This window comes from Rattus norvegicus, chromosome 1, assembly GCF_036323735.1.
Source record: "Rattus norvegicus strain BN/NHsdMcwi chromosome 1, GRCr8, whole genome shotgun sequence".
Classification (NCBI taxonomy): Eukaryota; Metazoa; Chordata; class Mammalia; order Rodentia; family Muridae; genus Rattus; species Rattus norvegicus.
Window position 1 is genome coordinate 215,592,594 of NC_086019.1, and position 70,949 is coordinate 215,663,542.

Sequence of the window (70,949 nt, forward strand, 5' to 3'; positions counted from 1 at the left end):
ATTGTGTAAATTTGGTTTCGTTATGGAATATCTTCATTTCTCCATCTATGTTAATTGAGAATTTTGCTGGATACAATAACCTGGGATGGCCTTTGTGTTTTCTTAGTGTCTTTATGACATCTGTCCAGGATCTTCTGGCTTTCATAGTCTCTGGTGAGAAGTCTGGTGTGATTCTGAATAGGTCTGCCTTTATATGTTACTTGACCTTTTTCTCTTACCGCTTTTAATATTCTTTCTTTGTGTTGTGCATTTGGTGTTTCATCTATTATCGGGAGGAGTTTCTTTTCTGGTCCTATCTATTTGGAGTACTGTAGGCTTCTTATATGTTTATGAGTATCTCTTTCTTTAGGTTAGGCACGTTTTCTTCTATGATTTTGTTGAAGATATTTACTGGTCCTTTGAACTGGGAGTCTTTACTCTCTTCTATACCTATTATCCTTAGGTTTGATCTTCTCATTGAGTCCTGTATTTCCTGTATGTTTTGGGCCAGTAGCTTTTTCAGTTTTACATTATCTTTGTCAGTTGTGTCGATGATTTCTATGGAATCTTCTGTTCCTGAGATTCTCTCTTCTATCTCTTGCATTCTGTTGGTGAAGCTTGTATCTACATACAGCTCCTTGTCTCTTCTTTTGGTTTTCTATGTTCAGGGTTGTCTCCCTGTGTCCTTTCTTTATTGCTTCTATTTCCATTTTTAATTCCTTCACCTGTTTGATTGTGTTTTCCTGGAATTCTTTCGGGGATTTTTGTGATTCCTCTCTATAGGCTTCTACTTGTTTATTTATGTTTTCCTGCATTTCTCTAAGGGAGTTCTTTATGTCTTTCTTGAAGTCCTCCATCATCATGATCAAATGCGATTTTAAATCTAGACCTTGGTTTTCTAGTGTGTTTGGGTATTCAGTGTTTGCTTTGGTGGGAGAATTGAGCTCCGATGATGCCATATAATCTTGTTTTCTGTTGCTTGGGTTCCTGCGATTGCCTCTAGCCATCAGGTTGTCTCTGGTATTACCTTGTTCTGCTATTTCTTTTTCTTTTTCCTTTTTTTTTATTAACTTGAGTATTTCTTATATACATTTCGAGTGTTATTCCTTTTCCCGGTTTCCGGGCAAACATCCCCCTCCCCCTTCCCCTTCCTTATGGGTGTTCCCCTCCCAACCCTCCCCCCATTGCTGCCCTCCCCCCAACAGTCTAGTTCACTGGGGGTTCAGTCTTAGCAGGACCCAGGGCTTCCCCTTCCACTGGTGCTCTTACTAGGATATTCATTGCTACCTATGAGGTCAGAGTCCAGGGTCAGTCCATGTATAGTCTTTAGGTAGTGGCTAGTCCCTGGAAGCTCTGGTTGCTTGGCATTGTTGTACATATGGGGTCTCGAGCCCCTTCAAGCTCTTCCAGTTCTTTCTCTGATTCCTTCAATGGGGGACCTATTCTCAGTTCAGTGGTTTGCTGCTGGCATTCGCCTCTGTATTTGCTGTATTCTGGCTGTGTCTCTCAGGAGCAGTTTACATACGACTCCTGTCAGTCTGCACTTCTTTGCTTCATCCATCTTGTCTAATTGGATGGCTGTATATGTATGGGCCACATGTGGGGAAGGCTCTGAATGGGTGTTCTTAAGTCTCTGTTTTAATCTTTGCCTCTCTCTTCCCTGCCAAGGGTATTCTTGTTCCCCTTTTAAAGAAGGAGTGAAGCATTCACATTTTGATCATCCGTCTTGAGTTTCATTTGTTCTAGGCATCTAGGGTAATTCAAGCATTTGGGCTAATAGCCACTTATCAATGAGTGCATACCATGTATGTCTTTCTGTGATTGGGTTAGCTCACTCAGGATGATATTTTCCAGTTCCAACCATTTGCCTACGAATTTCATAAACTCGTTGTTTTTGATAGCTGAGTAATATTCTATTGTGTAGATGTACCACATTTTCTGTATCCATTCCTCTGTTGAAGGGCATCTGGGTTCTTTCCAGTTTCTGGCTATTATAAATAAGGCTGCGATGAACATAGTGGAGCACGTGTCTTTTTTATATGTTGGGGCATCTTTTGGGTACATGCCCAAGAGTGGTATAGATGGATCCTCAGGCAGTTCAATGTCCAATTTTCTGAGGAACCTCCAGACTGATTTCCAGAATGGTTGTACCAGTCTGCAATTCCACCAACAATGGAGGAGTGTTCCTCTTTCTCCACATCCTCACCAGCATCTGCTGTCACCTGAGTTTTTTTTTTTTTTTTAACTTGAGTATTTCTTATATACATTTCGAGTGTTATTCCCTTTCCCAGTTTCCGGGCAAACATCCCCTCCTCCCCTTCCTTATGGGTGTTCCCCTCCCAACCCTCCCCCCATTGCCGCCCTCCCCCCAACAGTCTAGTTCACTGGGGGTTCAGTCTTAGCAGGACCCAGGGCTTCCCCTTCCACTGGTGCTCTTACTAGGATATTCACTGCTACCTATGAGGTCAGAGTCCAGGGTCAGTCCAGTGGCTTAGTCCCTGGAAGCTCTGGTTGCTTGGCATTGTTGTACATATGGGGTCTCGAGCCCCTTCAAGCTCTTCCAGTTCTTTCTCTGATTCCTTCAACGGGGGTCCTATTCTCAGTTCAGTGGTTTGCTGCTGACATTCGCCTCTGTATTTGCTGTATTCTGGCTGTGTCTCTCAGGAGCGGTCTACATCCGGCTCCTGTCAGTCTGCACTTCTTTGCTTCATCCATCTTGTCTAATTGGGTGGCTGTATATGTATGGGCCACATGTGGGGAAGGCTCTGAATGGGTGTTCCTTCAGTCTCTGTTTTAATCTTTGCCTCTCCTTTCCCTGCCAAGGGTATTCTTTTTCCTCATTTAAAGAAGGAGCGAAGCATTCACATTTTGATCATCCGTCTTGAGTTTCTTTTGTTCTAGGGATGTAGGGTAATTCAAGCATTTGGGCTAATAGCCACTTATCAGTGAGTGCATACCATGTATGTCTTTCTGTGATTGGGTTAGCTCACTCAGGATGATATTTTCCAGTTCCAACCATTTGCCTACGAATTTCATAAACTCGTTGTTTTTGATAGCTGAGTAATATTCCATTGTGTAGATGTACCACATTTTCTGTATCCATTCCTCTGTTGAAGGGCATCTGGGTTCTTTCCAGCTTCTGGCTATTATAAATAAGGCTGCGATGAACATAGTGGAGCACGTGTCTCTTTTATATGTTGAGGCATCTTTTGGGTATATGCCCAAGAGAGGTATAGCTGGATCCTCAGGCAGTTCAATGTCCAATTTTCTGAGGAACCTCCAGACTGATTTCCAGAATGGTTTTACCAGTCTGCAATCCCACCAACAATGGAGGAGTGTTCCTCTTTCTCCACATCCTCGCCAGCATCTGCTGTCACCTGAGTTTTTGATCTTAGCCATTCTCACTGGTGTGAGGTGAAATCTCAGGGTTGTTTTGATTTGCATTTCCCTTATGACTAAAGATGTTGAACATTTCTTTAGGTGTTTCTCAGCCATTCGGCATTCCTCAGCTGTGAATTCTTTGTTTAGCTCTGAACCCCATTTTTTAATAGGGTTATTTGTCTCCCTGCGGTCTAACTTCTTCAGTTCTTTGTATATTTTGGATATAAGGCTTCTATCTGTTGTAGGATTGGTAAAGATCTTTTCCCAATCTGTTGGTTGCTGTTTTGTCCTAACCACAGTGTCCTTTGCCTTACAGAAGCTTTGCAGTTATATGAGATCCCATTTGTCGATTCTTGATCTTAGAGCGTAAGCCATTAGTGTTTTGTTCAGGAAATTTTTTCCAGTGCCCATGTGTTCCAGATGCTTCCCTAGTTTTTCTTCTATTAGTTTGAGTGTGTCTGGTTTGATGTGGAGGTCCTTGATCCACTTGGACTTAAGCTTTGTACAGGGTGATAAGCATGGATCGATCTGCATTCTTCTACATGTTGACCTCCAGTTGAACCAGCACCATTTGCTGAAAATGCTATCTTTTTTCCATTGGATGGTTTTGGCTCCTTTGTCAAAAATCAAGTGACCATAGGTGTGTGGGTTCATTTCTGGGTCTTCAATTCTGTTCCATTGGTCTATCTGTCTGTCTCTGTACCAATACCATGCAGTTTTTATCACTATTGCTCTGTAATACTGCTTGAGTTCAGGGATAGTGATTCCCCCTGAAGTCCTTTTATTGTTGAGGATAGTTTTGGCTATCCTGGGTTTTTTGTTATTCCAGATGAATTTGCAAATTGTTTTGTCTAACTCTTTCAAGAATTGGATTGGTATTTTGATGGGGATTGCATTGAATCTGTAGATCACTTTTGGTAAAATGGCCATTTTTACTATATCAATCCTGCCAATCCATGAGCATGGGAGATCTTTCCATCTTCTGAGGTCTTCTTCAATTTCTTTCTTCAGTGTCTTGAAGTTCTTATTGTACAGATCTTTTACTTGCTTGGTTAACATCACACCGAGGTACTTTATATTATTTGGGTCTATTATGAAGGGTGTCGTTTCCCTAATTTCTTTCTCGGCTTGTTTCTCTTTTGTGTAGAGGAAGGCTACTGATTTATTTGAGTTAATTTTATACCCAGCCACTTTGCTGAAGTTGTGTATCAGCTTTAGTAGTTCTCTGGTGGAACTTTTGGGATCACTTAAATATACTATCATATCATCTGCAAATAGTGATATTTTGACTTCTTCTTTTCCGATCTGTATCTCCTTGACCTCCTTTTGTTGTCTGATTGCTCTGGCTAGAACTTCAAGAACTATATTGAATAAGTAGGGAGAGAGTGGGCAGCCTTGTCTAGTCCCTGATTTTAGTGGAATTGCTTCAAGCTTCTCTCCATTTAGTTTAATGTTAGCAACTGGTTTGCTGTATATGGCTTTTACTATGTTTAGGTATGGGCCTTGAATTCCTATTCTTTCCAGGACTTTTATCATGAAGGGGTGTTGAATTTTGTCAAATGCTTTCTCAGCATCTAATGAAATGATCATGTGGTTTTGTTCTTTCAGTTTGTTTATATAATGGATCACGTTGATGGTTTTCCGAATATTAAACCATCCCTGCATGCCTGGGATGAAGCCTACTTGATCATGGTGGATGATTGTTTTGATGTGCTCTTGGATTCGGTTTGCCAGAATTTTATTGAGTATTTTGCATCGATATTCATAAGGGAAATTGGTCTGAAGTTCTCTTACTTTGTTGGGTCTTTGTGTGGTTTAGGTATAAGAGTAATTGTGGCTTCGTAGAAGGAATTCGGTAGTGCTCCATTTGTTTCAATTTTGTGGAATAGTTTGGATAATATTGGTGTGAGGTCTTCTATGAAGGTTTGATAGAATTCTGCACTAAACCAGTCTGGACCTGGGCTCTTTTTGGTTGGGAGACCTTTAATGACTGCTTCTATTTCCTTAGGAGTTATGGGGTTGTTTAACTGGTTTATCTGTTCCTGATTTAACTTCGGTACCTGGTATCTGTCTAGGAAATTGTCCATTTCCTGTAGATTTCAAGTTTTGTTGAATATAGGTTTTTTTAGTAAGATCTGATGATTTTTTGAATTTCCTCTGAATCTGTAGTTATCTCTCCCTTTTCATTTCTGATTTTGTTAATTTGGACACACTCTCTGTGTCCTCTCGTTAGTCTGGCTAAGGGTTTATCTATCTTGTTGATTTTCTCAAAGAACCAACTTTTGGTTCTGTTGCTTCTTTCTATGGTCCTTTTTGTTTCTACTTGGTTGATTTCAGCTCTGAGTTTGATTATTTCCTGCCTTATACTCTCCTGGGTGTATTTGCTTCTTTTTGCTCTAGAGCTTTTAGGTGTGCTGTCAAGCTGCTGACATATGCTCTTTCCTGTTTCTTTCTGCAGGCACTCAGCGCTATGAGTTTTCCTCTTAGTACAGCTTTCATTGTGTCCCATAAGTTTGGGTATGTTGTACCTTCATTTTCATTAAATTCTAAAAAGTTTTTAATTTCTTTCTTTATTTCTTCCTTGACCAGGTTATCATTGAGTAGAGCATTGTTCAATTTCCACGTATATGTGGGCATTCTTCCCTTATTGTTATTGAAGACCAGTTTTAGGCCGTGGTGGTCTGATAGCATGCATGGGATTATTTCTATGTTCCTGTACCTGTTGAGGCCCGTTTTTTGACCAATTATATGGTCAATTTTGGAGAAAGTACCATGAGGAGCTGAGAAGAAGGTATATCCTTTTGCTTTAGGATAGAATGTTCTATAAATATCCGTTAAGTCCATTTGGCTCATGACTTCTGTTAGTCTGTCTACGTCTCTGTTTAATTTCTGTTTCCATGATCTGTCCATTGATGAGAGTGGGGTGTTGAAATCTCCCACTATTATTGTTTGAGGTGCAATGTGTGTTTTGAGCTTTAGTAAGGTTTCTTTTACGTATGTAGGTGCCCTTTTATTTGGGGCATAGATATTTAGGATTGAGAGTTCATCTTGGTGGATTTTTCCTTTGATGAATATGAAGTGTCCTTCCTTATCATTTTTGATGACTTTTAGTTGAAAATTGATTTTATTTGATATTAGAATGGCTACTCCAGCTTGCTTCTTCTGACCATTTGCTTGGAAAGTTGTTTTCCAGCCTTTCACTCTGAGGTAGTGTCTGTCTTTGTCTCTGAGGTGTGTTTCCTGTAGGCAGCAGAATGCAGGGTCCTCATTGCATATCCAGTTTGTTAATCTATGTCTTTTTATTGGGGAGTTGAGGCCATTGATGTTGAGAGATATTAAGGAATAGTGAGTATTGCTTCCTGTTATATTCATATTTGGATGTGAGGTTATGTTTGTGTGCTTTCATTCTCTTTGTTTTGTTGCCAAGACGATTAGTTTCTTGCTTCTTCTAGGGTATAGCTTGCCTCCTTATGTTGGGCTTTACCATTTATTATCCTTTGTAGTGCTGGATTTGTAGAAAGATACTGTGTAAATTTGTTTTTGTCATGGAATATCTTGGTTTCTCCATCTATGTTAATTGAGAGTTTTGCAGGATACAGTAACCTGGGCTGGCACTTGTGTTCTCTTAGGGTCTGTATGACATCAGTCCAGGATCTTCTGGCCTTCATAGTTTCTGGCGAGAAGTCTGGTGTGATTCTGATAGGTCTGCCTTTATATGTTACTTGACCTTTTTCCCTTACTGCTTTTCATATTCTTTCTTTATTTTGTGCATTTGGTGTTTTGACAATTATGTGATGGGAGGTGTTTCTTTTCTGGTCCAATCTATTTGGAGTTCTGTAGGCTTCTTGTATGTCTATGGGTATCCCTCTTTTTAGGTTAGGGAAGTTTTCTTCTATGATTTTGTTGAAGATATTTACTGGTCCTTTGAGCTGGGAGTCTTCACTCTCTTCTATACCTATTATCCTTAGGTTTGATCTTCTCATTGAGTCCTGGATTTCCTGTATGTTTTGGACCAGTAGCTTTTTCCGCTTTACATTATCTTTGACAGTTGAGGCAATGACTTCTATGGAATCTTCTGCTCCTGAGATTCTCTCTTCCATCTCTTGTATTCTGTTGGTGAAGCTCGTATCTACAGCTCCTTGTCTCTTCTTTTGGTTTTCTATATCCAGGGTTGTTTCCATGTGTTCTTTCTTGATTGCTTCTATTTCCATTTTTAATTCCTTCAACTGTTTGATTGTGTTTTCCTGGAATTCTTTCAGGGATTTTTGTGACTCCTCTCTATGGGCTTCTACTTGTTTATTTATGATTTCCTGGAATTCTTTCAGGGATTTTTGTGACTCCTCTCTATGGGCTTCTACTTGTTCTCTAAGGGAGTTCTTCACGTCTTTCTTGAAGTCCTCCAGCATCATGATCAAATATGATTTTGAAACTAGATCTTGCTTTTCTGGTGTGTTTGGATATTCCATGTTTGTTTTGGTGGGAGAATTGGGCTCCGATGATGCCATGTAGTCTTGGCTTCTTTTGCTTGGGTTCCTGTGCTTGCCTCTCGCCATCAGATTATCTCTAGTGTTACTTTGTTCTGCTATTTCTGACAGTGGCTAGACTGTCCTATAAGCCTGTGTGTCAGGAGTGCTGTAGACCTGTTTTCCTCTCTTTCAGTCAGTTATGGGGACAGAGTGTTCTGCTTTCGGGCGTGTAGTTTTTCCTCTCTACAGGTCTTCAGCTGTTCCTGTGGGCCTGTTTCTTGAGTTCACCAGGCAGGTCACTTGCAGCAGAAAAGTTGGTCTTACCTTTGGTCCTGAGGCTCAAGTTCGCTCGTGGGGTGCTGCCCTCGGGCTCTCTGTGGCGGCAGCAACCAGGAAGATCTGTGCCGCCCTTTCCGGGAGCTTCAGTGCATCAGGGTTCCAGATGGCCTTTGGTGTTTTCCTCTGGCATCCGAGATGTATGTGCAGAGAGCAGTCTCTTCTGGTTTCCCAGGCTTGTCTGCCTCTCTGAAGGTTTAGCTCTCCCTCCCACAGGATTTGGGTGCAGAGAACTGTTTATCCGGTCTGTTTCCTTCAGGTTCCGTCGGTGTCTCAGGCAGGGGTCCTGCCGCTCCTGGGCCCTCCCCCAAGGGAGCCCAGAGGCCTTATACAGTTTCCTCTTGGGCCAGGGATGTGGGCAGGGGTGGGCAGTGTTGGTGGTCTCTTCTGCTCTGCAGCCTCAGGAGTGTCCACCTGACCAGGCGGTTGGGTCTCTCTCTCACGGGGTTTGGGAGCAGAGAGCTGCTGCAGGCCGGGATCCGCGGGTGTGGGACTCCCGTTAAACACAGGACGTGCCTGGTCCTAGAGGAATTCTGCCTCCGTGTATCCCGAGCTCACCAGGCAGCTTTCTTGCAGCAGAAAAGTTGGTCTTACCCGTGGTCCCGAGGCTCAAGTTCGCTCGTGGGGTGCTGCCCACGGCTCTCTGCAGCGGCAGCAACCAGGAAGATATGCGCCGCCCCTTCCGGGAGCTTCAGTGCACCAGGGTTCCAGATGGCCTTTGGTATTTTCCTCTGGCATCCGAGATGTATGTGCAGAGAGCAGTCTCTTCTGGTTTCCCAGGCTTGTCTGCCTCTCTGAAGGTTTAGCTCTGTCACCTGAGTTTTTGATCTTAGCCATTCTCACTGGTGTGAGGTGAAATCTCAGGGTTGTTTTGATTTGCATTTCCCTTATGACTAAAGATGTTGAACATTTCTTTAGGTATTTCTCAGCCATTCGGCATTCCTCAGCTGTGAATTGTTTGTTTAGCTCTGAACCCCATTTTTTAATAGGGTTATTTGTCTCCCTGCGGTCTAACTTCTTCAGTTCTTTGTATATTTTGGATATAAGGCTTCTATCTGTTGTAGGATTGGTAAAGATCTTTTCCCAATCTGTTGGTTGCTGTTTTGTCCTAACCACAGTGTCCTTTGCCTTACAGAAGCTTTGCAGTTATATGAGATCCCATTTGTCGATTCTTGATCTTAGAGCGTAAGCCATTAGTGTTTTGTTCAGGAAATTTTTTCCAGTGCCCATGTGTTCCAGATGCTTCCCTAGTTTTTCTTCTATTAGTTTGAGTGTGTCTGGTTTGATGTGGAGGTCCTTGATCCACTTGGACTTAAGCTTTGTACAGGGTGATAAGCATGGATCGATCTGCATTCTTCTACATGTTGACCTCCAGTTGAACCAGCACCATTTGCTGAAAATGCTATCTTTTTTCCATTGGATGGTTTTGGCTCCTTTGTCAAAAATCAAGTGACCATAGGTGTGTGGGTTCATTTCTGGGTCTTCAATTCTGTTCCATTGGTCTATCTGTCTGTCTCTGTACCAATACCATGCAGTTTTTATCACTATTGCTCTGTAATACTGCTTGAGTTCAGGGATAGTGATTCCCCCTGAAGTCCTTTTATTGTTGAGGATAGTTTTGGCTATCCTGGGTTTTTTGTTATTCCAGATGAATTTGCAAATTGTTTTGTCTAACTCTTTCAAGAATTGGATTGGTATTTTGATGGGGATTGCATTGAATCTGTAGATCACTTTTGGTAAAATGGCCATTTTTACTATATCAATCCTGCCAATCCATGAGCATGGGAGATCTTTCCATCTTCTGAGGTCTTCTTCAATTTCTTTCTTCAGTGTCTTGAAGTTCTTATTGTACAGATCTTTTACTTGCTTGGTTAACATCACACCGAGGTACTTTATATTATTTGGGTCTATTATGAAGGGTGTCGTTTCCCTAATTTCTTTCTCGGCTTGTTTCTCTTTTGTGTAGAGGAAGGCTACTGATTTATTTGAGTTAATTTTATACCCAGCCACTTTGCTGAAGTTGTGTATCAGCTTTAGTAGTTCTCTGGTGGAACTTTTGGGATCACTTAAATATACTATCATATCATCTGCAAATAGTGATATTTTGACTTCTTCTTTTCCGATCTGTATCTCCTTGACCTCCTTTTGTTGTCTGATTGCTCTGGCTAGAACTTCAAGAACTATATTGAATAAGTAGGGAGAGAGTGGGCAGCCTTGTCTAGTCCCTGATTTTAGTGGAATTGCTTCAAGCTTCTCTCCATTTAGTTTAATGTTAGCAACTGGTTTGCTGTATATGGCTTTTACTATGTTTAGGTATGGGCCTTGAATTCCTATTCTTTCCAGGACTTTTATCATGAAGGGGTGTTGAATTTTGTCAAATGCTTTCTCAGCATCTAATGAAATGATCATGTGGTTTTGTTCTTTCAGTTTGTTTATATAATGGATCACGTTGATGGTTTTCCGAATATTAAACCATCCCTGCATGCCTGGGATGAAGCCTACTTGATCATGGTGGATGATTGTTTTGATGTGCTCTTGGATTCGGTTTGCCAGAATTTTATTGAGTATTTTGCATCGATATTCATAAGGGAAATTGGTCTGAAGTTCTCTTACTTTGTTGGGTCTTTGTGTGGTTTAGGTATAAGAGTAATTGTGGCTTCGTAGAAGGAATTCGGTAGTGCTCCATTTGTTTCAATTTTGTGGAATAGTTTGGATAATATTGGTGTGAGGTCTTCTATGAAGGTTTGATAGAATTCTGCACTAAACCAGTCTGGACCTGGGCTCTTTTTGGTTGGGAGACCTTTAATGACTGCTTCTATTTCCTTAGGAGTTATGGGGTTGTTTAACTGGTTTATCTGTTCCTGATTTAACTTCGGTACCTGGTATCTGTCTAGGAAATTGTCCATTTCCTGTAGATTTCAAGTTTTGTTGAATATAGGTTTTTTTAGTAAGATCTGATGATTTTTTGAATTTCCTCTGAATCTGTAGTTATCTCTCCCTTTTCATTTCTGATTTTGTTAATTTGGACACACTCTCTGTGTCCTCTCGTTAGTCTGGCTAAGGGTTTATCTATCTTGTTGATTTTCTCAAAGAACCAACTTTTGGTTCTGTTGCTTCTTTCTATGGTCCTTTTTGTTTCTACTTGGTTGATTTCAGCTCTGAGTTTGATTATTTCCTGCCTTATACTCTCCTGGGTGTATTTGCTTCTTTTTGCTCTAGAGCTTTTAGGTGTGCTGTCAAGCTGCTGACATATGCTCTTTCCTGTTTCTTTCTGCAGGCACTCAGCGCTATGAGTTTTCCTCTTAGTACAGCTTTCATTGTGTCCCATAAGTTTGGGTATGTTGTACCTTCATTTTCATTAAATTCTAAAAAGTTTTTAATTTCTTTCTTTATTTCTTCCTTGACCAGGTTATCATTGAGTAGAGCATTGTTCAATTTCCACGTATATGTGGGCATTCTTCCCTTATTGTTATTGAAGACCAGTTTTAGGCCGTGGTGGTCTGATAGCATGCATGGGATTATTTCTATGTTCCTGTACCTGTTGAGGCCCGTTTTTTGACCAATTATATGGTCAATTTTGGAGAAAGTACCATGAGGAGCTGAGAAGAAGGTATATCCTTTTGCTTTAGGATAGAATGTTCTATAAATATCCGTTAAGTCCATTTGGCTCATGACTTCTGTTAGTCTGTCTACGTCTCTGTTTAATTTCTGTTTCCATGATCTGTCCATTGATGAGAGTGGGGTGTTGAAATCTCCCACTATTATTGTTTGAGGTGCAATGTGTGTTTTGAGCTTTAGTAAGGTTTCTTTTACGTATGTAGGTGCCCTTTTATTTGGGGCATAGATATTTAGGATTGAGAGTTCATCTTGGTGGATTTTTCCTTTGATGAATATGAAGTGTCCTTCCTTATCGTTTTTGATGACTTTTAGTTGAAAATTGATTTTATTTGATATTAGAATGGCTACTCCAGCTTGCTTCTTCTGACCATTTGCTTGGAAAGTTGTTTTCCAGCCTTTCACTCTGAGGTAGTGTCTGTCTTTGTCTCTGAGGTGTGTTTCCTGTAGGCAGCAGAATGCAGGGTCCTCATTGCATATCCAGTTTGTTAATCTATGTCTTTTTATTGGGGAGTTGAGGCCATTGATGTTGAGAGATATTAAGGAATAGTGAGTATTGCTTCCTGTTATATTCATATTTGGATGTGAGGTTATGTTTGTGTGCTTTCATTCTCTTTGTTTTGTTGCCAAGACGATTAGTTTCTTGCTTCTTCTAGGGTATAGCTTGCCTCCTTATGTTGGGCTTTACCATTTATTATCCTTTGTAGTGCTGGATTTGTAGAAAGATACTGTGTAAATTTGTTTTTGTCATGGAATATCTTGGTTTCTCCATCTATGTTAATTGAGAGTTTTGCAGGATACAGTAACCTGGGCTGGCACTTGTGTTCTCTTAGGGTCTGTATGACATCAGTCCAGGATCTTCTGGCCTTCATAGTTTCTGGCGAGAAGTCTGGTGTGATTCTGATAGGTCTGCCTTTATATGTTACTTGACCTTTTTCCCTTACTGCTTTTCATATTCTTTCTTTATTTTGTGCATTTGGTGTTTTGACAATTATGTGATGGGAGGTGTTTCTTTTCTGGTCCAATCTATTTGGAGTTCTGTAGGCTTCTTGTATGTCTATGGGTATCCCTCTTTTTAGGTTAGGGAAGTTTTCTTCTATGATTTTGTTGAAGATATTTACTGGTCCTTTGAGCTGGGAGTCTTCACTCTCTTCTATACCTATTATCCTTAGGTTTGATCTTCTCATTGAGTCCTGGATTTCCTGTATGTTTTGGACCAGTAGCTTTTTCCGCTTTACATTATCTTTGACAGTTGAGGCAATGACTTCTATGGAATCTTCTGCTCCTGAGATTCTCTCTTCCATCTCTTGTATTCTGTTGGTGAAGCTCGTATCTACAGCTCCTTGTCTCTTCTTTTGGTTTTCTATATCCAGGGTTGTTTCCATGTGTTCTTTCTTGATTGCTTCTATTTCCATTTTTAATTCCTTCAACTGTTTGATTGTGTTTTCCTGGAATTCTTTCAGGGATTTTTGTGACTCCTCTCTATGGGCTTCTACTTGTTTATTTATGATTTCCTGGAATTCTTTCAGGGATTTTTGTGACTCCTCTCTATGGGCTTCTACTTGTTCTCTAAGGGAGTTCTTCACGTCTTTCTTGAAGTCCTCCAGCATCATGATCAAATATGATTTTGAAACTAGATCTTGCTTTTCTGGTGTGTTTGGATATTCCATGTTTGTTTTGGTGGGAGAATTGGGCTCCGATGATGCCATGTAGTCTTGGCTTCTTTTGCTTGGGTTCCTGTGCTTGCCTCTCGCCATCAGATTATCTCTAGTGTTACTTTGTTCTGCTATTTCTGACAGTGGCTAGACTGTCCTATAAGCCTGTGTGTCAGGAGTGCTGTAGACCTGTTTTCCTCTCTTTCAGTCAGTTATGGGGACAGAGTGTTCTGCTTTCGGGCGTGTAGTTTTTCCTCTCTACAGGTCTTCAGCTGTTCCTGTGGGCCTGTTTCTTGAGTTCACCAGGCAGGTCACTTGCAGCAGAAAAGTTGGTCTTACCTTTGGTCCTGAGGCTCAAGTTCGCTCGTGGGGTGCTGCCCTCGGGCTCTCTGTGGCGGCAGCAACCAGGAAGATCTGTGCCGCCCTTTCCGGGAGCTTCAGTGCATCAGGGTTCCAGATGGCCTTTGGTGTTTTCCTCTGGCATCCGAGATGTATGTGCAGAGAGCAGTCTCTTCTGGTTTCCCAGGCTTGTCTGCCTCTCTGAAGGTTTAGCTCTCCCTCCCACAGGATTTGGGTGCAGAGAACTGTTTATCCGGTCTGTTTCCTTCAGGTTCCGTCGGTGTCTCAGGCAGGGGTCCTGCCGCTCCTGGGCCCTCCCCCAAGGGAGCCCAGAGGCCTTATACAGTTTCCTCTTGGGCCAGGGATGTGGGCAGGGGTGGGCAGTGTTGGTGGTCTCTTCTGCTCTGCAGCCTCAGGAGTGTCCACCTGACCAGGCGGTTGGGTCTCTCTCTCACGGGGTTTGGGAGCAGAGAGCTGCTGCAGGCCGGGATCCGCGGGTGTGGGACTCCCGTTAAACACAGGACGTGCCTGGTCCTAGAGGAATTCTGCCTCCGTGTATCCCGAGCTCACCAGGCAGCTTTCTTGCAGCAGAAAAGTTGGTCTTACCCGTGGTCCCGAGGCTCAAGTTCGCTCGTGGGGTGCTGCCCACGGCTCTCTGCAGCGGCAGCAACCAGGAAGATATGCGCCGCCCCTTCCGGGAGCTTCAGTGCACCAGGGTTCCAGATGGCCTTTGGTATTTTCCTCTGGCATCCGAGATGTATGTGCAGAGAGCAGTCTCTTCTGGTTTCCCAGGCTTGTCTGCCTCTCTGAAGGTTTAGCTCTGTCACCTGAGTTTTTGATCTTAGCCATTCTCACTGGTGTGAGGTGAAATCTCAGGGTTGTTTTGATTTGCATTTCCCTTATGACTAAAGATGTTGAACATTTCTTTAGGTATTTCTCAGCCATTCGGCATTCCTCAGCTGTGAATTGTTTGTTTAGCTCTGAACCCCATTTTTTAATAGGGTTATTTGTCTCCCTGCGGTCTAACTTCTTCAGTTCTTTGTATATTTTGGATATAAGGCTTCTATCTGTTGTAGGATTGGTAAAGATCTTTTCCCAATCTGTTGGTTGCTGTTTTGTCCTAACCACAGTGTCCTTTGCCTTACAGAAGCTTTGCAGTTATATGAGATCCCATTTGTCGATTCTTGATCTTAGAGCGTAAGCCATTAGTGTTTTGTTCAGGAAATTTTTTCCAGTGCCCATGTGTTCCAGATGCTTCCCTAGTTTTTCTTCTATTAGTTTGAGTGTGTCTGGTTTGATGTGGAGGTCCTTGATCCACTTGGACTTAAGCTTTGTACAGGGTGATAAGCATGGATCGATCTGCATTCTTCTACATGTTGACCTCCAGTTGAACCAGCACCATTTGCTGAAAATGCTATCTTTTTTCCATTGGATGGTTTTGGCTCCTTTGTCAAAAATCAAGTGACCATAGGTGTGTGGGTTCATTTCTGGGTCTTCAATTCTGTTCCATTGGTCTATCTGTCTGTCTCTGTACCAATACCATGCAGTTTTTATCACTATTGCTCTGTAATACTGCTTGAGTTCAGGGATAGTGATTCCCCCTGAAGTCCTTTTATTGTTGAGGATAGTTTTGGCTATCCTGGGTTTTTTGTTATTCCAGATGAATTTGCAAATTGTTTTGTCTAACTCTTTCAAGAATTGGATTGGTATTTTGATGGGGATTGCATTGAATCTGTAGATCACTTTTGGTAAAATGGCCATTTTTACTATATCAATCCTGCCAATCCATGAGCATGGGAGATCTTTCCATCTTCTGAGGTCTTCTTCAATTTCTTTCTTCAGTGTCTTGAAGTTCTTATTGTACAGATCTTTTACTTGCTTGGTTAACATCACACCGAGGTACTTTATATTATTTGGGTCTATTATGAAGGGTGTCGTTTCCCTAATTTCTTTCTCGGCTTGTTTCTCTTTTGTGTAGAGGAAGGCTACTGATTTATTTGAGTTAATTTTATACCCAGCCACTTTGCTGAAGTTGTGTATCAGCTTTAGTAGTTCTCTGGTGGAACTTTTGGGATCACTTAAATATACTATCATATCATCTGCAAATAGTGATATTTTGACTTCTTCTTTTCCGATCTGTATCTCCTTGACCTCCTTTTGTTGTCTGATTGCTCTGGCTAGAACTTCAAGAACTATATTGAATAAGTAGGGAGAGAGTGGGCAGCCTTGTCTAGTCCCTGATTTTAGTGGAATTGCTTCAAGCTTCTCTCCATTTAGTTTAATGTTAGCAACTGGTTTGCTGTATATGGCTTTTACTATGTTTAGGTATGGGCCTTGAATTCCTATTCTTTCCAGGACTTTTATCATGAAGGGGTGTTGAATTTTGTCAAATGCTTTCTCAGCATCTAATGAAATGATCATGTGGTTTTGTTCTTTCAGTTTGTTTATATAATGGATCACGTTGATGGTTTTCCGAATATTAAACCATCCCTGCATGCCTGGGATGAAGCCTACTTGATCATGGTGGATGATTGTTTTGATGTGCTCTTGGATTCGGTTTGCCAGAATTTTATTGAGTATTTTGCATCGATATTCATAAGGGAAATTGGTCTGAAGTTCTCTTACTTTGTTGGGTCTTTGTGTGGTTTAGGTATAAGAGTAATTGTGGCTTCGTAGAAGGAATTCGGTAGTGCTCCATTTGTTTCAATTTTGTGGAATAGTTTGGATAATATTGGTGTGAGGTCTTCTATGAAGGTTTGATAGAATTCTGCACTAAACCAGTCTGGACCTGGGCTCTTTTTGGTTGGGAGACCTTTAATGACTGCTTCTATTTCCTTAGGAGTTATGGGGTTGTTTAACTGGTTTATCTGTTCCTGATTTAACTTCGGTACCTGGTATCTGTCTAGGAAATTGTCCATTTCCTGTAGATTTCAAGTTTTGTTGAATATAGGTTTTTTTAGTAAGATCTGATGATTTTTTGAATTTCCTCTGAATCTGTAGTTATCTCTCCCTTTTCATTTCTGATTTTGTTAATTTGGACACACTCTCTGTGTCCTCTCGTTAGTCTGGCTAAGGGTTTATCTATCTTGTTGATTTTCTCAAAGAACCAACTTTTGGTTCTGTTGCTTCTTTCTATGGTCCTTTTTGTTTCTACTTGGTTGATTTCAGCTCTGAGTTTGATTATTTCCTGCCTTATACTCTCCTGGGTGTATTTGCTTCTTTTTGCTCTAGAGCTTTTAGGTGTGCTGTCAAGCTGCTGACATATGCTCTTTCCTGTTTCTTTCTGCAGGCACTCAGCGCTATGAGTTTTCCTCTTAGTACAGCTTTCATTGTGTCCCATAAGTTTGGGTATGTTGTACCTTCATTTTCATTAAATTCTAAAAAGTTTTTAATTTCTTTCTTTATTTCTTCCTTGACCAGGTTATCATTGAGTAGAGCATTGTTCAATTTCCACGTATATGTGGGCATTCTTCCCTTATTGTTATTGAAGACCAGTTTTAGGCCGTGGTGGTCTGATAGCATGCATGGGATTATTTCTATGTTCCTGTACCTGTTGAGGCCCGTTTTTTGACCAATTATATGGTCAATTTTGGAGAAAGTACCATGAGGAGCTGAGAAGAAGGTATATCCTTTTGCTTTAGGATAGAATGTTCTATAAATATCCGTTAAGTCCATTTGGCTCATGACTTCTGTTAGTCTGTCTACGTCTCTGTTTAATTTCTGTTTCCATGATCTGTCCATTGATGAGAGTGGGGTGTTGAAATCTCCCACTATTATTGTTTGAGGTGCAATGTGTGTTTTGAGCTTTAGTAAGGTTTCTTTTACGTATGTAGGTGCCCTTTTATTTGGGGCATAGATATTTAGGATTGAGAGTTCATCTTGGTGGATTTTTCCTTTGATGAATATGAAGTGTCCTTCCTTATCGTTTTTGATGACTTTTAGTTGAAAATTGATTTTATTTGATATTAGAATGGCTACTCCAGCTTGCTTCTTCTGACCATTTGCTTGGAAAGTTGTTTTCCAGCCTTTCACTCTGAGGTAGTGTCTGTCTTTGTCTCTGAGGTGTGTTTCCTGTAGGCAGCAGAATGCAGGGTCCTCATTGCATATCCAGTTTGTTAATCTATGTCTTTTTATTGGGGAGTTGAGGCCATTGATGTTGAGAGATATTAAGGAATAGTGAGTATTGCTTCCTGTTATATTCATATTTGGATGTGAGGTTATGTTTGTGTGCTTTCATTCTCTTTGTTTTGTTGCCAAGACGATTAGTTTCTTGCTTCTTCTAGGGTATAGCTTGCCTCCTTATGTTGGGCTTTACCATTTATTATCCTTTGTAGTGCTGGATTTGTAGAAAGATACTGTGTAAATTTGTTTTTGTCATGGAATATCTTGGTTTCTCCATCTATGTTAATTGAGAGTTTTGCAGGATACAGTAACCTGGGCTGGCACTTGTGTTCTCTTAGGGTCTGTATGACATCAGTCCAGGATCTTCTGGCCTTCATAGTTTCTGGCGAGAAGTCTGGTGTGATTCTGATAGGTCTGCCTTTATATGTTACTTGACCTTTTTCCCTTACTGCTTTTCATATTCTTTCTTTATTTTGTGCATTTGGTGTTTTGACAATTATGTGATGGGAGGTGTTTCTTTTCTGGTCCAATCTATTTGGAGTTCTGTAGGCTTCTTGTATGTCTATGGGTATCCCTCTTTTTAGGTTAGGGAAGTTTTCTTCTATGATTTTGTTGAAGATATTTACTGGTCCTTTGAGCTGGGAGTCTTCACTCTCTTCTATACCTATTATCCTTAGGTTTGATCTTCTCATTGAGTCCTGGATTTCCTGTATGTTTTGGACCAGTAGCTTTTTCCGCTTTACATTATCTTTGACAGTTGAGGCAATGACTTCTATGGAATCTTCTGCTCCTGAGATTCTCTCTTCCATCTCTTGTATTCTGTTGGTGAAGCTCGTATCTACAGCTCCTTGTCTCTTCTTTTGGTTTTCTATATCCAGGGTTGTTTCCATGTGTTCTTTCTTGATTGCTTCTATTTCCATTTTTAATTCCTTCAACTGTTTGATTGTGTTTTCCTGGAATTCTTTCAGGGATTTTTGTGACTCCTCTCTATGGGCTTCTACTTGTTTATTTATGATTTCCTGGAATTCTTTCAGGGATTTTTGTGACTCCTCTCTATGGGCTTCTACTTGTTCTCTAAGGGAGTTCTTCACGTCTTTCTTGAAGTCCTCCAGCATCATGATCAAATATGATTTTGAAACTAGATCTTGCTTTTCTGGTGTGTTTGGATATTCCATGTTTGTTTTGGTGGGAGAATTGGGCTCCGATGATGCCATGTAGTCTTGGCTTCTTTTGCTTGGGTTCCTGTGCTTGCCTCTCGCCATCAGATTATCTCTAGTGTTACTTTGTTCTGCTATTTCTGACAGTGGCTAGACTGTCCTATAAGCCTGTGTGTCAGGAGTGCTGTAGACCTGTTTTCCTCTCTTTCAGTCAGTTATGGGGACAGAGTGTTCTGCTTTCGGGCGTGTAGTTTTTCCTCTCTACAGGTCTTCAGCTGTTCCTGTGGGCCTGTTTCTTGAGTTCACCAGGCAGGTCACTTGCAGCAGAAAAGTTGGTCTTACCTTTGGTCCTGAGGCTCAAGTTCGCTCGTGGGGTGCTGCCCTCGGGCTCTCTGTGGCGGCAGCAACCAGGAAGATCTGTGCCGCCCTTTCCGGGAGCTTCAGTGCATCAGGGTTCCAGATGGCCTTTGGTGTTTTCCTCTGGCATCCGAGATGTATGTGCAGAGAGCAGTCTCTTCTGGTTTCCCAGGCTTGTCTGCCTCTCTGAAGGTTTAGCTCTCCCTCCCACAGGATTTGGGTGCAGAGAACTGTTTATCCGGTCTGTTTCCTTCAGGTTCCGTCGGTGTCTCAGGCAGGGGTCCTGCCGCTCCTGGGCCCTCCCCCAAGGGAGCCCAGAGGCCTTATACAGTTTCCTCTTGGGCCAGGGATGTGGGCAGGGGTGGGCAGTGTTGGTGGTCTCTTCTGCTCTGCAGCCTCAGGAGTGTCCACCTGACCAGGCGGTTGGGTCTCTCTCTCACGGGGTTTGGGAGCAGAGAGCTGCTGCAGGCCGGGATCCGCGGGTGTGGGACTCCCGTTAAACACAGGACGTGCCTGGTCCTAGAGGAATTCTGCCTCCGTGTATCCCGAGCTCACCAGGCAGCTTTCTTGCAGCAGAAAAGTTGGTCTTACCCGTGGTCCCGAGGCTCAAGTTCGCTCGTGGGGTGCTGCCCACGGCTCTCTGCAGCGGCAGCAACCAGGAAGATATGCGCCGCCCCTTCCGGGAGCTTCAGTGCACCAGGGTTCCAGATGGCCTTTGGTATTTTCCTCTGGCATCCGAGATGTATGTGCAGAGAGCAGTCTCTTCTGGTTTCCCAGGCTTGTCTGCCTCTCTGAAGGTTTAGCTCTGTCACCTGAGTTTTTGATCTTAGCCATTCTCACTGGTGTGAGGTGAAATCTCAGGGTTGTTTTGATTTGCATTTCCCTTATGACTAAAGATGTTGAACATTTCTTTAGGTATTTCTCAGCCATTCGGCATTCCTCAGCTGTGAATTGTTTGTTTAGCTCTGAACCCCATTTTTTAATAGGGTTATTTGTCTCCCTGCGGTCTAACTTCTTCAGTTCTTTGTATATTTTGGATATAAGGCTTCTATCTGTTGTAGGATTGGTAAAGATCTTTTCCCAATCTGTTGGTTGCTGTTTTGTCCTAACCACAGTGTCCTTTGCCTTACAGAAGCTTTGCAGTTATATGAGATCCCATTTGTCGATTCTTGATCTTAGAGCGTAAGCCATTAGTGTTTTGTTCAGGAAATTTTTTCCAGTGCCCATGTGTTCCAGATGCTTCCCTAGTTTTTCTTCTATTAGTTTGAGTGTGTCTGGTTTGATGTGGAGGTCCTTGATCCACTTGGACTTAAGCTTTGTACAGGGTGATAAGCATGGATCGATCTGCATTCTTCTACATGTTGACCTCCAGTTGAACCAGCACCATTTGCTGAAAATGCTATCTTTTTTCCATTGGATGGTTTTGGCTCCTTTGTCAAAAATCAAGTGACCATAGGTGTGTGGGTTCATTTCTGGGTCTTCAATTCTGTTCCATTGGTCTATCTGTCTGTCTCTGTACCAATACCATGCAGTTTTTATCACTATTGCTCTGTAATACTGCTTGAGTTCAGGGATAGTGATTCCCCCTGAAGTCCTTTTATTGTTGAGGATAGTTTTGGCTATCCTGGGTTTTTTGTTATTCCAGATGAATTTGCAAATTGTTTTGTCTAACTCTTTCAAGAATTGGATTGGTATTTTGATGGGGATTGCATTGAATCTGTAGATCACTTTTGGTAAAATGGCCATTTTTACTATATCAATCCTGCCAATCCATGAGCATGGGAGATCTTTCCATCTTCTGAGGTCTTCTTCAATTTCTTTCTTCAGTGTCTTGAAGTTCTTATTGTACAGATCTTTTACTTGCTTGGTTAACATCACACCGAGGTACTTTATATTATTTGGGTCTATTATGAAGGGTGTCGTTTCCCTAATTTCTTTCTCGGCTTGTTTCTCTTTTGTGTAGAGGAAGGCTACTGATTTATTTGAGTTAATTTTATACCCAGCCACTTTGCTGAAGTTGTGTATCAGCTTTAGTAGTTCTCTGGTGGAACTTTTGGGATCACTTAAATATACTATCATATCATCTGCAAATAGTGATATTTTGACTTCTTCTTTTCCGATCTGTATCTCCTTGACCTCCTTTTGTTGTCTGATTGCTCTGGCTAGAACTTCAAGAACTATATTGAATAAGTAGGGAGAGAGTGGGCAGCCTTGTCTAGTCCCTGATTTTAGTGGAATTGCTTCAAGCTTCTCTCCATTTAGTTTAATGTTAGCAACTGGTTTGCTGTATATGGCTTTTACTATGTTTAGGTATGGGCCTTGAATTCCTATTCTTTCCAGGACTTTTATCATGAAGGGGTGTTGAATTTTGTCAAATGCTTTCTCAGCATCTAATGAAATGATCATGTGGTTTTGTTCTTTCAGTTTGTTTATATAATGGATCACGTTGATGGTTTTCCGAATATTAAACCATCCCTGCATGCCTGGGATGAAGCCTACTTGATCATGGTGGATGATTGTTTTGATGTGCTCTTGGATTCGGTTTGCCAGAATTTTATTGAGTATTTTGCATCGATATTCATAAGGGAAATTGGTCTGAAGTTCTCTTTCTTTGTTGGGTCTTTGTGTGGTTTAGGTATAAGAGTAATTGTGGCTTCATAGAAGGAATTCGGTAGTGCTCCATTTGTTTCAATTTTGTGGAATAGTTTGGATAATATTGGTATGAGGTCTTCTATGAAGGTCTGATAGAATTCTGCACTAAACCCGTCTGGACCTGGGCTCTTTTTGGTTGGGAGACCTTTAATGACTGCTTCTATTTCCTTAGGAGTTATGGGGTTGTTTAACTGGTTTATCTGTTCCTGATTTAACTTCAGTACCTGGTATCTGTCTAGGATATTGTCCATTTCCTGCAGATTTTCAAGTTTTGTTGAATATAGGCTTTTACAGTAAGATCTGATGATTTTTTGAATTTCCTCTGAATCTGTAGTTATGTCTCCCTTTTCATTTCTGATTTTGTTAATTTGGACACACTCTCTGTGTCCTCTCGTTAGTCTGGCTAAGGGTTTATCTATCTTGTTGATTTTCTCAAAGAACCAACTTTTGGTTCTGTTGCTTCTTTCTATGGTACTTTTTGTTTCTACTTGGTTGATTTCAGCTCTGAGTTTGATTATTTCCTGCCTTATACTCTTCCTGGGTGTATTTGCTTCTTTTTGTTCTAGAGCTTTAGGTGTGTTGTCAAGCTGCTGACATATGCTCTCTCCTGTTTCTTTCTGCTGGCACTCAGAGCTATGAGTTTTCCTCTTAGCACAGCTTTCATTGTGTCCCATAAGTTTGGGTATGTTGTACCTTCATTTTCATTAAATTCTAAAAAGTCTTTAATTTCTTTCTTTATTTCTTCCTTGACCAGGTTATCATTGAGTAGAGCATTGTTCAATTTCCACGTATATGTGTGCATTCTTCCCTTATTGTTACTGAATACCAGGTTTAGGCCGTGGTGGTCCGATAGCACACATGGGATTATTTCTATCTTTCTGTACCTGTTGAGGCCCATTTTTTGACCTATTATATGGTCAATTTTGGAGAAAGTACCATGAGGAGCTGAGAAGAAGGTATATCCTTTTGCTTTAGGATAGAATGTTCTATAAATATCTGTTAAGTCCATTTGGCTCATGACTTCTCTTAGTCTGTCTACGTCTCTGTTTATTTTCTATTTCCATGATCTGCCCATTGATGAGAGTGGGGTGTTGAAATCTCCTACTATTATTGTGTGAGATGCAATGTGTGTTTTGAGCTTTAGTAAGGTTTCTTTTACGTGTGTAGGTGCCCTTGTATTTCGGCATAGATATTTAGGATTGAGAGTTCATCTTGGTGGATTTTTCCTTTGATGAATATGAAGTGTCCTTCCTTATCGTTTTTGATGACTTTTAGTTGAAAATTCATTTTATCTGATATTAGAAAGGCTACTCCAGCTTGCTTCTTCCGACCATTTGCTTGGAAAGTTGTTTTCCAGCCTTTCACTCTGAGGTAGTGTTTGTCTTTGTCTCTGAGGTGTGTTTCCTGTAGGCAGCAGAATGCAGGGTCCTCATTGCGTATCCAGTTTGTTAATCTATGTCTTTTTATTGGGGAGTTGAGGCCATTGATGTTGAGAGATATTAAGGAATAGTGAGTATTGCTTCCTGTTATATTCATATTTGGATGTGAGGTTATGTTTGTGTGTTTTTCCTCTCTTTGTTTTGTTGCCAAGATGATTAGGTTCTTGCTTCTTCTAGGGTATAGCTTGCCTCCTTATGTTGGGCTTTACCATTTATTATCCTTTGTAGTGCTGGATTTGTAGAAAGATATTGTGTAAATTTGTTTTTGTCATGGAATATCTTGGTTTCTCCATCTATGTTAATTGAGAGTTTTGCAGGATACAATAACCTGGGCTGGCATTTGTGTTCTCTTAGGGTCTGTATGACATCAGTCCAGGATCTTCTGGCCTTCATAGTTTCTGGCGAGAAGTCTGGTGTGATTCTGATAGGTCTGCCTTTATATGTTACTTGACCTTTTTCCCTTACTGCTTTTAATATTCTTTCTTTATTTTGTGCATCTGGTGTTTTGACTATTACGTGACGGGCGGTGTTTCTTTTCTGGTCCAATCTATTTGGAGTTCTGTAGGCTTCTTGTATGCCTATGGGTATCTCTTTTTTTAGGTTAGGGAAGTTTTCTTCCATGATTTTGTTGAAGATATTTACTGGTCCTTTGAGCTGGGAGTCTTCACTCTCTTCTATACCTATTATCCTTAGGTTTGATCTTCTCATTGAGTCCTGGATTTCCTGTATGTTTTGGACCAGAAGCTTTTTCCACTTTACATTATCTTTGACAGTTGAGTCAATGATTTCTATGGAATCTTCTGCTCCTGAGATTCTCTCTTCCATCTCTTGTATTCTGTTGGTGAAGCTCGTATCTACAGCTCCTTGTCTCTTCTTTTGGTTTTCTATATCCAGGGTTGTTTCCATGTGTTCTTTCTTGATTGCTTCTATTTCCATTTTCAATTCCTTCAACTGTCTGATTGTGTTTTCCTGGAATTCTTTCAGGGTTTTTTGTGTCTCCTCTCTATGGGCTTCTATTTGTTTATTTATGTTTTCCTGGAATTCTTTCAGGCATTTTTGCGATTCCTCTCTGTAGGCTTTTACTTGTTCTCTAAGGGAGTTCTTCACGTCTTTCTTGAAGTCCTCCAGCATCATGATCAAATATGATTTTGAAACTAGATCTTGCTTTTCTGGTGTGTTTGGATATTCCATGTTTGTTTTGATGGGAGAATTGGGCTCCGATGGTGCCATGTAGTCTTGGCTTCTGTTGCTTGGGTTCCTGTGCTTGCCTCTCGCCATCAGATTATCTCTAGTGTTACTTTGTTCTGCTATTTCTGACAGTGGCTAGACTGTCCTACAAGCCTGTGTGTCAGGAGTGCTGTAGACCTGTTTTCCTGTTTTCTTTCAGCCAGTTATGGGGACAGAGTGTTCTGCTTTCGGGCCTGTAGTTTTTCCTCTCTACAGGTCTTCAGCTGTTCCTGTGGGCCTGTGTCTTTTTTTCACCAGGCAGGTCTCTTGCAGCAGAAAATTTGGTCTTACCTGTGGTCCCAAGGCTCAAGTTCGCTCGCGGGGTGCTGCCCTCGAGCTCTCTGCGGTGGCAGCAACCAAAAAGATCTGCGCTGCCGTTTCCGGGAGCTTCAGTGCATCAGGGTTCCAGATGGTGTTTGGTGTTTTCCTCTGGCATCTGTGATGTGTGCAGAGTGCAGTCTTTTCTGGTTTCCGAAGCGTGTCTGCCTCTCTGAAGGTTTAGCTCTCCCTCCCACGGGATTTGGGTGCAGAGAACTGTTTATCCGGTCTGTTTCCTTCAGGTCCCGGCGGTGTCCAGACGCATTGGTCCTGCTGATCCTGGGCCCTCCCCCACGGGAACCCAGAGGCCTTATACAGTTTCCTCTTGGGCCAGGGATGTGGGCAGGGGTGGGCAGTTTTGGTGGTCTCTTCCGCTCTGCAGCCTCAGGAGTGCTCACCTGACCAGGCGGTGGGGTCTCTCTCCCACGGGGTCTGGGAGGAGAGAGCTGCTGTGGGCCGGGATCTGCTGGTGTGGGACTCCCGTTAAACACAGGAGGTGCCGGTCCAAAGGAATTCTGCCTCTGTGGGTCCCGAGTTCACCTGGCAGGTCTCTTGCAGCAGAAAAGTTGGTCTTATCAGTGGTCCCGAGGCTCAAGTTCGCTCGCGGGGTGCTGCCCACGAGTTCTCTGTGGCGGCAGCAACCAGGAAGATGTTCTGCTATTTCTGACAGTGGCTAAAACGTCCTATAGGCCTGTGTGTCAGGAGTGCTGTAGACCTGTTTTCCTATTTTCTTTCAGCCAGTTATGGGAACAGAGTGTTCTGCTTTCAGGCGTGTAGACTTTCCCGTCTGCTGATCTTCAGCTGTTCCTGTGGGCGTGTGTCCTGAGTCCACCAGGCAGGGAGCTTGTAGCAGAAAAGTTGGTCTTTTCTGTGGTCCCAAGGCTGAAGTTGCTTCTGGGGAGCTGCTTTTGAGCTTTCTGTGAGGGCGGCAAGCAGGAGGGCCTGTGCCACCTTTTCCTGGGGCCCCTGTGCACCGGGTTCCCAGATGGCTTTAGGTGTTTTCCTGTGGAGTCAGAAATGTGGGCAGAGTGTATTCTCTTCTGGCTTCTCAGGTGTGTCTGCCCCTCTGAATGCTCAGCTCTTCCTACCTTGGGATTTGGGTGCAGTGAGTTTTTGACCAGGTCCCTTCAGGTCTGGGCAGTGTCTGGACCGCAGGGGACCTGCCACTTGAGTTCCCTATCTTCCAGTTCCCAGAGGCCCTTTACAGTTTCCTCTTGTGCCAGGGATGTGGGTAGGGTTGAGCAGTATTGGTGGTCTCTCTTGCTCTGCAGTCTCAGGAGTGCCCACCTATCCGGGAGGTGAGCTCTCTCTCCCATGGGGTTCGGGAGCAGTGAGCTGTAGGCTGGGGTCAGTGAGGTTTGGGCTCCAGCTAAAAACTGGAAGAACAGAGGAATTTTGCCTCCATGTGTCCTGAGTCCACCAGGCAGGTCGATTGGAGGAGAGAAGTTGGTCTTACCTCTGGTTCTGCAGCTGAAGTTGCTTCTTGGGGGGCTGTTTTTGAGGTCTCTGTGAGGGTGGCAACCAGGAGTGTCTGTGCTGCCTTTTCCAGGGGCCCCTGTGCACCGGGGTCCCAGATGGCATTAGGTGTTTTCCTCTCAACTTTTTCCCTCTTGAAGAAAGCATTTTAGTAGACTCTACAGGGAAGAGACTTTGATTTGTAAAAGACCTCAAATTTCAAAAAAATATTAGATATTTTAAAGGAGTTGAAATTTTAATATGTTTGAATTTGTAAAAACTGTGGGATTTTTAAAGTTGTTTAGACCTTGCGGATGAATAAAAAAGTAAGGTTTAAGACTTAATAGTGATGTGTTTGTGTGTCAGGTTGTCAAAGGGTTGTACTGGCTGGCTTTGTGTGCCAACCTGACAGGAGCTAGAGTCATCACAGAGAAAGGAGCTTCAGTTGAGGAAATGCCTCCATGAGATCCAACTATAAGTGATCAAAGGAGAGTGCCCAGCCTATTGTGAGTAGTGTCATCCCTGTGCTGATTCTGGTCTTGGATTCTATTAAAAAGGCATGTTGAGCAAGTCTGGGGAAATAATCCAGTAATAAGCACCCCTCCATGGACTCTGCATCAGCTTCTGCCTCCAGGATCCTGCCCTATGTGAATTCCAGACTTGACTTCCTTTGGTGAAGAACAGCAATGTGGAAGTGTAAGCTGAATAAACCCTTTCCTCTTCAATTTGCTTCTTGGTCATGGTGTTGCAGCATGGGTCATGGGTGCAGCAATAGTATCCCTGTCTAAGACATGCAACAATTCATCTTGTTGGCTCTACTTACTTATCTGAAAGTAAAATTTTATGGGCCAACAATATTGGGTAAATTATGAAAAGATGATTGCCTCACATCTCTGCCAGGATTATTTAATTAAAATAAATAACCCGAAGTCAAAATAAGCATATGTAGATGAATGTGTAAAGGGTTTAAAAAGTAAAAACATTAAGAACTTCAGTGCTAAGTAACTACTTAAGAAAAAGAACAATGCAGAAGCAACATAGCAAACCAAAAATAAGATGGACCTAGCTTTTTCTGGGCTGGCAAAAATAGCTGTAAGGACACCATGTCTCCAGACACAGCTGGCTGAATAAATGAACTTGCAGCAGTTGTGATGGCATGCACAAGACCAGTACCAGCTTAAACCAGAAAAATATCCCAGCACAGACAGGGGAGTTGGGCTGAAAGTCCCACATGAGTTTAAGAGCTCTTGTCAATTGGTAGCTTCTGGGAAAGGGAGAGTCAGTTTTCTTTTCAAGTGTGCTTTCTGTCAGTTCAACCTTGTGCCAATGGAAGGCCACACATTTGTGTGTGTATGTATAGCACAAATTGGACTCAGTGGGCTTAAAAACCAACAACTTCTCAGAGAAGAAGGCACAAAGTTAAGTGAATAGGGAAGCAGAGAACACAAAGTGGAAGAATTGAGGAAAAGGGGTGAAAATGATCAAAATACACTGTTCAAATTCTTCAAAGAACTAATAATAATAGAAAGATCAGCCTCATGGTCACATGAGGTAGGGGAGAAGAGAGCCTGTTGAACTGTGGTGTTTCATTTTTCCTGTGGTTTCTGTTGGTGTTGAGTATGGAAGAGTATGGGGTTTGCCATGTGCGTCTTTCCTTCTTACATTGTATTTACTTGCACACCATGGCCTTTGCAGATGACACATATTTGGCAACCTGTGGACTGGGTAATTCTCTTACCCTTCTGATGCTACTCAGCTATATTTCCTTGGTTGGCTGACATGTTTGCTGGAAGAGAAACAGGGGTCACAGCCCTCATTTGTGTTGAGATTTTGAAACACAAACACAGCACTGAGATCTGTTCAGTTGGGAAGCCTGTCTTCAGCTTTTCAAGATCTCCTCCTCATTAATCACCCTACGGAAAGGATATGCCAGTGCGTGTCAAGGAGGCCACTGGAACTTCAACATCATGTGTGGGCCCTAGAAATCTGACTGGCAGATTAGGGGCTCCATATGTTAGCATCAGGATGAACTGAGATAGAGGAGTATCACCCAAATGTTCTAATCAGGAGAGATCTGATCCCAATCAGCTGAGGACCCAGCTATACCTCTCTTGGGCATATACCCAAATGATGCTCCAACATATAACAAGGACGTATGCTCCACCATATCCATAGCAGCCTTATTTATAATAACCCGAAGCTGGAAAGAACCTAGATATCCTTCAACAGAGGAATGGATGCAGAAAATGCAGTACATCTACCCAATGGAGTACTACACAACTATTAAAAATGATGACATCATGAAATTCATAGGCAAATGGATGGAACTAGAAAATGTTATCCTGAATGAGGTAACCCAATCACAAAAAAGCACAGATGGTATGTATTCACTGATAAGTGGATATTAGCCCAAAAGCTCGAATTACCCAAGACACAATCCACAGACCACATGAAGCTCAAGAAGAAGGATGACCCAAGTGCTGACTTATTTTTTAGTTCTATCTTTCAATTATTTCCTTGAAGCTTGAAATCTGTATTACATACAGTGGTTTTAAGATCTGCGATTGCTTATCATTAAACATTCTGTCTCGGTTTCTTTCCTATTACATGGACTATGGTTGGGACATCTGTCTTATTGAAACATCTATCCTTGTGTGTACTGTTTATGTTGCTGGTGATTGTGGCATAAACTCAGAAGAAGTTTTACTTTACTTTGTTTAAGAGGCAGGGATGTTAACAACCTGAACTATCTGAAGCACATTCATACTCTCCCTTGGAGCAAGCCCCTATCAGAATAGAGGATATGGACCATGTTTAGAACATTAGGCAGGATCCATCCCCAAAGTCCCCTTTTCCTTCTCTCTCATGGTACAATCATGGTACAAAGCCACGATTGCATTACTGGGGAAGAAAATGTGGAAATATTGAGAAAAGGAAATTGAAGTATTGAAGGAAAGAAATATTGAGAAAAGGATTTTTTTCCTTTTCTTTTTTTCAGAGCTGGGGACCAAACCCAGGGCCTAGCAAGCGCTCTACCACTGAGTCAAATCCCCAACCCTGAGAAAAGGATTTTTAAGGAAAAAATCCATCAATGATTCATGAATATGTGTTGTTCATAGACAGCCCCTTTCCTTTATTCATCAATTCACTTTACTTATAACTGGACATTAGCCATAAAGTAGAGAATATGTTGTTTTGATCAGAACAAAGCTTCCATGCTAGAATTACTGATTGAGAAGTTGCACTGCATTTTATGTAAGAAATATAGAGGATGATGCTTTACTTCAGTGAACTTTATGACAATCAGGGCTTTTCTTTCAGAATATGGAACTTGTCTTAAGTAGAACCATAGTTTGAATGAGGGAGATACTGAGTTGGAGTGCTTAAACAATGAATGGCACATTGCACAGGGGTAGCAACAAGACATTTTAATACAGTGGCCACAGAATAGGCCAATGTTTATCATCATCTTTGATCATTTTTCTTTATGACCACAGAGATGGAAAACTTACTTGCAGGGCAGAGCCAGACTACACTTAACAAAACACATTGTTTCTGATGCCTGATCCCTAGGCTTGATAGTAATGTTGATAGAGATTATATGTAGCTTTTTCCATTGATTAATATATTTATTCACATTACAACCTGGTCACTTTCTTCTCTCCTGTCTCCCAAAACAGTACTTCAGGACTTTAATTAATCAATTATAAACAAAGAGAACAATACAAATAATCAACAAAACCAAAAGCTGGTTCTTTAAGAAAATCAGTAAGATAGACAAACTCTTAGCCAAACTAATTACAAGGCAGAAAGTCTATCTAAATTAACAAACTCGGAAATGAAAAGAGAGACATAAATACAGACACTGAAGAAATTTAAAGAATCATTAGGTTTTATTTCAAAAGCTTATATACTTCACAAAATTGGAAAATGTAACTGCAATGGATGATTTTCTTGACAGGTAGAAATTACCAATTAAATCACGATCAGGTAAACTATATAAATGTAACTCCTAAGGAAGTAGAAACAGTCATTAGAGTCTCTCAGCCAAAACAAAACGCACAGGGCCAGATGGTTTTAGAGCAGAATCCCTGTACCTTTTTTAACCATCATGGAAAAATTCAAGTTTTTAAAAATATCGAAACACATTAAGTGCAAGACCCAAGACTTAGATAACAATGGACAGATGGTAACATGCAGTGAGTGTAATTAACTGGTGCAATACATTGAGTATTCAATCAAAACCCATTAAGTACAATATATTGAGTCATTCATTTTAAGTAGGGAAAGTCAATTTCTCGTAGAACAAGGTGGTTTCAAGCAAATGTATTTCTGTCCATCTTTGCCAATCATATTCCGATACAATTTCTCTCTGGAAATAAACAGAAATCTAGAGCAGAAAGGTCACTGAGGAAAGACAGAAGGGGAAAATGGAAAGTGTGCTTGGGGAAATAACACAGAATAATGCTTACTTGCAGAAACTTGTTCCAAATTCATGTAAACACACTCGGAACGGACTCAGCACTGAGGCTCAAGTTCCTATCTCGCTATGATTTTTCTGTGATCAGGAGGGGACGGAGTGGGCCACAAGTCCCCAGGTGTAACTTCCTTTGATTCACAATAGAATTAGCCTCGAATCCTCATTTTGTAGGGCCCTATTTGTGTTTATTAGAAAGCCACAGGAGTGTTGATTCTAGGGTGAAACTCTAGAAGGAGGCAGATACCCCAGGCACTGTTTACAACTGAACTCTGATCAGCAGTGTGTTCCTGAACCATGGATGTCCCATGATTCCACCCACTCATATGTCCCCCACAGAATGACAAGTTAACTTCTGAGAGTGAAAAGTAAAGTGACCATACCAGCGCTCCTGATACTCGACATCTGTCTTCATAGCTCATCTGGTCTACACATCTCTTCACCTTCAGTTTTGCTTCAATGGACTCTAGTGGTGCATCATAGTTCTCAAGCTCTGTCTTCAGTTCTTCTTCCCTCTTTAGTATGAAGGTTATGATTTCATGCTTAACAGCTTCACAGACATGGTTGGCATTAGCTGATAGTGTATGGAGAAAGGGGAAAAGGTTAGTTAATCAAAATTACTTTTTTGTTGTTTTTGTTTTCTTTTCTAGACAGGTTTTGTCTGTGTAGCCCTGGCTGTCCTGGAATTCACTCTGTAGACCAAGGGAGGCCTCAAGGTTCAAACTCAGAGATCTACCTATCTCTGCCTCCCAAGTGCCGGGATTACAGGAATGTGACACTACCTCCAGCTTATTTTCTTTTTAATTAATTGAGTTTTTTTGCATGAATCTCTCTTCAGCTAGTATAACAAAGTATATTTATAAAACTCTACAAACATTTAGAATGACTTGTGGGAAATGAATTTTCTTTTAATGTTAGCATACCATTAAGCATGGTTCTTGGAAAAATCAGTGTGTATAATTACAAAGAGATATTCACTGAGCAATGATTACACCTATCCATGCTTATGCTTTGTGCATCCCATGAAATTATATGCTCTTTTCTTTACAGCCTTGAGAACTACTAGTCTACTTTCTAACCTGGAAGGAAAAAATTCAAACCTTAGTTACATCAAACACATTATCTAAAGTCACACATTTCTAGAAAATGTGAAAGTCATAGGTGGGAGAAGAACCCTTATTCATTTTTCAAAAGCAAGTGATGAGTTTTCATTAAGGAACATATAGGGTTTAAAAAACAAGTTTCCAGCGTGTAAGAAATGAAACATTGAGCATTTGTATTATGTATTGATGACCACAGATGATAATGTGTTAACATTTCCATCACGCTTTGAAAGAATGACTTGTTTTATCTTTCTTAAACACACTTCACGTAATTTCTAAAAATGAATCAAAAATTACTGAGAGGCCAAATTATGATCCTTCCTAAGTGACAAGTGGCTTTTGAAGGAATTTGTTATAAGGTGTCAGAAGTTCTGAGACCTCCAAAATGTATGAAGAGCAGAAAAAAATAAATGTAAAGAGGGTAAAGATGAAGAAGAAAAACAAAATTTAGGTGAAAAGATGAGGGGGTTATGTGGAGGGGGTGGAGGGGAGGGGAGGCAGCAGGTAGGGAGGAGAGGAAAAGATTAGTGCCAGGAAGAAAAGACTGGAGGGAAATAGGAGAGGGAAGGAAGAGGAGAAGGAGGGGAGAGAACCTGAAGGAGGATGATGTGGGAAGGAAGAGGAGAAGGAGAAGGGAAGGAGAGAAAAAGAGGTGTTTGAGTCTCCCAGTTTTGTTTTGTTTTGTTTGCATTTGGCAACATTCACTAGTTTTTACCGCACCACTTATCTATCTCCAATCTTGTCTTTTGGTTCCTATTTCATACATAGATTTACGAGAGTGTACTGGAATCCACATCCACAGTTCGTGCAGTAAAGCTTCGCCCAATTTAAAAAAATAATAAGAGAAACCGATATCTTACTGGAACGACCACACTATTTCTATCACCATTATTGCTAGGACTCCCAGGAAACTGATCAGACTACACAGGTCTGATTATCTTCAGAGTCTAGTTGAAGGATTTGAAGCGGTATTACTCACAGTTTCAGAGAAGATTGACTGCTAAGAATGGAGAGTTTTCTCAAGTCACCTTCCCAGATACAATGAAGTGGAAAAATAACACACAAACAGAAACCCTTTAGTAAAAGTATTTCCTGATCTTTGTTCATTCTGGCCCCACACCAAACTTCCTAAGTAGGAAAAAACTTAGTTGAATGTACCTGGACTGTTTTGAGGAGGGCTAGTTAAAGAGGTTGGAATAAATTCGAGATTATTGCTTTTCCCTGATCTCAACCTTATCACATAGATACATACCAACTCTTAAAAGAGACAAACTTAGCAGGAGCTGTGGCTGAATTAATCGTAAATAATACTCACCTTCATAGCAACAAACAACCAGAATGGTCTGAAGACATAGGCTCAGCCTCATGGTGCTCAGTTTGCTTTTAGACTTAGCAAATGGTGAGCAAATGGACTCTCCCAGAGCCTGTGGGGACCAGGGATATTTATACAAGGTGAGGTTCACTGGTCCAGCCTTCAGGCAAGTGGCAGCTCACAAGGCTTGTTACTGTTAACATGACAACAATAGACAGATTTTTAGAAGGGAAATTATTTTCAAATTCTGTTAACAAGACATTTTATGAACTATATAAATTTAATGGATATAGAAGTGTAGCTATAATTCAGAATGAAAGTATAAGCAAGGGGTCGGTGTCATTGAATATATGAGTGATTAAAATTACAAAATTTAAAACAGAATATTTCTGATATACAAATATGAAGAACAGAAATACAGAAATAATTACAGTCTTCACATTTCAAATCACTGGAGCAATAACAGACTTTTAAAATGGTACTTTTATTCTTATACTTAAAATGCTGGGTTAACAGTACACAAATACATGATTCAATTTGCTTGGTGTCTTTGTATGAAAGGCTCATTGCAGAAAATTCTGCTTCATAACTTTTAAAGGAGGGAAAGCACACATTGTCTAATTATTTTATCTTTCTTGATTTTATCTTTCTTTTGTGTGTGTGTGTGTGTGTGTGTGTGTGTGTGTGTGTGTGTGCATGCATATGTGTGTATGGGTGTGTGTGTAATACCTCTAAGCTTTATTCATCTGCTCTAGCAAAGGTACCACCCCTGGTTTTAAAATTATATTTGAGGTTCCACCATGGTTGAGTTTGTAAAGGTTCACAGTCATGCTCTGCAGTTATGTCCTTTCCTATTATCTTTTTAAAAATTAATTTATTTTTGTACTCCAGATTTTACTCCCTTCCCGGTCCATACTCTGACAGTTCCACATCCTACACCCCCACCCCTGTCTTCACAAGGATGTCCCCACCCCACCAAACCTCTAAACTCTCTGGAGCCTCCAGTCACTTTAGGGTTAGGTGCATTTTCTCTGCCTGAATCCAGACCCAGGAGTCCTCTGCTGTATATGTGTTGGTGGCCTTATTACATCTGGTGTATGCTGCCTGGTTGGTGATCCAGCTTCTGAAAGATCTCATGGGTCCAGGTTAGTTGAGACTGCTGGTTTCCTACAGGGTTGCCCTCCTCCTAAGCTTCCTCCAGCTTGTCACTAATTCAACCAAAGGGGTCAGCAGCTCCTGTTCATTGGTTGGGTGCAAGTATCTGCATCTGACTCTTTCAGCTGCTTGATGGGTCTTTCAGAGGGCAGTTATGAGAAGTCCATTTTTGTAAGCACTTCATAGCCTCAGTAAAGGTGTCAGGTATTGGGGCCTCCCCTTGAGCTGGATCCCACTTTGGGCCTGTGGCTGGACTTTCATTACCTCAGGCTCTTATCCATTTCCATCCCTGCAGTTCTTTCAGACAGAAATTTTTACGGCTCACAGGTTTGACTGTGGGATGGCAATCCCATCCCTCACTTGATGCCATCTCTTTCTACTGGAGGTGGGCTCAACAAGTTCCCTCTGCCCACTGTAGGGCATTTCATTTTTTTTAATTTATTTAATACTTAATAATAATTCTTTGGTTTCTGGGCAAACATCCCCCTCCCCCCTCCCCTTCTTTATGGGTGTTCCCCTCCCAACCCTCCACCCATTGCCGCCCTCCCCCCAACAGTCTAGTTAACTGGGGGTTCAGTCTTAGCAGGACCCAGGGCTTCCCCTTCCACTGGTGCTCTTACTAGGATATTCACTGCTACCTATGAGGTCAGAGTCCAGGGTCAGTCCATGCATAGTCTTTAGGTAGTGGCTTAGTCCCTGGAAGCTCTGGTTGCTTGGCATTGTTGTACATATGGGGTCTCGAGCCCCTTCAAGCTCTTCCAGTTCTTTCTCTGATTCCTTCAATGGGGGTCCTATTCTCAGTTCAGTGGTTTGCTGCTGGCATTCGCTTCTGTATTTGCTGTATTCTGGCTGTGTCTCTCAGGAGAGATCTACATCCGGCTCCTGTCAGTCTGCACTTCTTTGCTTCATCCATCTTGTCTAATTGGGTGGCTGTATATGTATGGGCCACATGAGGGGCAGGCTCTGAATGCGAGTTCCTTCAGTCTCTGTTTTAATCTTTGCCTCTCTCTTCCCTGCCAAGGGTATTCTTGTTCCCCTTTTAGAGAAGGAGTGAAGCATTCACATTTTGATCATCCGTCTTGAGTTTCATTTGTTCTAGGCATCTAGGGTAATTCAAGCATTTGGGCTAATAGCCACTTATCAGTGAGTGCATACCATGTATGTCTTTCTGTGTTTGGGTTAGCTCACTCAGGATGATATTTTCCAGTTCCATCCATTTGCCTACGAATTTCATAAAGCCGTTGTTTTTGATAGCTGAGTAATATTCCATTGTGTAGATGTACCACATTTTCTGTATCCATTCCTCTGTTGAAGGGTATCTGGGTTCTTTCCAGCTTCTGGCTATTATAAATAAGGCTGCGATGAACATAGTGGAGCACGTGTCTTTTTTATATGTTGGGGCATCTTTTGGGTATATGCCCAAGAGAGGTATAGCTGGATCCTCAGGCAGTTCAATGTCCAAATTTCTGAGGAACCTCCAGACTGATTTCCAGAATGGTTGTACCAGTCTGCAATCCCACCAACAATGGAGGAGTGTTCCTCTTTCTCCGCATCCTCGCCAGCATCTGCTGTCACCTGAGTTTTTGATCTTAGCCATTCTCACTGGTGTGAGGTAAAATCTCAGGGTTGTTTTGATTTGCATTTCCCTTATGACTAAAGATGTTGAACATTTCTTTAGGTGTTTCTCAGCCATTCAGCATTCCTCAGCTGTGAATTCTTTGTTTAGCTCTGAACCCCATTTTTAATAGGGTTATTTGTTTCCCTGCGGTCTAACTTCTTGAGTTCTTTGTATATTTTGGATATAAGGCCTCTATCTGTTGTAGGATTGGTAAAGATCTTTTCCCAATCTGTTGGTTGCCGATTTGTCCTAACCACAGTGTCCTTTGCCTTACAGAAGCTTTGCAGTTTTATGAGATCCCATTTGTCGATTCTTGATCTTAGAGCATAAGCCATTGGTGTTTTGTTCAGGAAATTTTTTCCAGTGCCCATGTGTTCCAGATGCTGCCCTAGTTTTTCTTCTATTAGTTTGAGTGTATCTGGTTTGATGTGGAGGTCCTTGATCCACTTGGACTTAAGCTTTGTACAGGGTAATAAGCATGGATCAATCTGCATTCTTCTACATGTTGACCTCCAGTTGAACCAGCACCATTTGCTGAAAATGCTATCTTTTTTCCATTGGATGGTTTTGGCTCCTTTGTCAAAAATCAAGTGACCATAGGTGTGTGGGTTCATTTCTGGGTCTTCAATTCTATTCCATTGATCTATCTGTCTGTCTCTGTACCAATACCATGCAGTTTTTATCACTATTGCTCTGTAATACTGCTTGAGTTCAGGGATAGTGATTCCCCCTGAAGTCCTTTTATTGTTGACGATAGTTTTAGCTATCCTGGGTTTTTTGTTATTCCAGATGAATTTGCAAATTGTTCTGTCTAACTCTTTGAAGAATTGGATTGGTATTTTGATGGGGATTGCATTGAATCTGTAGATTGCTTTTGGTAAAATGGCCATTTTTACTATATTAATCCTGCCAATCCATGAGCATGGGAGATCTTTCCATCTTCTGAGGTCTTCTTCAGTTTCTTTCTTCAGTGTCTTGAAGTTCTTATTGTACAGATCTTTTACTTGCTTGGTTAAAGTCACACCGAGGTACTTTATATTATTTGGGTCTATTATGAAGGGTGTCGTTTCCTAATTTCTTTCTCGGCTTGTTTCTCTTTTGTGTAGAGGAAGGCTACTGATTTATTTGAGTTAATTTTATACCCAGCCACTTTGCTGAAGTTGTTTATCAGCTTTAGTAGTTCTCTGGTGGAACTTTTGGGATCACTTAAATAAACTATCATATCATCTGCAAATAGTGATATTTTGACTTCTTCTTTTCCGATCTGTATCCACTTGACCTCCTTTTGTTGTCTGATTGCTCTGGCTAAAACTTCAAGAACTATATTGAATAAGTAGGGAGAGAGTGGGCAGCCTTGTCTAGTCCCTGATTTTAGTGGGATTGCTTCAAGTTTCTCTCCATTTAGTTTAATGTTAGCAACTGGTTTGCTGTATATGGCTTTTACTATGTTTAGGTATGGGCCTTGAATTCCTATTCTTTCCAGGACTTTTATCATGAAGGGGTGTTGAATTTTGTCAAATGCTTTCCAGCATCTAATGAAATGATCATGTGGTTTTGTTCTTCCAGTTTGTTTATATAATGGATCACGTTGATGGTTTTCCGTATATTATACCATCCCTGCATGCCTGGGATGAAACCTACTTGATCATGGTGGATGATTGTTTTGATGTGCTCTTGGATTCGGTTTGCCAGAATTTTATTGAGTATTTTTGCGTCGATATTCATAAGGGAAAATGGTCTGAAGTTCTCTTTCTTTGTTGGGTCTTTGTGTGATTTAGGTATAAGAGTAATTGTGGCTTCATAGAAGGAATTCGGGAGTGATCCATCTGTTTCAATTTTGTGGAATAGTTTGGATAATATTGGTATGAGGTCTTCTATGAAGGTTTGATAGAATTCTGCACTAAACCCATCTGGACCTGGGTTCTTTTTGGTTGGGAGACCTTTAATGACTGCTTCTATTTCCTTAGGAGTTATGGGGTTGTTTAACTGGTTTATCTGTTCCTCATTTAACTTCGGTACCTGATATTTGTCTAGGAAATTGTCCATTTCCTGTAGATTTTCAAGTTTTGTTGAATATAGGCTTTTATAGTAAGATCTGATGATTTTTTGAATTTCCTCTGAATCTGTAGTTATGTCTCCCTTTTCATTTCTGATTTTGTTAATTTGGACACACTCTCTGGGTCCTCTCGTTAGTCTGGCTAAGGTTTTATCTATCTTGTTGATTTTCTCGAAGAACCAACTTTTGGTTCTGTTGATTCTTTCTATGGTCCTTTTTGTTTCTACTTGGTTGATTTCAGGTCTGAGTTTGATTATTTCCTGCCTTCTACTCCTCCTGGGTGTATTTGCTTCTTTTTGCTCTAGAGCTTTTAGGTGTGCTGTCAAGCTGCTGACATATGCTCTTTCCTGTTTCTTTTTGCAGGCACTCAGCGCTATGAGTTTTCCTCTTAGCACAGCTTTCATTGTGTCCCATAAGTTTGGGTATGTTGTACCTTCATTTTCATTAAATTCTAAAAAGTTTTTAATTTCTTTCTTTATTTCTTCCTTGACTAGGTTATCATTGAGTAGAGCATTGTTCAATTTCCACGTATATGTGGGCATTCTTCCCTTCTTGTTATTGAAGACCAGTTTTAGGCCGTGGTGGTCTGATAGCACGCATGGGATTATTTCTATCTTTCTGTACCTGTTGAGGCCCGGTTTTTGACCAACTATAAGGTCAATTTTGGAGAAAGTACCATGAGGAGCTGAGAAGAAGGTATATCCTTTTGTTTTAGGATAGAATGTTCTATAATTATCTATTAAGTCCATTTGGCTCATGACTTCTCTTAGTCTGTGTACATCTCTGTGTAATTTCTGTTTCCATGATCTGTCCATTGATGAGAGTGGGGTGTTGAAATCTCCTACTATTATTGTGTGAGGTGCAATGTGTGTTTTGAGCTTTAGTAAGGTTTCTTTTACGTATGTAGGTGCCCTTGTATTTGGGGCATAGATGTTTAGGATTGAGAGTTCATCTTGGTGGATTTTTCCTTTGATGAATATGAAGTGTCCTTCCTTATCTTTTTTGATGACTTTTAAGTGGAAATTGATTTTATTTGATATTAGAATGGCTACTCCAGCTTGCTTCTTCTGACCATTTGCTTGGAAAGTTTTTTTCCAGCCTTTCACTCTGAGGTAGGGTCTGTCTTTGTCTCTGAGGTGTGTTTCCTGTAGGTAGCAGAATGCAGGGTCCTCGTTGCATATCCAGTTTGTTAATCTATGTCTTTTTATTGGGGAGTTGAGGCCATTGATGTTGAGAGATATTAAGGAATAGTGATTATTGCTTCCTGTTATATTCATATTTGGATGTGAGGTTATGTTTGTGTGCTTTTCTTCTCTTTGTTTTGTTGCCAAGACGATTAGTTTCTTGCTTCTTTTAGGGTATAGCTTGCCTCCTTATGTTGGGCTTTACCCTTTATTATCCTTTGTAGTGCTGGATTTGTAGAAAGATATTGTGTACATTTGGTTTTGTCATGGAATATCTTGGTTTCTCCATCTATGTTAATTGAGAGTTTTGCAGGATACAGTAACCTGGGCTGGCACTTGTGTTCTCTTAGGGTCTGTATGACATCTGTCCAGGATCTTCTGGCCTTCATAGTTTCTGGCGAAAAGTCTGGTGTGATTCTGATAGGTCTGCCTTTATATGTTACTTGACCTTTTTCTCTTACTGCTTTTAATATTCTTTCTTTATTTTGTGCGTTTGGTGTTTTGACTATTACGTGACGGGCGGTGTTTCTTTTCTGGTCCAATCTATTTGGAGTTCTGTAGGCTTCTTGTATGCCTATGGGTATCTCTTTTTTTAGGTTAGGGAAGTTTTCTTCTATGATTTTGTTGAAGATATTTACTGGTCCTTTGAGCTGGGAGTCTTCACTCTCTTCTATACCTATTATCCTTAGGTTTGATCTTCTCATTGAGTCCTGGATTTCCTGTATGTTTTGGACCAGTAGCTTTTTCCGCTTTACATTATCTTTGACAGTTGAGTCAATGATTTCTAGGGAATCTTCTGCTCCTGAGATTCTCTCTTCCATCTCTTGTATTCTTTTGGTGAGGCTTCTATCTACAGCTCCTTGTCTCTTCTTTTGATTTTCTATATCCAGGGTTGTTTCCATGTGTTCTTTCTTGATTGCTTCTATTTCCATTTTTAATTCCTTCAACTGTTTGATTGTGTTTTCCTGGAATTCTTTCAGGCATTTTTGTGATTCCTCTCTGTAGGCTTCTACTTGTTCTCTAAGGGAGTTCTTCACGTCTTTCTTGAAGTCCTCCAGCATCATGATCAAATATGATTTTGAAACTAGATCTTGCTTTTCTGGTGTGTTTGGATATTCCATGTTTATTTTGGTGGGAGAATTGGGCTCCGATGATGCCATGTAGTCTTGGTTTCTGTTGCTTGGGTTCCTGCGCTTGCCTCTCGCCATCAGATTATCTCTAGTGTTACTTTGTTCTGCTATTTCTGACAGTGGCTAGACTGTCCTATAAACCTGTGTGTCAGGAGTGCTGTACACGTTTTCCTGTTTTCTTTCAGCCAGTTATGGGGACAGAGTGTTCTGCTTTCGGGCGTGTAGTTTTTCCTCTCTACAGGTCTTCAGCTGTTCCTGTGGGCCTGTGTCTTGAGTTCACCAGGCAGGTTTCTTTCAGGGGAAAAGTTGGTCCTACCTGTGGTTCCAAGGCTCAAGTTTGCTCGTGGGGTACTGCCCAAGTCCTCTCCGCGGCGGCAGCAACTGGGAAGATCTGCGCCGCTCTTTCCGGGAGCCTCCGTGCACCAGGGTTCCAGATGGCGTTTGGTGTTTTCCTCTGGCGTCTGGATGTGCGCAGAGTGCAGTCTCTTCTGGTTTCCCAGGCGTGTCTGCCTCTCTGTAGGTTTAGCTCTCCCTCCCACGGGATTTGGGTGCAGAGAACTGTTTATCCGGTCTGTTTCCTTCAGGTTCCGGCGGTGTCTCAGGCGCAGGGGTCCTGCCGCTCCTGGGCCCTCCCCTACGGGAACCCAGAGGCCTTATACAGTTTCCTCTTGGGCCAGGGTTGTGGGCAGGGGTGGGCAGTGTTGGTGGTCTCCTCCGCTCTGCAGCCTCAGGAGTGCCCACCTGTCTAGGCGGTGAGGTCTCCCTCCCACGGGGTTTGGGAGCAGAGAGCTCCTGCGGGCCGGGATCCGAGGGTGTGGGACTTCCGGTAAACACAGGAAGTGCCCGGTCCTAGAGGAATTTTGCCTCTGTGTGTCAGGGCATTTCATTTAAGGTGCCCCTCACCTTGAGTCCTAAGAGTCCCTCACCTCCCAGGTCTCTGATACATTCTGGAGGGTCCTCCCAACCTTCTTCCTCCCGAGGTCGCCTGTTTCCATTCTTTCTGCTGTCCCTCAGTCCTTTTCCCCCATCCAATACCAAATCATGTTCCTCTCCCCCATTCCCTTTCCCTCCCAGGTCCCTTACTCCCTCCCTCCGTGTGGTTGCTTTCTTCTTCCTCCCAAGTGTGACTGTATCTTGGGTATTCTGTACTTGTTTTGTTGTTGTTATTGTTGTTTTTGTTGTTGGCAACTATCCACTTATTGGTGAGAATATACCATACATGTCCTTTTGGGTCTGAGTTACCTCACTAAGGATGATATTTTCCAGTTCCATCCATTTGCCTGCAAACCTCAGGATGTCCTCACTCTTGATAGCTGAGTCGTATTCCATTGTGCGATAAACCACATTTTCTGTATCCATTCTTCTGTCACGGGACATCTGTGTTGTTTCCAGATTCTGGCTATCACAAATAAGACCACTATGAACATAGTGGAACATTTGCCCCTGTGGCATTATGGGGGCATCTTTTGGGTATATTCCTAAGAGTGGTATTTCTGGGTCTTTCGGTAGATCTATTTCCAATTTTCAGAGGCACCTCCAAATTGATTTCCAGAGTGGTTGTACCTGTTTGCAATTCCACCAGCAATGGAGGAGTGTTCATTTTTCTACATACAAACACCCAGTTAGACTGGCACCATTTATTGAAGATGCTTTCTTTTTTCCATTGTATATTTTTGACTTCTTTGTCAAAGATCAAGTGTGTGTAAGTGTGTGGTTTTATTTCTGGGCCTTCAGTTCTATTCCACTTATCAATGTGTCTGTCTCTGTACCAATATCATGCAGATTTTATCACTATTGCTCTGTAGTAGAGCTTGAGGACAGGAATGCTGATTCCTTCAGTCGTTCTTTTATTGTTAAGAATTGTTTTCACTACTCTTCCATTCCAGATGAATTTGAGAATTGCCCTTTCCATGTCTTTGAAGAATTGAGTTGGGATTTTGATGGGGATTGTACTGAATCTGTAGAGTGCCTTTGGTAGGAAGGCCATTCTTACTATGTTAAATCTGCCAATCCACGAGCATGGGAGATTGCTCCATTTTCTGAGATATTCTTCAGTTTCTTTCTTGAGAGACTTGAAGTTCTAATCATAAAGGTATTTTACTTGTTTGGTTAGAATTACCCCCAAGATATTTTATATTATCTTTGGCTATTGTGAAGGGAATTGTTTCCATAATTTTATTCTCAGCTTGTTATCATTTGTATAAAAGAAAGCTACTGATTTATTTGAGTTAATTTTATATCCGGATACTTTGCTGAAGTTGTTTATCAGCCAGAGCTCTCTGGTAGAATTTTGGGGTCACTTATGTATACCATCATATCATCTCCAAGTAGTGACACCTTTACTTCTTCTTTGCCAATTTGTATCCCTTTGATCTCTTTTTGTTGTCTTATCGTTCTAGCTAGCACTTCAAGTACTATATTGAATAGATACAGGGAGAGTGGGCATCCTTGTTTTGTCCCAGATTGTAGTGGGATTGCTTGAAGTATCTCTCCAAATAATTTGATATTGGCTGTTGGTTTGCAGTAAATTGCTTTTATTCTGTTTAGAAATGGGCCTTGAATTCCTGATCTCTCCAATATTTTTTTGTTTTGTTTTGATTTTGATTCAAAGTTTAATTAAAAAAAAACACAAACATCCCTACATACTAAAATGATACACGTCAAGTATTGATCCCATTTTACATTGATCTATTGATAGTTACCAGCACCATGTTTTTTTTTCTCACCTAGGTTATTAACCTTTTGACAATTTCCACCACCTAGGTTTTTTCTCACCATGCCTGGAGGATCATTATTCCAAGTATATGTTTCTTTAAAATTAAAAAAAAAATTCCCCCCAAACAAAAAGCTCTTAGGACAAACCTTCAAGAAACAAACAAGACCTTTTAAAACAATCAAGTTATTCATGACACCATCAAATTTCCTTTAGAAAAATAATAGGTTTTCTAAACACTTTTCCAACTGATGGAGATTGAGATACTGGTATTCGGTGTGACAAAGAAACCGACCTTCTTCTTCTTCTTCTTTTTTTTTATTTTATTAACGAGCCTTTCTTTCTTTCTTTCTTTCTTTCTTTCTTTCTTTCTTTCTTTCTTTCTTTCTTTCTTTCTTTTTATTAACTTGAGTATTTCTTATTTACATTTCGAGTGTTATTCCCTTTCCCGGTTTCCGGGCCAACATCCCCCTAATCACTCCCCCTCCCCTTCTGTATGGCTGTTCCCCTCCCCATCCTCCCCCCATTGCCGCCCTCCCCCCAACAATCTAGTTCACTGGGGGTTCAGTCTTAGCAGGACCCAGGGCTTCCCCTTCCACTGGTGCTCTTACTAGGATATTCATTGCTTCCTATGAGGTCAGAGTCCAGGGTCAGTCCATGTATAGTCTTTAGGTAGTGGCTTAGTCCCTGGAAGCTCTGGTTGCTTGGCATTGTTGTTCATAAGGGGTCTCGAGCCCCTTCGAGCTCTTCCAGTTCTTTCTCTGATTCCTTCAACGGGGGTCCTATTCTCAGTTCAGTGGTTTGCTGCTGGCATTCACCTCTATATTTGCTGTATTCTAGCTGTGTCTCTCAGGAGAGATCTACATCCGGCTCCTGTCGGCCTGGACTTCTTTGCTTCATCCATTTTGTCTAATTGGATGGCTGTATATGTATGGGCCACATGTGGGGCAGGCTCTGAATGAGTGTTCCTTCAGTCTCTGTTTTAATCTTTGCCTCTCTCTTCCCTGCCAAGGGTATTCTTGTTCCCCTTTTAAAGAAGGAGTGAAGCATTCACGTTTTGATCATCCGTCTTGAGTTTCCTTTGTTCTAGGGATCTAGGATAATTCAAGCATTTGGGCTAATAGCCACTTATCAATGAGTGCATACCATGTATGTCTTTCTGTGATTGGGTTAGCTCACTCAGGATGATGTTTTCCAGTTCCAACCATTTGCCTACGAATTTCATAAAGCCGTTGTTTTTGATAGCTGAGTAATATTCCATTGTGTAGATGTACCACATTTTCTGTATCCATTCCTCTGTTGAAGGGTATCTGGGTTCTTTCCAGCTTCTGGCTATTATAAATAAGGCTGCGATGAACATAGTGGAGCACGTGTCTTTTTTATATGTTGGGGCATCTTTTGGGTATATGCCCAAGAGAGGTATAGCTGGATCCTCAGGCAGTTCAATGTCCAATTTTCTGAGGATCCTCCAGACTGATTTCCAGAATGGTTGTACCAGTTTGCAACCCCACCAACAATGGAGGAGTGTTCCTCTTTCTCCGCATCCTCGCCAGCATCTGCTGTCCCCTGAGTTTTTGATCTTAGCCATTCTCACTGGTGTGAGGTGAAATCTCAGGGTTGTTTTGATTTGCATTTCCCTTATGACTAAAGATGTTGAACATTTCTTTAGGTGTTTCTCAGACATTCGGCATTCCTCAGCTGTGAATTCTTGGTTTAGCCTGAACCCCATTTTTAAATAGGGTTATTTGTCTCCCTGCGGTCTAACTTCTTGAGTTTTTTGTATAGTTTGGATATAAGCCCTCTATCAGTTGTAGGATTGGTAAAGATCTTTTCCCAATCTGTTGGTTGCCGTTTTGTCCTAACTACAGTGTCCTTTGCCTTACAGAAGCTTTGCAGTTTTACGAGATCCCATTTGTCAATTCTTGATCTTAGAGCATAAGCCATTGGTGTTTTGTTCAGGAAATTTTTTCCAGTGCCCATGTGTTCCAGATGCTGCCCTAGTTTTTCTTCTATTAGTTTGAGTGTATCTGGTTTGATGTGGAGGTCCTTGATCCACTTGGACTTAAGCTTTGAACAGGGTGATAAGCATGGATCGATCTGCATTCTTCTACATGTTGACCTCCAGTTGAACCAGCACCATTTGCTGAAAATGCTATCTTTTTTCCATTTGATGGTTTTGGCTCCTTTGTCAAAAATCAAGTGACCATAGGTGTGTGGGTTCATTTCTGGGTCTTCAATTCTATTCCATTGGTCTATCTGTCTGTCTCTGTACCAATACCATGCAGTTTTTATCACTATTGCTCTGTAATACTGCTTGAGTTCAGCAATAGTGATTCCCCCTGAAGTCCTTTTATTGTTGAGGATAGTTTCAGCTATCTTGGGTTTTTTGTTATTCCAGATGAATTTGCAAATTGTTCTGTCTAACTCTTTGAAGAAATGGATTGGTATTTTGATGGGGATTGCATTGAATCTGTAGATCACTTTTAGTAAAATGGCCATTTTTACTATGTTAATCCTGCCAGTCCATGAGCATGGGAGATCTTTCCATCTTCTGAGGTCTTCTTCAATTTCTTTCTTCAGAGGCTTGAATTTCTTATTGTACAGATATTTTACTTGCTTGGTTAAAGTCACACCGAGGTACTTTATATTATTTGGGTCTATTATGAAGGGTGTCGTTTCCCTAATTTCTTTCTCGGCTTGTTTCTCTTTCGTGTAGAGGAAGGCTACTGATTTATTTGAGTTAATTTTATACCCAGCCACTTTGCTGAAGGTGTTTCTCAGCTTTAGTAGTTCTCTGGTGGAACTTTTGGGATCACTTAAATATACTATCATATCATGTGCAAATAGTGATATTTTGACTTCTTCTTTTCTAATCTGTATCCCCTTGACCTCCTTTTGTTGTCTGATTGCTCTGGCTAGAACTTCAAAAACTATATTGAATAAGTAGGGAGAGAGTGGGCAGCCTTGTCTAGTCCCTGATTTTAGTGGGATTGCTTCAAGTTTCTCTCCATTTAGTTTAATGTTAGCAACTAGTTTGCTGTGTATGGCTTTTACTATGTTTAGGTATGGGCCTTGAATTCCTATTCTTTCCAGGACTTTTATCATGAAGGGGTGTTGAATTTTGTCAAATGCTTTCTCAGCATCTAATGAAATGATCATGTGGTTTTGTTCTTTCAGTTTGTTTATATAATGGATCACGTTGATGGTTCTCCTTATATTAAACCATCCCTGCATGCCTGTGATGAAACCTACTTGATCATGGTGGATGATTGTTTTGATGTGCTCTTGGATTCGGTTTGCCAGAATTTTATTGAGTATTTTTGCGTCGATATTCATAAGGGAAAATGGTCTGAAGTTCTCTTTCTTTGTTGTGTGTTTGTGTGGTTTAGGTATAAGAGTAATTGTGGCTTTATAGAAGGAGTTCGGTAGTGCTCCATCTGTTTCAATTTTGTGGAATAGTTTGGATAGTATTGGTATGAGGTCTTCTATGAAGGTCTGATAGAATTCTGCACTAAACCCATCTGGACCTGGGCTCTTTTTTGTTGGGAGACCTTTAATGACTGCTTCTATTTCCTTAGGAGTTATGGGGTTGTTTAACTGGTTTATCTGTTCCTCATTTAACTTCGGTACCTGGTATCTGTCTAGGAAATTGTCCATTTCCTGCAGATTTTCAGGTTTTGTTGAACATAGGCTTTTATAGTAAGATCTGATGATTTTTTGAATTTCCTCTGAATCTGTAGTTATGTCTCCCTTTTCATTTCTGATTTTGTTAATCTCTCGTTAGTCTGGCTAAGTGTTTATCTATCTTGTTGATTTTCTCAAAGAACCAACTTTTGGTTCTTTTGATTCTTTCTATGGTCCTTTTTGTTTCTACTTGGTTGATTTCAGCTCTGAGTTTGATTATTTCCTGCCTTCTACTCCTCCTGGGTGTATTTGCTTCTTTTTGTTCTAGAGCTTTTAGGTGTGTTGTCAAGCTGGTGACATATGCTCTTTCCTGTTTCTTTCTGCAGGCACTCAGAGCTATGAGTTTTCCTCTTAGCACAGCTTTCATTGTGTCCCATAAGTTTGGGTATGTTGTACCTTCATTTTCATTAAATTCTAAAAAGTTTTTAATTTCTTTCTTTATTTCTTCCTTGACTAGGTTATCATTGAGTAGAGCATTGTTCAATTTCCACGTGTATGTGGGCATTCTTCCCTTATTGTTATTGAAGACCAGTTTTAGGCCGTGGTGGTCTGATAGCATGCATGGGATTATTTCTATGTTCCTGTACCTGTTGAGGCCCGTTTTTTGACCAATTATATGGTCAATTTTGGAGAAAGTACCATGAGGAGCTGAGAAGAAGGTATATCCTTTTGTTTTAGGATAGAATGTTCTATAAATATCCGTTAAGTCCATTTGGCTCATGACTTCTCTTAGTCTGTCTACGTCTCTGTTTAATTTCTGTTTCCATGATCTGTCCATTGATGAGAGTGGGGTGTTGAAATCTCCCACTATTATTGTGTGAGGTGCAATGTGTGTTTTGAGCTTTAGTAAAATTTCTTTTACGTATGTAGGTGCCCTTGTATTTGGGGCATAGATATTTAGGATTGAGAGTTCATCTTGGTGGATTTTTCCTTTGATCAATATGAAGTGTCCTTCCTTATCTTCCTTATCTTTTTTGATGACTTTTAGTTGAAAATTGATTTTATTTGATATTATAATGGCTACTCCAGCTTGTTTCTTCCGACCATTTGCTTGGAAACTTGTTTTCCAGCCTTTCACTCTGAGGTAGTGTCTGTCTTTGTCTCTGAGGTGTGTTTCCTGTAGGCAGCAGAATGCAGGGTCCTCATTGTGTATCCAGTTTGTTAATCTATGTCTTTTTATTGGGAAGTTGAGGCCATTGATGTTGAGAGATATTAAGGAATAGTGATTATTGCTTCCTGTTATATTCATATTTGGATATGAGGTTATGTTTGTGTGTTTTTCTTCTCTTTGTTTTGTTGCCAAGACGATCAGTTTCTTGCTTCTTCTAGGGTATAGCTTGCCTTCTTATGTTGGGCTTTACCATTTATTATCCTTTGTAGTGCTGGATTTGTAGAAAGATATTGTGTAAATTTGGTTTTGTCATGGAATATCTTGGATTCTCCATCTGTGTTAATTGAGAGTTTTGCAGGATACAGTAACCTGGGCTGGCATTTGTGTTCTCTTAGGGTCTGTATGACATCTGTCCAGGATTTTCTGGCTTTCATAGTCTCTGGCGAAAAGTCTGGTGTGATTCTGATAGGCCTGCCTTTATATGTTATTTGACCTTTTCCCCTTACTGCTTTTAATATTCTTTATTTTGTGCTTTTGGTGTTTTGACTATTATGTGATGGGAGGTGTTTCTTTTTTGGTCCAATCTATTTGGAGTTCTGTAGGCTTCTTGTATGCTTATGGGTATCTCTTTCTTTAGGTTAGGGAAGTTTTCTTCTATGATTTTGTTGAAGATATTTAGTGGTCCTTTGAGCTGGGAGTCTTCACTCTCTTCTATACCTATCATCCTTAGGTTTGATCTTCTCATTGAGTCTTGGATTTCCTGTATGTTTTGGACCAGTAGCTTTTTCCGCTTTACATTATCTTTGATAGTTAAGTCGATGATTTCTATGGAATCTTCTGCTCCTGAGATTCTCTCTTCCATCTCTTGTATTCTTTTGGTGAAGCTTGTGTCTACAGCTCCTTGTTTCTTCTTTTGGTTTTCTATATCCAGGGTTGTTTCCATGTGTTTTTTCTTGATTGCTTCTATTTCCATTTTTAATTCCTTCAACTCTTTGATTGTGTTTTCCTGGAATTCTTTCAGGGATTTTTGTGATTCCTCTCTGTAGGCTTCTACTTGTTTATTAATGTTTTCCTGTGTCTCTAAGGGAGGTCTTCACGTCTTTCTTGAAGTCCTCCAGCATCATGATCAAATATGATTTTGAAACTTTATCTTGCTTTTCTGGTGTGTTTGGATATTCCGTGTTTGCTTTGGTGGGAGAATTGGGCTCCGATGATGCCAAGTAGTCTTGGTTTCTGTTGCTTGGGTTCCTGCGCTTGCCTCTCGCCATCAGATTATCTCTATTATTACTTTGTTTTGCTTTTTCTGACAGTGGCTAGGCTGTCTTATAAGCCTGTGTGTCAGGAGTGCTGTAGACCTGTTTTCCTGTTTTCTTTCAGCCAGCTATGGGGACAGAGTGTTCTGCTTTCGGGCGTGTAGTTTTTCCTATCTACAGGTCTTCAGCTGTTCCTGTGGGCCTGTGTCTTGAGTTCACCAGGCAGTTCGCTTTAAGCAGAAAAATTGGTCTTACCTGTGGTCCTGAGGTTCATGTTTGCTCGTGGTGTGTTGCTTATGAGCTCTCCGTCGGGGCAGCAACAAGGAAGATCTATGCCACCCTTTCCGGGAGCGTCTGTGCACCAGGGTTCCAGATGGCGTTTGGTGTTTTCCTGTGGAATCAGTAATGTGTGCAGAGTGCAGTCTCTTCTGGTTTCCCAGGCGTGTCTGCCTCTCTGAAGGTTTAGCTCTCCCTCCCATGGGATTTGGGTGCAGAGAACTGTTTATCCGGTCAGTCCCTTCAGGTTCTGGCGGTGTCTCAGACGCAGGGGACCAGAACCGACCTTTTTGATGGTGGGTGATGCCCTGGAGTACCCAAGAACCTCCACAAGGACATGTGAGTGTCCTTCTTGATTGCTAAAGCCGTGCATTTCTGAATTTAGACCGAGTCCCCATCAGATCTAAATTAGCCACAAACCTTGACTGATGAACAGAATTAGGGAAATGGTTAGAGTTCTCAAAACATAGGTTACAATTATAGATAGATTTAAACAGGCTATAGGAAATTTAATACCCCTCAAAAATTACATTTTAAAGTACTTAGAAGTTTCATTTTGCCACCAAACTTATGCTGGCGTTTGACATCCGAATATGCACTGGAGGTTTGGCATTTCCTGACTGAGAAGAGCACAGAACCTAACTTCATTTCCTGCTCACAAACTCTCAGAGACAGTGTGGTCACATGGTAGCCCCCTTCTCAGGGAACCAATTTTTTTTTTTTTTTTTGAGCCATAGCCTCACTATGTAGGTCTGGCTGGCCTAGAACTAGCTATGTACTCTGGGCTGGTCTCACATTCTGAGAATTGCCTCTTTCTGCTTCCCAAGGCCCAAAATTAAAGGCAGGCACCACCATGCCTGGCAAGAGCAAGCTTTCAGAGGTTCCAGAGAAGGTCAACCTGATTCCCTCAGTTCCAGTCCCTTAGCCTGGTGTGCAGATGGAGGTTAATTTACCTTTGTCAGGAAGGTGTGGGAAGAACACTGCCACCACAGTGACTGGAATCAGAGTGAAATGTCTAGGGCCCGGTGCTACCATTTGTTCCTACCAACACTGATTAAGTGACACTGGTTAGCTGAACACTTGAAACACTTGAAAATTTTAAATTGGCATTTTCTCCAAGGCTGAGAATAGATAGGCACAGTTTTCCCAGGAACAGGCAGAGAAGGTTTAACTTACATTCCCTGCAGGCTGGAAGTAGAGGACTGTTTTTTATTCTGGACTGGAAGTAGCTATACTCCATTTCTGTCTTGCCTGGCCCAGAAATGTATAGGCAGGGCCAGACAGCTGCAGAAATGGCTACGCAGAGCGGCAAGATCAGCAACGGCATGACATAGTAGCTAGCTGTCAAGCCTGGGTACCACAGACATTTTAAAATTACTGTACAGTTGGCAGAAGGAATGGGGGTAGAAAAAGAAAAAAATTACTATGCAGGAAGACTGGAGAGTTCTCAACTGAGAGTGAGAGCTCCAACTACTTACCAAATTACTACCCCGTGATCCTGCTGCCAGTGTGATGGCCGCAGGAATGAGTGGCTGTGAATAAGGATGGGCAGGCAGGGGAAGCCATACTGACAACTCCCGGTCTCCACTGCTTCCTGATGGAGTAGGAATACAAACCCAGAAGAGAAGCAAAACCCTATGCTCTTTTAGGTTCCACTTTTTAAAAAAAAATGTTTTTTAACTGTTATTGATGGTTCTAGAAAAAAATATTTGACATATGTCATAAAAAATTCTGTGTCCAAAAGGTGCTTGGTACTGTTTTTGATGGGTCTGGTGTCTGTTTACATTCAAAATCATTTAAATACAGCCATTACACAGTTGAGACTTTTTTTAAAAAATAAATGGTCATCTATTTCTTAACTGTTCTTTCAATTAGAAATTGTAATTATAAGAGTACTCTGTGTGTTTTATTATTTTTGTTGGTCTCCATCACAGTTGGAATTTTTCACTGGTAATTCCTCAGAACTAAATCCATTCATAGGGAATTCAGAGCAGTGAAAGTAAATTTCACACCTTCGAGTAGGAAATGGTAACAATAAAAAGGAGCCAAGGGATCTTGGAAGAAGGCAAATCCAGCTCAGTTCTCCACTGGTGTTGGGTTTTGCACAGGCTGGCTCACTATAACCTGCACCACATAGTCCTTGGGGATCTTCAATTCATCCGGCTTCATCTTATCAGTGCGAGGCCTGCCAGAGAAGAACCACCGCTGGCTGCCTGGCTCCACAGTCTCTGTGGCATGTAAGCGGCTCTTCCATGTGGAACACCGTGTCTGTGCTGCCTACAACAAAGTTAAGGTCTTTTTGCCTGTGGAGAGCCGCAGAGGGAGCTGAGATTCCTGTCCAGAGTTGGTAGGTGGCCTCAGGGATATCCAGTCTCTGCCACTCTTTTCCTCTATCTTGTTCTGTGGTGCTCATCACAGCACTCTGTCAGCGCACCGTGTGGTAGTGTTATGTTTGCACCATCAGTGGCCTGGCCCAGTTCATGATCATTGCTTTCAAAAGCGTATGCAGCAGCCTTCAAGGCATCCCAGATCTCTTTCCAGCCTTCAAAAGCTGGCTTAGTGGCCCAGAATTCATCCCTCTTGCTGCGCAGTTTGCGATCTGTCATGGGATAGTAGCTTTTCCATTTTGGTTTTTCCTTTTTCAAAGGCTGGTTACGACCTAGAGGAACTCCCATGCCCTCCGAGTTCTCATTCAGGCTGCCCGAGGAGTCTTGCTTGGCGCCCACGCACCCGCCCAGGGGGCCACTGCCACCACCTCAGGGCGCTCGTCCGGGTGGCCGCCTTTGGTCCGGCGCCGCTCTCTCGCCGCTCAGCCTCCGCCCCTTCGCCGCTCCTCCCACCGCCTCGCCCAACCCCTTTCCCTCGCGCTCACTTCTGCTTCAGACCGGCAGCGGCCGGGCCCACTGGCCCGCCTCGCTTGCTGTCCTCCGCTCGCGCTCCGCCCCTCCAGTCCGAGTTTGGCCCATCCGCGGCGGCCTCAGAGCCGGCTCAACACTTACCTCCCCGAGTCCCGGCTGCTAGGCAAGGCCTACCACTGCCACCGCTGGCTGCCAGGCCCCATCGTCCCCGCCCTTGGTGCCCCATTGCTCTGGCCCGCGGCACAGTCCTCAGCCCGCCTCTCCAGTAATTTTTAACTGGAGGGGTGTGATATTTTGTCAAATGCTTTTTCAGTTTCTAAGGGGATGATCTTGTGATTTTGTTCTTTGAGTTTGTTTATATGGTGGATTACGGTAATGGATTTTCATATATTGAACCAACCTTGCATCCATGGGATGAAGCCTACTTGATCATGGTAAATGATAGTTTTGATTTGTTATTGGATTCGGTTTGAGAGGAGTTTATTGAGTATTTTTGCATTGATATCCATAAGCGAGATTGGTCTGAAGTTCTCTTTTTTTGGTAGGATTCCTTGTGTGGTTTAGATATCATAGTAACTGTGGCTTCATAGAATGACTTAGGTAGTGTTCCTTCTGTTTCTATTTTATGGAATAGTTTGAGGAATATTGGTGTCAGGTCTTCTTTGAAGGTCTGATAGAATTCTAAACTAAATCCATCTGACCCTGGGCTATTTTTGGTTGGGAGGATTTTAATAACTTCTTCTATTTCCTTATAGGATATGGGCCTGTTTAGAAAGTTTACCCGCTCTTGATTTAACTTTGGTATGTGGTATCTGTCTAGAAACACATCAATTTCATCTAGAATTTCTAGTTTTGTTGAGTATAGGCTTTTGTAATAGAATCTGATGATTTTTTCGTATTTCCTCCATTTCTGTTGTTATATCTCCCTTTTCATTTCTGATTTTATTACTTTGGATACTGTGTCTGGGCCTTTTAGTTGGTTTAACTGGGGGTTTATCTATCTTGTTGATTCTCTCAAAGAACCAGCTTTTGGTTTTGCTGATTCTTTGTATTGTTCTCTTTGTTTCTATTTGGTTGATTTCAGTCCTGAGTCTGGCTATTTCCTGCCTTCTACTCCCCTTGAGTGAGTTTGCTTCTTCTTGTTCTAGAGCTCTTGGGTGTGCTGTTAAGTTGCTAGTGTAAGATCTCTCCAGTTTCTTTACCAGGGCACCTAGTGCCATGAATTTTCTCTGAGCACTGCTTTCATTGTGTTCCATAGGTTTGGGTATGATGTGTCAACACTTTCATTAAATTCCAGGACGTCTTTAATTCCTTTCTTTATTTCATCCTTGACCAAATTATCATTGAGTAGAGAATTATTCAGTTTCCACATGTATGTGGGTTTTCTGTTGCTTTTGCTGTTATTGAAGACCAGCTTTAGACCATGGTGGTCTGATAGGGTGCATGGGATTATATCAGTCTTCTTGTATTTGTTGAAGCCTGTTTTATGACCAATTATATGGTCAGTTTTGCAGAAGGTACTATGAGGTACTGAAAAGAAGTTGTATTCTTTTGTTTTGGGGTAAAATGTTCTATACATATCTGTTAAATCCAGTTGTTTCATAACCTCTATTAGTTTTACTGTGTCTCTGGTTTCTGTTTCAATGACCCGTCCATTGGTGAGAGTGGGGTGTTGAAGTATCCCACAATTATTGTGTTGGGCTCAATATGTATTTTGAGGTTTAGTAAAGATTTTTATCTTAATGAGTGTGGGTGCCCTTGCATGTGGGGCATCAATGTCCAGAATTGAGACTTTCTCTTGGTGTATTTTCCCTTTGATGAATATGAAGTGTCCTTCCTCATCATACTTGATAACTTTTGGTTGAAAGTTTAATTTATTGGATATAAATTGGATGGCAACTCCAGCTTGTTTCTTGGGAACATGTGCTTAGTAGACCTTTTCCCATCCTTTTACTCTGAGATAACTTCTGTCTTTATTAATGAGGTGTGTTTCTTGTATGCAGCAAAATGTTGGATCTTGTTTATATATCCAGTCTGTTAGCTTATGTCTTTTTATAGGTGAGTTGAATCCATTAATATTAAGAGATATTAAAGACAGATGACTGTTGGTTCCTGTTATATTTGCCTTTGTAGGTAGTTTTATATGCTTTTGGTTTTCTCCTTTTGGCTTTGTTGTTTAATATCTTGTCTTCTCATTAGTATAGGTATCTTCCTTGTATTAGAGTTCTCCTTCTGGGATCCTCTGTAGGGTTGGACAGGTAGATAGATACTGTTTGAATTTGGTTTTGTCCTGGAATATTTTGGTTTCTCCATCTACATTGATTAAGAGTTATGCTGGGTATAGTGGCCTGGTCTGGCATTTGTGTTCTCTTAGAGTCTGCATGACCTCTGTTCAGGCTCTTCTGGCTTTCATAGTTTCTGTTGAGAAGCCTGGTATATTTCTGATAGGTCTGCCTTTGTATGTTACTTTCCCCTTTTCCCTTGCAGCTTTTAATATTCTTGCTTTGTTCTATGTGTTTAGTGTTTTGACTATTATGTGATGAGAGGATTGTCTTTTCTGGTCCCATTTATTTGGTGTTCTGTAGGTTTCTTGTACCATTATGGCCATCTCTTTCTTTAGGTTGGGAAAGTTTTCTTCTATGATTTTGTTAAAGATGTTTTCAGGTCCTTTGAGCTGGGAATCTTCATTCTCCTCTATTCCAATTATTCTTAGATTTGATCTTTTCATTGTGTCCTGAATTTCATGGACATTTTGGGTTAGGAGTTTTTTATGTTTTGAATTTTCTTTGACCGTTGTGTCAATCTCTTCTACCATATCTTCTACACCTGAGATTCTCCTATTATTTGTATTCTGTTGGTGATAATTACATCTACAATTCCTGACTTCTTTCCTTGGTTTTCTATTTCCTGGTTTGCCTCCATTTGGGTTTTCTTTATTGTTTCTGCTTCCACTTTTAGATCTTGCAACACTTTATGCAATTCCTTCACCTATTTGCTTGTGTTTTCCTATATTTCTTTAAGGGATTTTTTTGTTTCCTCTTTAAGGGCTTCTACCTGAGTACCTGTGTTTTCCTGTATTTCTTTTATTGTGTTATTTATATCCTCCTTAAAGGACTCTGTTATCTTCATGAGATAGGATTTTAGGTCAGTTTCCAGATTTTCAGGGGTATTGGTGTATTCAGGGCTTGCTGTGCTGGGAGAACTGGGTTCTGATGATGCCCACATATACTGGGTTCTGTTGCTTATAGTCTTACCCTTGCCTCTTGCCATCTGGTTATCCCTAATGTTTGCTGGTCTGGGTGACTCTGTCCGGAGTCTGCCTCTTTTGTCCCTGGGTTGCAACAGGTCTCTTGGTAGCCCTGTGGCCCTGGCTGTAACTGGAGAGTATTCTGAGGGCAGAAAAGCTCCTGATTTGTTGCCCTGGCTGCAGTAGATCTCCTGGGAGGCCTTCAGACTGTTGGATCTTTAAAGGAGCAGTCAAGCTGTTGTCACATGAGAAGCTGTCCTCTGGGGGTTGGGGAGTGTCAATAGACTGTGGTTTCTCTTTCCTTGTGTGTAACTACACTCTAGGGAGGCTTTCATTCTTTTGGGTCACTTGCCCTGCATGCATCAGAGCCCCTGGGAGGTCTTCAGACTGTGGTGTCAATTGCCCAGTTGCCCTGTATACAGAGGAACTCCTGGCGTGCCTACAAACTGTGGTGTCCAAGATACAGTGGATCTCCTGGGATATCTCCAGTTGTAGTGTCAGATGCCCTGGGTGCAGCAGATCTCCTGGAATGCCTCAGTTGTGGTATCAAATGTTTTGCATACAGTGGTTCTTCTGGTATGCTTCAGGGTATGATGTCAAATGTTCTGAGTGCACTGGGTCCTCTGGTATGTCTCAGGATATACCCTCTTCCAGGGAGCAGACTAGCTAGTAGTCTGTCCCAGCAAAAAGGACCAGTAGTAGGGGATTGGTATTTGGCGTGTGGGGTTTCGGGGTGGGGGGATGGAGGGTCCCCGAATCCACTGGACCCAGTGGCATCTATGGGTCTTGGGAGTTGGGGGGTTTTATCAATTATGAGTGCAGTAGATCCTGTGGTATATCTGAAGATATAGCCAGGAGAGAATAAAAAAAAAGCCAGCAAAGGCTGAGAGAACAGATTGAGTAAAGTGAGAGAAGAAGGGAATTGGTGCAGAAGATACAGTTAGGAGACAGTTGAGCCAGGAGAAGCTGAGCTAAGCAGATAGGCTGAAACAGTTGCTATAGTAAGGAGCTTCTGGTGTTCACACCATAGATTTCAAGTTGGCTGAAGCATATTAAATAAATAACCAATGACCATAAACCAAAGTATGAAAAACCTAATGTTTATGTAATATACTGCATGTTATGAAGTTAAAAATCACTTAAAACAAATATGAGCATAATAAGTGAGAAAGAGAATGGAAGTAGGCAGGGCAACTGGAAAGATAAAGGAGAAATAGGATTAAATGAATGAAGCAAATAGAAAAGAAAAAGAAAAACATGGCCTTACCCAGGAATGCAGCCTGTACAATACAATGCCAGCCTATGCCTGAAGATATAATAGTGATATGGATGTTATTGGGTTAATCAACCACTTTATGACTGGATTTGGAGCATACTTCATAGGAAGGCATTCATGTCTCCTTTAGTAAACCTGGTCAAAAGCTATGGCTAAAGAAACCATAGTACCTGACAGGGACCAAATATTCTTACTTTGATAATTGCTCTTGTAACAAACTATCTTCTGAAAAGTGTGTGTGTGTGTGTGTGTGTGTGTGTGTGTGTGTGTGTGTGTGCGCGCGCGCGCACGTGCGCACGCATGCACGCACTGCTCTAGGTCTTGGTCAATGGAGTTTCTTTTTGAAGTAGGCAGTGGTTAGTGCAGAGATTCATAAGGTGTCAAGTGTTAATAGTAAGTTAATGTTAGTGTTCAGTCTTAGATGAGATATGTGTATCAACCTGTTCCTACTCTCTGAAGTTAAAATATAAGGCCTAGAGGATAGAGATGAGTACTGAAAAAGATCAGTCCCAACCACTGAATTTAGGTATCCATTTCCCTAAGCATTTTACAGATTAAACACCCTGGCATTCCCCTATGCTGGAACATCAATCCTTCATAGGACCAGAAGCCTCTCTTCTCATATATGCTAAGGCCATCCTCTGTGACATATGTGGCTGGAGCCAAGGGTCACTTCATGTGTACTATTTGGTTTGTGGTTTAGTCCCTGGGAACTCTGGAGTGTCTGGTTGGCTGATATTGTTGTTCTTCCTATAGAGATGTAAACCCCCTCAGCTACCTCAGTCCTTTCACTAACTCCTCCATTGGGGACCTCGTTCTCAGTCCAATGGTTGGCTGGGAGCATCCACCTCTGTATTTGTCAGGCTCTTCCAGAGCCTCTCAGGAGACAGCTATATCAGGCTCCTGTCAACATGCACTTCTTGGCATCTACAATATTGTCTGAATTTGGTGACAGTATGTGGGATGGATCCCCAGGTGGGCCCATCTCTAGATTACCTTTCCCTCAGTCTCCATACTTTGTCTCTGTATTTCCTCCTGTGAATATTTTGTTCTCTATTCTAAGAAGGACTTAAGCATCCATCCTTTGGTCTTTCTTCTTCTTGAGCTTCATGTGGTCATATACATCTTGGATAGTCCAAGTTTTGGGACTAATATCTACTTATTGGTGAAGGCATATCATGTGTGTTCTTTTGTGATTTGGATACCTTACCCAGGATGATATTTTCTACTTCCAACCATTTGCCTACGAATTTCATAAAATCATTGTTTTTGATAGCTGAGTAATATTCCATTGTGTAGATGTACCATATTTTCTGTATCCATTCCTCTGTTGAAGGGCATCTGGGTTCTTTCCAGCTTCTGGCTATTATAAATAAGGCTGCGATGAACATAGTGCAGCATGTGTCTTTGTTGTATGTTGGAGCATCTTTTGGGTATATGTAAAGAAGTAGGATAGCTGGGTCCTCAGGTAGTACTATGTCTAATTTTCTGAAAAATTGCTGGACTGACTTCCAGAGTGGTTGTGGCAGCTTGCAATCCAACAAACAATGAAGCCACAACTTTGTCGAAGTGGCTGGATATAAAATTAACTCAAATAAATCAGTAGCCTTCCTCTACTCAAAGAATAAGCAGGCTAATAAAGAAATTAGGGAAATGACACCCTGCACAATAGTCCCAAATAATATAAAATGCCTCAGTGTGACTCTAACCAAGCAAGTGAAAAATCTTTATGACAAGAACTTTAAGTCTCTGAAGAAAGAAATCAAAGATCTCAGAAGATGGAAGGGTCTCCCAATGCTCATGGATTGCCAGGATTAATATTGTAAAAGTGGCCATCTTGCTGAAAGCAATCTACAGATTCAGTTCCAACTCCATTCTCCATCAAAATTCCAACTCAATTCTTCATAGAGTTAGAAAAATCAATTTGCAAATTCATTTGGAATAACAAAAAACCCAGGCTAGCAAAAACTATCCTCAACAATAAAAGAACTTCTTGGGGACTCACTATCTCTGACCTCAAGCTGTATTACAGAGTAGTAGTGATAGAAATTGTATGGTATTGGTACAGAGACAGGCAGGTAGATCAATGGAATAGAGTTAAAGGCCCAGAAATGAGCCCACACACCTATGGTCACTTGATCTTTGACAAAGGAGCTAAAACAATCCACTGGAGAGAGAAAAAAAAAACATTTTCAACAAATGGTACTGGTTCAACTGGAGATCAGCATGTAGAAGAATGGAAATCAATCCATTTTTATATCCTTGTGCAGAGCTCAAGTCCAAGTGGATCAAGGACCTCCACATAAAAGCAGATACACTGGAACTAATACAAGAGAAAGTGGGGAAGAGCCTTGAACATATGGGCACATAGGAAAATTTTCTGAACAGAACACCAATGGCTTATGCTCTATGATAAACAATAGACAAATGGGACCTCATAGAATTGCAAAGCTTCTGTAAGGCAAAGGACACTGTCAATAAGAAAAAACAGCAATGGAAAGATCTTTACCAATCCTACATCCGACAAAGGGCTAATATCAAATATGCACAAAGAACTCAAGAAGTTAAATTCCATAGAATCAAAGAACCCTATTTAAAAAGGGGTACAAAATTAAACAAAGAACTCTCAACTGAGGAATATTGAATGGCCGTGAAACACCTAAAGAAATGTTCAATATCCTTAGTCATCAGGGAAATGCAAATCAAAACAACCCTGAGATTCCACCCCATACCATCAGAATGGCTAAGATGAAAAAATTCAGGTGACAGCAGATGCTGGATATTTTGCTTACTTACATTTCAAATGTTAGCCCCTCTCCCGGTTTCCTCTGCAGAAACCCCCTATCCCATCCCCTCTCCCTCAAATTTTGACTTCTGTGTTACACACAGTTGTTTTAAGATATACTGCTCTTCATTTAACATTCTCTTATTTTTTGCATTATATGTAGTGTATTTGAGAAATAACTTTTTAAAAAACATTTTTACTGGTGTATACTGTTTGTGTGGTTAGTGATTTTATTAAAATCACAGAAGAGTTTTTTTGCCTTTCTTTGTTTACTTGCTCAGCCATAAAGAGCAGGAATGTCAGCAGCCTGAACTTTCTAAAGTACTTTCATACACTCCTTTAGAGAAAGACCTGGGTCAGGCTGGAGGATGTGTACCACGTTTAGAACCCTAGGTATTAGGCATCTCTTAAATCCCCCTCTTTCATTTTCTCCTGTATCCTGATGTGGGACAAAACCATGTTTGCTTTACTGGGGAAGAAAAATGTGGAAATAGTAAGAGTGACACCAAGAAGAGCCACTAATTTTAAATGAATATGTGGATTTGATTAAAATACAAGCTTTAATGTTTTAATTATTGAGAAGATGTACTGAATTTCATGGCAGAAATTGAGAAAACGGTGGACCTACCCCAGTGAAGCTTATGATAGCCAGAGGTTTTTTTATTTTTATTTTTTATTAACTTGAGTATTTCTTATATACATTTCGAGTGTTATTCCCTTTCCCGGTTTCCGGGCAAACATGCCCCTCCCCCCTCCCCTTCCTTATGGGTATTCCCCTCCCAGCCCTCCCCCCATTGCTACCCTCCCCCCAACAGTCTAGTTCACTAGGGGTTCAGTCTTAGCAGGACCCAGGGCTTCCCCTTCCACTGGTGCTCTTACTAGGATATTCATTGCTACCTATGAGGTCAGAGTCCAGGGTCTGTCCATGTATAGTCTTTAGGTAGTGGCTTAGTCCCTGGAAGCTCTGGTTGCTTATAGCCAGAGGTTTTATTCCAGAATATGGAGCTTATAAAAATTACCATAGGTTGAATGGGGAAGATAGTGAATTGGCATGCTTGGGCAGTGAATGACACATTGAACAGGAGTAGCAAAGAGGCAGAGCAATTAGTACAGTGGCCACAGAAGAAGCCAATGTTTGTCATCATCTTTAATCACTTTTATTTGTGGCCACAGAAATGTGGAACTTACTTGCAGGGAAATGCAGGATGATGTTTGAACAAACACATTACAGATTACTCTTACATATTACCATTACTGAAAATGTCATTTATTTATTTATTCATTCATTTATTTGTTTGTTTTGTTTATCAAAGTCTGTTCATTGTAAGACCTGAGACTTAGGATAACAACAGACAAACAGCAAAATGCAAGGAGAATAATTTATTGGTGCAAGACTTTGAAACCATCACATTGAACAGGAAAAATCAGTTCATATCGTAGTAGAAATCGATCTCAGGATAATATGTTTCTACCCATTGTTTCACACCACATTCCAAAAAAATGTATACCTAGAAATAAGCAGAAATTAAGGTAAGAAACGTGAGGAGAGTCAGGAAGTTCCTGGAGAAGAAAAGTTAACAAACACTTCTCTCTTTCCAATGTCCATAAAGGGACATTGGAAAGAGAGAAGTGAAAATGCAAAGGTTGCTAGGGGAAATAACATCAAATAATGCATATTAGTGGAAACTCCAAATTTAGATGAATATATTCTAAATGGACTTAGTAGTACAGCTCAAGTCCCTAGCTTTCTGTGATCTCACTGTAATCAGGAGGGGACAGAGTGTGTCCCTGTTCCCTAGGAATAACTTTCTCTGATGGTTCAGAATTGTGGCCCCTACTTTCCTTCTAATATGATAACCAGGGAGACTCAGGGCAAAAGTGGGTAAGAAGTACTGAAAACAGGAGATTCACAGGCTCCTGGCAGGGCCAGCAAATTTGGCAGAGAAATGCATCCATCCAATACTTTGCTCTTTAGGAGGTTGTCTCCAGCTTTTTTCTCATCTGTGGGATTTTAATTTACCAACATTTCCCATGGTATTCAATGAAGTTAATGTCAATTCATTGCAAAGATGTTATTTTCAGCAAACTCCCCAACAGATTGACAGTAGAGTTAGCCAGGAAACCTCCTTTGGTAGGGCCCTATTTATCCTTGTTTGGATGCCATGAGAGTGTTGTATCTAGGATGAAACTCCAGAAGAAGACACCTATCCCAACTACTGTTTACAACTGAACTCAGATCAGCAACGTATCTATGAAGAAACCTATCACTGATGCCCTGTCCTTTCCTGCCATTCAGGTGTTTCCCCACAGAATGTCAGGTCAATGTCATTTGTGGCCTTATTAGAGTGTAAAGCAAAATGAACATACCAGTGTTTCTGCTACTACCAATCTGTCTCCATTGCTCATCTGGTCTACACATCTCTTCACTTCCAGTTTTGCTTCAACAGCTGCTGGAGGTGCATTATACATCTCAAGTTCCTTCTTCAGTTCTTCCTCACTTTTCATTAAGAAGCTTATGGTTTCATGAGCAACAAGTTCACAGATCTGGCTAGCATTAGCTGGAGAGTATAAGAAGAAAGAGAGTTTACTTAATCAAAATTACTCTTTTGTTTTGCTTTGAAGACAGGGTTTTCCTGTATATCCTTGGCTATCCTGGAACACCCTCTGCAGAGTACCCTGGCCTGGAACCTCAACTTTACAAGGATCCACCCACCTCTCACTCCCAGTGCCAGCATCACTTGGATACTTTTCATTTATAATTGTCTTTGCATTTTACTTTCCGATTGGAGACTGCAGACTGGACAGAATATATAAAATATTGTGGCTCACTCTGGGAACTGCATGAATTCCTCAAAATCACACAGCAAAAGACTGAAGAAAGATTATTGTTGGTTCTTGATGTTTCTGGATTTTAGTGAATATCTATGAATTCCTAAATATCTATGGCTTCCTGAAATTCCCCCTTTTTTTAGCATTAAATGTTTCAGGCTTGACTGAATCTTCAGTAGCATATTTATGAGTCTCGAAATGTTGAAAAAAGGATTTTTGTGTCCTCCAACTTGACATGAATAACAGAATTGGAATTTTACAAGAGGCAGGAAAAATAAAAAGTGAGTAGACTGCTTATGTGTAGAGAGGTGACCTTTTGAAATTGTCAGAATTAGGTCATGGCATCATGTACAGCTCGAAGTAAAGAGCTATAATTACAAGAATTGGTCACTTGATTCACACAAGAGCACATCTGGGACCTGGGAAAAGCTTTGCTTTTGCACAATGATGCTCAAAGTCACCTGGGAAGGGTGAGCAGACAAACTGATACCTATCTTATGGATTGTATAAATCTATGATAAATATTTGAGTAGAACTGAAGAAATCAACTTTCCTAATCTTAGGTTCCACATCTTCATAAAACCTCTTGAAAACAAATAAACAACAAAAATCAAATCTCCACAGATGGCCTGGACTGGCCTCAGACACATGTTACTCTTGTTTTAATCTCATCTAGCTTGGATCACAGAGATGTGCCATCAGACCCAGTTTTCCCAGGGACATGTCAATGTTATGCTTAGCCTCCTAATGTTGTGCCTGAATAGGTTCTGCCTTAAACAGATTCTGTCAGACTGTAGGGAAAAAGTTAGGCTATAGATAAGGAATACCTAGGCAGACAGGAGTTACAGAAAGGAAAGAGAGAGTAACTGCCAATGAGACTTGGTTCATTTTGAAGGCATAGAGTCCATAAGAATGTTCTGTTTATATATAAATGAATCATCTATGAAAATTAGTTAAGTAAAAAAACAGACATCATACTGTTCTATACAACCGCACAGTGTATATCATCCAGGACACCGACCAGACTAATCTGACCTGCTTATCTTCATAGTCTTGTTGAAAGACTTGAAGATGTATGATTTACAGATTCCAAGGACATTGACTGTTAGGATCAGAGAGATTTCTCAAGTCATCTTCCCACATACAAAAAGTGAAAAATAGTATAACAGACAGTATTGCTTTAATGAAAAGTAATTCCTAAACTTTGTTCCTAGTGCCCTTTTTGGCTCTTTCCACAGCCTCAGCCCCAATAACTTTCTTATATAGAAGGAAATCAGTAGAACACATGTGAGCTTTTTTTTTTTTAAAGATAGCTAATAAAAAGGGTTGGGAGAAATTTTAAATTATTGCTCTTTTCCTGACCTCTTCCTTATTACACAGAAACTTACCAACTGTTCAAAGAGGCAAACTTACCAGAAGCTGTGGCTGGAATAATCAATAATACGCACCTTCATAGCAACAAACAGCCAGCATGATCAGAAGACACAGGCTCAGCTTAATGGTGCTCATTTCAGTTTTCTACTTAGCAAATGGTGAGCAAATGAACTCTCCCAAAGCCTATGGGGGACCAGAGATATTTATACGTTGCGAGGCTTACAAGTCCTGCCCTCGGGCAAGTGACTGCTCATAAAGCTTGTGACTATTAACATTACAATATTGAGCACAATTTTTATAAGAGAAATTATTTGCTAATTCTGTCAAAAATATTTGAAAAAGGAGAAATTAAATAAACATCCAGTCAATATGGATTAAATTATGTTTTCTTTGTATCTTACTGGTTTGATTTATTTCTGTGTATGGCTAAGTTCTGGCTCTTTTTTCTGTAGCTCATGAAGCAGAAGCATGGATTTCAGTGGTATCCAATGGACATGGTGCTAACTGGGTGGTTTGACCTTAAATATACTACCATTTCTTCCTATCGTCCTTCCTTCCTCCCATCCTTCCCTCTTGCAATGTATATGTATATGCTACAGTATACAAGTATAGGTCAGAGGACAAGAGTTCTTTCCTTCTACAGTCTGTGCCTCAAGAATTGTGCTTAAATGGTTGGACTTGGCCACAAACACATTTCTGCACCAAATAATGTCACAAGACCTACTTGAAGAAATTTATGAGTCACTACAAGAGCCAACAGTCTTGAACATATGATAAAATTATTGCCTGATATCTCTGCCAGGTTTATTTATATCTTTGATTCTGGGGCAGACATTCTCTCACTTAAGTATGTTCTATCCCTCAGAATATCTTTTGGAGACTTTTTGGATGCTTTTTATCATGAAAATGTATACAGCACTGAGGACTTCTCTCAAGACATCGCCTACTATATGGCATCTAAAGTGCCCACCTCTACTTGTGTGTCAGTATCTGAGGTCTATTAGAATCCTGGGAGCAGGACAGCCATCACATCATGTTTCTTTCCAAAGACTCCAGGTCACTGATAGAGCCAGTGACTAAATCATCTTTCCAATATTGTTTTAGAGCAGCATAAAGCCTGCCCCACACATGTAAAGGAAGCTATATGCCTGCAGTTTCTGAACTCTCTTTTGAAGTCCCCAGCAAGTTGCTAGGGAAAGAGAAAAATTTAGACTAGAAACACATGTGCTTTTTGTGTCCCTTCATTGTCCCTTTAAACACTATTTCACAAGCACTTCTTTTCTGTGTGCAGTTACCATTAATCACTCTCCAGAGAATGGCTGCCACCAACTCTCAAGAGTTTTAAAAAAATGAAATCACCTGGTGATTGTCGATGGCGGCAGGCAAGATTGAAGGAGTCTACCACAAACTCTTAGCTCCAATAAACCCATAAGCCTGGTCAAACTCATAGATCTGAACATATGTAAACCTGTAAAGCAGCAAAATATAAAATTAACACACAAAAGTCTATAACCGTAATGTATTAAAGAAATATTAGAGAAACAACTCCACCTTCAGAACGTGTTTAAAAAAAGCTTGTAAATTAAAACTGTTACACAGATCTGCATCAAGGAGCTGACATTACACTATAGTCCTCCACAGTCCAATTCCACCTAGGGAAAGGTTAAGCCCCCAGGAGTGCTGACACACCCAGGCTCATAAGTAAGACCACCACTACCTCCCCAATACCTGGCCTGACTGGGATCCACAGGGGTGGGGGGCAGGGAATGCAGGTACCGCCAGACAACTGGGAACACAATCCTCCTGGTTTCCATCTGTGCTTGGGAACTGAACTTGTGCTACAGAGCTCTGCACCCCAAACTTACCCAGTGAAAGGTTGACCCCCAGAAGTGCTGATATGACCAAGCTCACAGGCTCACAGAGACACCTTGATGCTCAGGAGCTCTGAAACACACAGGTTCATAGGCTTAAAGGCTGACTGGAGGGACTGGGTCCAGTAGATTGCAAGGCCAGCAAATATCAGAGACAATCAGACGGCAAGAAGCAAGCACAAGTATATAAACAACAGAAACTGATGCTATTTGGCATCATTAAAACCCATTTCTCCCACCAAAACAAGCCCTGGATACCCCAACACTCCTGAATAGCAAGATTCTGAGCTAAAAATCCAATCTCATGATGATGACAGAGGATGTTAAGAAGGACATAAATAACTCCATTAAAGAAATAGAGACCACAGGTAAACAAGTGGAAGCCCTTAAAGAGGAAACACATAAATTCCTTAAATATATACAGTAAAATACAGCCAAACAGGTGAAGGATTTGAACAAAACCATCCAGAATCTAAAAATGGAAATAGAAAGAATAAAGAAATCACAAAGGGAAACAACCCTGAAGATAGAAAACCTAGGAAAAAGATCAGGAGTCATAGATGCAAGCATCGGCAATAGAATATAAGAGATAAAAGAGGGAAACTCAATTTGGTTGTAAAAGATACAGAAAAAAAAATTGACTCGAGAATCAAAGGAAATGCAAAAATACAAAAAGCTCCTAACCCAAAATATCCAGGAAATTCAGGACACAATGAAAAAAAAAAAGACCAAACCTAAGAGAGTTATTATACAACAAAAAGAGATCAAAGGAATACAAATTAGGAGGGAGGAAGTCATGATATCGCTATTTGAAAATGATATGCTAGTAAACCTATGCGACCTGAAAAATTACACCAGAGAGTTAAAAAACTGATAAACAACTTCAGCAAACATGATATAAAATTAACAAAACAGTACCCTCCTTCTACTCAAAGGATAAAAGGACTGGGAAAGAAATTAGGGAAACCAAACCCTTCACAGTAGTCATAAATAATAAAAATTATCTTGGTGTAACTCTAACCAAGGAAGTGAATGGTTTGTATGAAAAGAACTTCAAATCCCTGAAGAACAAAATCAAAGAAGACCTCGGAAGATGGAAAGATATCACATGCTCATGGGATGGTAAGGTTAATATAATAAAAATGGCCATCTTACCAAAAGCAATCTACAGATTGAATTCAATCTCCATCACAATTCCAACTCAATTTAGAAAGCAATTCTCAAATTCATCTGGAATAACAAAAAGCCCAGGACAGGGGAAACTATTTTTACCAATAAAATCTTCTGGGGATCACCATCCTCATCAAAGCCATACTATAGAAAGAGAGCAATAGTGATAAAAACTGCACGAACCCACTCACTATGGCAACTTGATCTTTGACAAAGAAGCTAAAAACATCCAGTGGAAAAAAGACAGCATTTTCAACAAATGGCATTGCTCAACTGGCAGTCTGCATGTAGAAGAATGCACATTGATCCATTCTAATCACCATGAATAAAGCTAAAGTCCAAATGGTTCAAGGACCTTTGCATAAAACCAGATATGCTGAATCTAATAGAAGAGAAAGTAGGGAAGAGACAGGAATACTTGGGCACAGGGGAAAACTTCCTGAACAGAACACCAATGGCTTATGCTTTAAGATCAACAAATGACAAGTGGGAACTCATAAAATTGAAAAGCTTCTGTAAGGCAAAGGACACTATCAGTAGGACAAATTGGCAACCCACAGATTGGAAAAAGATCTTTACCAATCCTACATCCCATAGAGGACTAATATCCAAAATATACAAAGAACTGAAGAAGACTCCAGAGAACCAAATAACCCCATTAAATTTGGAGTGCAGAGCTAAAGAGAGAATTATCAACCAAGGAATCTCGAATGGTTGAGAAGCATTTGAAGAAAACACCTACACCACACCCCCGTCATCTTGCTATACTGGCTTATACCAGTAAACACAGAACATGGTGGGCTAAGGGAGGAGGGACAAAGGTTACATGTGTGTGAAACTGGTGTAGACTACATTTAAATTTAAGTGTGTGCTAGCCTGCACTAGGAAATGAGACATACTCTTTAAAACAATAAAACAAAAGGCCTCACTGATCTAATTCAGGACTTTCTTCCTCTGAAGTTTCCTCTCCCTGTCTGCCTTCTAGAGCACTTTATCTAAGCCTGTTTACCCTGTTATCCAACCAGAATTCTATTCTACTGTGTATGTCACTTTGCCTTCTCAGAAATATAAAAGAAACAGGCCATTTCCCATAGCATGGTTACTATGATTCCCTATAAACCCCTTAGTGAGGCCATGCCCTCTCTCTTTTCCAACCCCATATCAGACAGGATCAGATAATGTCTCTCTTACAGAGAAATCACAGCTGCCACTTTCGGTGATTTTTCAATGCCGTGTCAAGGGTCATGTCAGTCACATGAAAGATCACTAATCAAGTGTAAATGTGGCAAACTGCAGGGTGCAGTAGCTGAGTCTCTGTTTTGAGAGGGACATGACAAACCTGAAGTCTCCTTTGCTGTAGAAAAGGGCCAGGCTGTGGGAGGTGAGGATCATGTTCTTCCTGTGGAAAGACTATGAGGAAGTGTTCATAGTGGGATGTGCACCAGTGATTAATGTGCAACACAGTAGATCAAGAGAAGCACTTACGAAAGGAAACCCCCTCTTGACATGAAGAATAGACATTTAACTGCCAGCAGAGATGTGTCTGTGTGTAAAGTTCTCTGCTGAAATTCCTGTCTTGAACTATCACAACTCCTTACCATTTCTGAGTTTTATAGAACTTTATGGAGAAAGAGGTGTCATGTTGCATTCTGCCTTTCTTCCAGGTCCTCCAGAGAAGGCAGGGCAAGACTGGAACAAGGAGTTCATAGCCCACATTTCCCTTTGGATCATCTGAGACTTCTACATGCTAGACAGAAAGGGCAAGTGGTGTCTCTGTGGAATGCTGTGGTTCCCGGTCTCCTCTATGGGTACCTGGGTGCGGTGCTTCTGGTGTACTGCCTGAAGAGGAAGTCAGGAACAGGGGTTGGTTATTTCCCACATTTCCCCTTAGGCTGCCTTCATGACAGGCAGGAAGGGAAAAGTGAAGCCTGGGACAGGCATGATCTGGTATATTTGGGAGGAGGGGTGAGAAAGTAAAAAAGGCCTTGTTTGGGAATCGTAAAGTCAGAGCTTATTTAGGCAAAGGCCTTTCCCTGTGGTGATCTTTAATGGACCAACTTTCTGATTGTTCAGATTGTTTATTACAAGTGAATATGGATGTATACGTTTTATTCAGACTGAACCAGGGACTATACATTTTTGGGGGAAAGGCCATGAGAAGATCCAGGAACAGAAGGTGATTGGCTGAAAGCTAAGGCTACCTAAATACCTTATTGGCATGGAGAAGAACTCCAGGTGCTATGCTACTTGACTGAGCAACCACGGTCCTCTCAGTTGTAGTCATTGTTACATGCTCCAGAGGAGGCATGAGAGGCCTGGAGTGGGCAGCTCAACTCATACCATCTCAGATCTCTGGATTCCCAGGGTTGTGTGTGTCCCACTGGTTCTTACCCTTGTTTGGCAGTGCAGCTTTCTTGCCCTACAAAGAGGCCAGCCTCTGATGTCATGTATGAGGTTAACCTCCAAGCAGGACTGAACCATGGCAGGGAATTCAGACCCACAGAATAACAAGAGATGAGAATGAAATGGGGGTTATCTTACTCCAACTGTTGTGTAATAGATACAGACCTGTAATTTCCAGTCACATGCCAGTCACATGCCCATAAATGCCATTGAAGCAACAAAATGTTCTTTTTTGCCGGTTTTCATTAAATACACAAGCCATATGTTGGCCTATTTTATTATATCTCTCAGACATTTCCTTCGGTTAAGTGTAGCAAAATTTTTAAGAAGATTCAAAAGTCCACAGAATGTTTCTTACTTATGAAGTAGTGTGAGATGTTGGAATTGATGGAAATACTTCTCCTCTCTTTCACGAGCCTGTCTCCAGAAAATAAAACCCTCCCTTCCTAGACATTCTCTCCTAAATGATAAACCCATCCTGCATACACCATCTGTGAACAGACAACAATTCCCACAAGGTGATCCATACACTTCTGTCTCAAGATGTGGGCCATTCAAGAATGTAGAATGTTCCAGATTCAGAACTTGTTGGAATTCTAAAGAAAAATTCTCATGGGAAGAGACTGTCAGCAGCACCATTTTCTGAGGTTTTTGACTTTCTTGATTTGCAAAAGGAACATTATTTCTGGATAGTCCATTATCATTTGAGTGCTCAGAGAAAGATCATCATCAATTGTCCTGAGATATCATGGGAGCTAAGAAAACTTGCCCTCTTGCTTGCTTACTTCCATATATGTGGAGTTTGTTTGTTGTTTGTTTGCTTGCTTGTTTGTTTTTAATGAATGAAAGTCCTCTTAAAGAATAGAACCATCTTGACAAGAAATACTCATAATGATTGAGGCACCATGTAAAGTCCAAGTAGATAATGTTTTGGACAAAGAGACTGTGTTCCATTACCCTGTCGAAGTTGTTGCTTGAATTTGGACTTAAGAACTCTGGCTGTGAACTAGGAGCTGGAAGGAGACACCAAGGTAAACACATGGCTCCTTTTTGTCATTTGCTAAATGAGCTTTGTTCTTGGCACCTTCTGCTTCCTATGAATTCCAGAAAGAAAGAGGTCAGAACAACCCTGACATTAAACAATGAACTCAAGTAAATAAGAATAGACTCATTTGTCTTTATGGAGCACATATTTCTTCTGTTTCAAATAGGGCCAGATTTCATTTCCTTGTCACTGTTTTCAAACGCTCCTGTTAATTTCTTCTTTGTACCTCTAAGCTATTGCCTTGAATCCTCTTCTAGAATCTCCAATGAATAGCCATATTGATTCATCTTATTTTTTTATTAACTTGAGTATTTCTTATTTACATTTCGAATGTTATTCCCTTTCCCAGTTTCCAGGCCAACATCCCCTTAACCCCTCCCCCTCCCCTTCTTTATGGGTGTTCCCCTCCCCATCCTCCCCCCATTACCTCCCTCCCTCCAACAATCTAGTTCACTGGGGGTTCAGTCTTAGCAAGACCAAGGGCTTCCCTTCCACTGGTGATCTTACTAGGATATTCACTG

At 41.1% G+C, this 70,949-nt stretch overlaps 2 protein-coding genes and 1 pseudogene across 3 annotated transcripts; all 3 read right to left on the minus strand.

Annotated features, from left to right (window-relative positions):
* Positions 1-30,740: 30,740 nt before the first annotated feature.
* Positions 30,741-52,427, minus strand: Scgb1d2l1 (secretoglobin, family 1D, member 2 like 1). The gene is made up of 3 exons (XM_017590479.3): positions 51,049-52,427; positions 33,394-33,583; positions 30,741-31,549 (listed from the first exon to the last, which is right to left on the minus strand). The coding sequence occupies exons 2-3, from the start codon at positions 33,443-33,445 to the stop codon at positions 31,167-31,169; spliced, it is 435 nt and encodes a 144-aa protein (XP_017445968.2). The 5' UTR covers positions 33,446-33,583; positions 51,049-52,427; the 3' UTR covers positions 30,741-31,166.
* On the minus strand, positions 51,464-52,654 carry Ubtd2-ps1 (ubiquitin domain containing 2, pseudogene 1; annotated as a pseudogene).
* An 8,216-nt stretch (positions 52,655-60,870) lies between these two features.
* On the minus strand, positions 60,871-65,508 carry Scgb1d2 (secretoglobin, family 1D, member 2). Of its 2 annotated transcripts, XM_008760228.4 has the most exons (4): positions 65,299-65,508; positions 64,014-64,122; positions 62,104-62,294; positions 61,102-61,244 (listed from the first exon to the last, which is right to left on the minus strand). In XM_008760228.4, exons 2-4 carry the CDS (start codon positions 64,072-64,074, stop codon positions 61,161-61,163), a joined length of 336 nt encoding a protein of 111 aa, XP_008758450.1. In that variant the 5' UTR covers positions 64,075-64,122; positions 65,299-65,508; the 3' UTR covers positions 61,102-61,160. The 2 variants fall into 2 exon arrangements, with proteins under 2 accessions (NP_803435.1, XP_008758450.1); NM_177482.3 differs by lacking the exon at positions 65,299-65,508 and having other exon boundaries at positions 60,871-61,244; positions 64,014-64,117.
* Between the last annotated feature and the right edge of the window lie 5,441 nt (positions 65,509-70,949).

Bases quoted from the DNA above. Each gene is read 5' to 3' on its own strand.
- Scgb1d2l1 (XM_017590479.3), bottom strand. From the start codon at position 33,445: ATGAGGCTGAGCCTATGTCTTCAGACCATTCTGGTTGTTTGTTGCTAT. The intron at 31,550-33,393 runs GTGAGTATTATT...ATACACTATCAG, and splicing joins GGTTGTTTGTTGCTATGAAG to CTAATGCCAACCATGTCTGT.
- Scgb1d2 (NM_177482.3), bottom strand. From the start codon at position 64,074: ATGAGCACCATTAAGCTGAGCCTGTGTCTTCTGATCATGCTGGCTGTT. The intron at 62,295-64,013 runs GTGCGTATTATT...TATACTCTCCAG, and splicing joins GGCTGTTTGTTGCTATGAAG to CTAATGCTAGCCAGATCTGT. The intron at 61,245-62,103 runs GTATGTTCATTT...GCTTATTTCTAG, and splicing joins TGGTAGTAGCAGAAACACTG to GTATACATTTTTTTGGAATG.